This window comes from Schistocerca piceifrons, chromosome 5 (assembly GCF_021461385.2).
Source record: "Schistocerca piceifrons isolate TAMUIC-IGC-003096 chromosome 5, iqSchPice1.1, whole genome shotgun sequence".
In the NCBI taxonomy this organism is placed as follows: domain Eukaryota; kingdom Metazoa; phylum Arthropoda; class Insecta; order Orthoptera; family Acrididae; genus Schistocerca; species Schistocerca piceifrons.
The window spans coordinates 118,455,021-118,527,109 of NC_060142.1; positions in this window are offsets into that span (position 1 = coordinate 118,455,021).

Consider the following 72,089-nt stretch of genomic DNA (forward strand, 5'->3'; position numbering starts at 1 on the left):
TGAGCCCAACCTACATAGGTAGGAATGATCATCAAAATAAAATAGGAGAAATCAGAGCTCGAACAGAAAGGTTTAGGTGTTCGTTTTTCCCGCGCGCTGTTCGGGAGTGGAATGGTAGAGAGATTGTGGTTCGATGAACCCTCTGCCAAGCACTTAAATGTGAATTGCAGACTAGTCACGTAGATGTAGATTAGGTCTTATGTGTTTCTTTTTTTTATTGGGTTCAAGTGGTAAAGTATTTAGCCAGTATTATTACGATCTGCACATATAACAAAAATCACGTTTTAAAAATTTTTTACCTCTTTGTTCCATCTGTCCACACATGTGAACTACAGTTATTTTTTCACTATAAAATAGGCGTATTTTTCCGCGTTTTTGTACTGTGCGACATGTCTGGCCTATACACGCTGGCCCACACTGACAAGTAAGCATGTACACACCACATTTCCTCAGCCCAAGGTCATCCTTAACCGAACCCAACACGTTTCTCAGTTTTGCAGATGGTTGAAAATCGAGTACATCAGCTGGGAAAGCTTGAAGAGTCACATACTTTATGGTTATTATTGCATGGAACAGAATGTTTCAAATTACATACATAATGCAAAAAGATCATGCAGTGTGTTGTATTGTTACCGGATATTAGTTTGTAGGATGGAATTCCATGCCTGTTCCAATTAGTCCGTCAATGCAGGGATGGTTAATGCTGGTTATGGACGACACTGGATTTGTCGTCCTATGATATCCCATGTGTGTTCAATTGGAGACATATCTGGTGATCGAGGTGGCCAATGCAACATGTCTACACTGTAGAGCATGGTGGGCTTAGAACAGCAGTATGTGGATGCGCGTTATCGTGTTGAAAATACCACCTGGTATCTGTTCATGAATGGCAGCACAACAGGTCGAATCACCAGGCTGAGGTACAAATTTGCAGTCAGGGTGAGTGGAAAAACTACGAGAATGCTTCTTCTGTCATATGAGTAACCGCACCCCAGACCACAACTCTAGGTATCGATCTAGTGTGTCTAGCAGCCAGACATATCGGTTGCAGGCCTTCAGCTGGCCTCCCCCTAATGAACAAACGGCCTCCACTGTCACCGAATCAGAACCAGCTATCATCGGGAAATATAACAGACCTCCACCCCGCCCTCCAATGAGTTCTCGCTTGACACCGCTGAAGTCTCAAATGGCGGTGGTTTGGGTTCAATGGAATGCAAGCTACAAGGCGTCTGGCTCGGAGTGTCTTTGAAGTAACCGATTTGTAACAGCTCGATGCGTCACTGTGGTCCGAACTGACGCCCATACTGCGGCTGAAGGTGCAGTACTACTTGCCAGAGGCACCAAGCTGAGTTCGATGGTCTTCTCCCTCGGTATATATTTGCAATCAGTACTATTAGCAAGTTCTGTAAAGACACTGTAGTCCTAAAGACTGCATACGATGCTCTTTTCTCCTCTCACTTGAACTACAGTATTGAAATTTGGGGGGCAACAACCTAAGCTAATCTAGATAAGCTACCCATTCTTCAAAAAAGGGGTCTGAGAATAATCTGTGGAGCAAATTATTGGGAATCTTGTCGCAACTTGTTTCCAAAAACACATACATTCTAAAAGCTATATTGCTTGTGAAAAGACTGCACCCAAACACTTATTCAGATTTCCACCAGTACAATACTAGAAATAAAGAAAGATTTTACATTCACAGCCACAGAACAGCACTTTACGAAAAGGGGCCTCAGTACGCAGGTATAAAATTAGCTAATGCACTGCCTAGTGCAGTCATGGCTCTTTCTACAATTAAACTGAAACATCAGCTTAAGAAATTTTTAGTAAAACACCCTTTCCACACATTAGAAGAGTACCATACTTATATGAAGAACAACAAATGCTTTGTGAAATTATGTGAATAGAAATCACTAAACATCTTATTGCAATTTTGTTGTAATGGCGTATTCAGAAGAATGTGTCTTGCGTATTGTACAAATCACTTTGATCATTACTGTTTTTTTGTACATGTGCAGCGTACCATTCGATGTTGAATAAAGCTATTATTATTATTATTATTAAGTCTTTCTGCCGTATCGCAGGAGGAACATCTAGCTTGGCGCAGCCCTGTTACACGACCTCATTGAAACCCAGTGAGGTGTTGATTATGATGTCTTTGTTTCTTAAACGCATTGTTGATAACATCAACCTACCAAGTCCAATCTCCTAGGTAACTCTCGCGCATGACCGTTACAGAGTGTATTTAAAGCAAACTCATGGTGAAAAAATTCTCTTCGCTGATGACAGCAATATTATAGTCACTGAGAAAACAAGAGAACTCCTTGCCAAGAAAGCAAATGAAACTCTCAAGGAAGTTTATGACTGATCAATAAGCAATAAAGTGACATTGAACATAAAGAAAGGTAATGTCACGAATTTCAGTTTGAAGAGGAAAAATGACAATGCAAAATTAAATGTAGATGGTACCTCTACAGACTGTGTAACAAATGCAAAATTTCTAGGAGTGAATATTGATTCTCATCTGAAGTGGTGTGAACACACAAAGGTACTTGCAAACAGAATGTCATCAGCATGTTATGCTCTTAGAACCCTATAATCAGTGCGTAACATGCAGTGTCTTTTAGTTACATATTATTCATATGTACATTCAGTTCTTAGCTATGGCATTCTTTGTTTGGGGAACAAATGCAAAAAATATGAAACAGTTTTCAAACTCCAGAAAAGAGCCATAAGAATAATAACCAAAAATACCAGTCGAGCTCATTGTAAAGATCTGTTCAAAACACTGGGAATTTTAACTGCTCCGTGTGAATACATTTACCAGTGAGTTGTACACATCAAAAATAACATTGGTAATTACTGCACAAACAGCTCTGTCCATGACCATGCAACAATAGATAGACTCAACTTACATTTACCAAGAAAAAATAAACATAAAACTCAAAATAGCATTTTCTATCAAGGAATAAAACTGTGCAATAAATAACCAAAAGAAATAAAAGAAATTGCAATAATACACTTATTTAAAAAGGCAGCTAAAATTACCTGCTATGCAATACATTTTATACATTCAAGAATTACTTAGATAAAACAGAGTAGGAGCTTGGTAAAAAATTTGTTATACAAATAAATAATAATAATGATGATAAAACTTCCAACATTTCTTGTAACACCTTCACACTATGTTTCTTCCTTGTTTTTTCCTTTCTGTAAAAACTTACCCCCAAGCTATGAATTGCACAGTAGTAACACCTCTTCCTCGTTCTCAGCTCAACATCTCACTCTTTATACAGGGATGCTGACTCAGTTTTTCAGGATAGCAAATGGAAAGTTGTGGTACAGAAAATGGACCAGAGATCACCAGTGTGCGAAAGTTTGTGTCTTTAGTGAAAGAAGTGTTGTGAAACAATGTGTGTATAGTGTGTGCAGCGACTGATAGTGAGATATGAGTGAACAGTGTGGCATTACATTATTTAATATGTTATTTGTAAAAAAGTATTGCACACCAGGAGTAAATATAATGAATGTCTCTAACTAGAAGTCTGTAAATATGTGTGTATACAAATTGTCTTATTTTAAATTGATCTAAACTTGTAAATACTTTGACATGTCCTATATCCATGTAAAAAGAGATCTACGGATGAATAAAGCTGGCCGGCCAAAGTGGCCGTGCGGTTAAAGGCGCTGCAGTCTGGAACCGCAAGACCGCTACGGTCGCAGGTTCGAATCCTGCCTCGGGCATGGATGTTTGTGATGTCCTTAGGTTAGTTAGGTTTAACTAGTTCTAAGTTCTAGGGGACTAATGACCTCAGCAGTTGAGTCCCATAGTGCTCAGAGCCATTTGAACCAAGCCAATAAAGCTGCTGCTACTACTACTACTACTACAAACCTGGTTTGCATCGTTATAGGTCGCTACCAGCGCCTTTGTTACTTGACTGGCGCGAAATTTTAACAGACATCATCTTACAGATGTACAAACATGCCTGCCAATTTTCGTTTATGTCGGACAACTCCTTCTTGGTGCTGCCACTTTTTTCCGTCAGTGTGTTTCATTTGCGTTCGTATTAAGTTTGTTTGTTGGTTTGCTGCAATATCTGAAAAGAAAAATGTCCTGAAAATTTTTTAAATCTCAGAAGGGAAGAGGTAAGTGAGAGTGTGAGTCACCATCTTTGTAAGTGTGGAGACTGAGAACAAGCAGTTTCGAAAAGAAATCTAATATTTGGTGCTCGAAATCTCCCAGGAAGCTCTAGTTCCTAGTTAACCTGTTCTCTGCCATCGTTGCAGGAGAGAAGTGTGGAGTGTGCCCTGCAGCTTAGCCAGAGTGTAGGACGAGACCATCCACAGAGCCCGCTCCTGTTCGCCAGAGCCCTCGGAACGCAGTTACAGACCGCACACCTCGCTGGCAGGTGTTCGTGACGAAAGCTGCTCCAAATAGCGCCGTCCCCTTTTGACGCTACTTGTGTCACTCAACAACACAGTGGGAGTTCCAGGGGAGAACGCCGGCTCCGGGAGCGGTTCCGCGCGAGTGAATATCTGTACCTGAGAGAGAACTAAGCTCCCCGCACATGATTCTACGTAACGCGGCAACCCTGTTTCTAGGAACGCACAGAAAGCCCTGCAACCACAGGTCGCATGTGGTCTGCTGCGTTAACCCTCTCACGATGAGCTGCATCGACAGATTTGCTTCGCAGTGCCTGCAGGAGCGTGAATGCACCACATCTGTGCGGTGCCGACGCCTAAAGCGCAGATTTTCCCTTGGTGTACCGAATACGTTTTACAGAATCAGGTCATGCTGTATCTTGATTACGTTATTTACAACGTATATACCGTTTAACACGTATGTTCTCTGATAAATTTCACAACCCTGAATTTTTAAATTCTTGTCAGATGATTTCCCGGAAGTAGGTGGGATAGAACGAGCCTGTGGCTGATCGTGAAAATTAGTTTATTTTTTCCTATCACACCAACATTTTTCACAAATTAAGATCTCATATTTTAAAAAAAGTAAATAACGCAAGCACATATATTAAAATGCAATTTCAAGCAAAGTTTGTATTTTTACAGCTAACCTTTCATTTTTGTAGGCATTTAATAAAATGCACCTGTTTTTTTTGTTTCATCGGACAATGTCTATATTTACTGTCCCTTTTCAAACCGAACAGTAATCGGCCGTTATCCTTTCGTTCCATCTTCCCTGCTACCTGCTCTCCATCTCCATAACGTCCTTTTCAAAGTGGTCTCCTTGTTCTTCACTAAAACGTCCTACAGCAGCAGGGAAATACGAGTAGTCAATATGTGAGTGTACGAAGTAGACTTTTACAATTGTGTTTTGGCCCAACTTACTGAAATTTTTCGACGTAGTTTCAGCAGTGTTCTTGCAACTTGGATGTCCTTTATTGGTTCAAATGGCTCTGAGCACTATGGGACTCAACTGCTGAAGTCATAAGTCCCCTAGAACTTAGAACTACTTAAACCTAACTAACCTAAGGACAACACACACATCCATGCCCGAGGCAGGATTCGAACCTGCGACCGTAGCGGTCGCGCGGTTCCAGACTGTAGCGCCAGAACCGCTCGGCCACCAGTGGCCGGCGATGTCCTTTATTCCCTAGAAGCGTTTCAGTAACAGACCTGTCGGTCATCAATACATATTTTTCTCTAACATTTATTGATCTTTGATGAGTTTCGGATTTTGTATGATAGTGAAAATGTGGTGTCACCGCCAGACACCACACTTGCTAGGTGGTAGTTTAAATCGGCCGCGGTCCATGTAGTACATGTCGGACCCGCGTGTCGCCACTGTGATCGCAGACCTAGCGCCACCACCAAGGCAGGTCTCGTGATACGAGAGCGGACTCGACCCCAGTTGTACGAGAACCAAGCTACCGCCCAGTTGTACGCGAACCTAGCTATCGCCCAGTTGTACGAAGCCTTTCTCTCTCATTAGCCGAGAGACAGAATAGCCATCAGCTAAGTTAATGGCTACGAACTAGCAAGGAGCCATTTGTATCAGTGCCTATAGCTTACGAGTATTCACGAGAGATGTATTCCAAGGAATCAATAAAAGATAAGTAAAAAGTATCTACATACTTTTCTTCTTATTCATTCATAAGTTCTCATGTTCCAGACTTCACGCCCGTCTGCGTTATGCCGAGCGTGCACTCAAGGCCACAGCGTTAGTTTAGCATTCCTTTTCAGCAATCCACATCACGGTGTCGGTCCAGCTACCGACACTACAGAAAATTCTTGCTTTCCCTTTTTCTTGACTGATGAACGGAAATTTCGTAGAAAGATATTTAAAGCAGGATCTGTCTTGTGGAAGAAGACTTTAAAAACTGCTTCATCAGTCCAATATGTATTAATGGAAATTATATTCCTTTTTTTCTTATTTTGTTGTCTAGAAGCAGTTCATGCAAAATGAATGTCAGACGCGCAAAATGTCTTCGATTTGCCAAACCCTTACACTCCAATAAGCTTTCGCATCGTACAACTATCCCACTCACAAAAAAGTACTTTTTCAGTACCTATCCTGCTAGTAAAATTCCTGTAACTACAAATGGAATAAAGTTTATTCCATCGTGAGAAAAACTATTCGTTAAAAAACTAAGAGCAGTTTTCAAATAAGATAAAAAGTTAGTTTAAACACGTCGTTATTTTTCAGTCATCTGATCAGATGTAGACTGGTGTTAACCTTGGAATTGTCTTGTGGTTTTCCCTTGTAGGCAATTTGTGCAGAGAAATTCACGTCTTTTTTAATTAAAAAAAGAAAGAAGATAAGAATTTAACGTCGTGTCGACAACGTGACCATAACAGTACGAACACAACCTCGGGTTGGCGAACTATCGAGAAGCAAATCTTTCTGTCCACGGTCTATACCAATTAGGTTCATTTCACAGTATTCTGATGCAATAGCCCCATATACAACCGCTCGCTCGACGAAAGATATGTACCGAAAGATTTAAAAGTTGCGCATGTCATACGAATATTCAAGAAGGGCAATAGGAGTAATCCACTAAATTACAGGCCCATATTATTAACGTCGATATGCAGCAGGATTTTTGAACATATATTGTTTTCGACCATTATCAGTTAACTCGAAGAGAACGATCTACCGACACACAGCCAACAAGGATTTATAAAACATCGTTCTCGTGAATCACAACTAGCTCTTTACTCACGCAAAGAGCTAATTGCTATCGACAAGGGATTTCAAACTCATTCCATTATTGTAGATTTCCAGAAGGTTTTTGACACTGTACCTCACAAGCGGCTTATAGTCAAATTGAGTGCTTACGGAATATCATCTCAGTTATGCGACTGGATTCGTGGTTTCCTGTAAGAGGTCACAGCTCATAGTAAATAACGGAAAGTCATCGAGAAAAACAGAATTGATTTCTGGCGTTTTCCAAGATAGTGTTATAGGCCTTCTGTTTTTCCTTATCTATATAAACGATTTAGCAGACCATTCGAGCAACCATCTTATATTATTTGTAGATGACACTGCCGTTTATCGACTAGCAAAGTCATCAGAAGATCCAAACTAATTGCAAAACGATTTAGAAAAGATATCTCTATGGCGTGAAAATTGGCAATTGACCCTAAATAATGAAAAGTGTGAGGCCATCCACATGAGTACTAAAAGGAATCAGTTCAGCCTCGGTTATGCGATAAATCAATCAAATCTAAAGGCCGTAAATTCAACTAAATACTTACGAATTACAATTACGAACAACTGAAATCGGAGGAACACATAGAAGATGATGTAGGGAAGGCGGGCCAGAGACTGCGATTTATTGGTAGAACACTTACAAAATGCAACAGATCTACGAGTGTCACTCCAAAAGAAATGCACAGTATTTTTTTAATCCATCTTTTATTCTACATGTTTGAAAGTTTTACAGTGTGTAGATACATCCTTTAGAAACAATATTTTCATTTCTCCACATAATTTCCATCCCTCTCAACTGCCTTACCCCATCTTGGAACCAGCGCCTGTATACCCGCACAGTAAAATTCTGGAACAACCTCTTGGAGCCACTGTTTGGCAGCATGCACAAGGGAGTCATCATCTTCAAACATTGTTTCCGAAAGAGATGATAGTCACATGGAGCCAGGTCAGGACTGTAAGGCGAGTGTTTCAGTGTTGTCCATCCGAGCTTTGTGATCGCTTCCATGGTTTTTTGACTGACATGTGGCCGTGCATTGTCGTGAAACAGCAAAACAACCTGCTTTTGCCGATGTGGTCGAACACGACCCAGTCGAGCTTGAATTTTCTTCAGTGTCGTCACATATGCATCATAATTTATCGTGGTTCCACTTGGCATGATGTCCACAAGCAAGAGTCCTTCGGAATCGAAAAACACCGTAGCCATAACTTTTCCAGCATAAGGTGTGGTTTTGAATTTTTTTTCTTGGGTGAATTTGCATGATGCCACTCCATTGATTGCCTCTTCGTCTCTGGTGAAAAATGATAGGGTCATGTTTCATCACCTGCTCGTACTTTTCCAAAAGTTTGCTGCATAACGTTTTTCTTGTTTCTTTGTGAGCCACTGTCAACATATTGGGAACCCACCTGACAAAAAACCTTTTTTAACGCCGACACTTTCAGTATTCTGCAAACACTTCCTTCCCCTATCCCAACGTAGCGGGACAATTCGTTGGCTGTGATGCGTGTGTCAGCAGTCACCAATTCGTTAACTCTCTGCACATTGTCTGGAGTGTGTGCAGTACGATGCCTGCTGCTGCGAGGACAATCCTCAATATTGCCGTGCCCGCTTTCATCACGTAACCTGCTTGCCCACCGACTAACTGTACTGCGATCGACAGCGGCATCTCCGTACACATTTTTCAACTTCCTGTGGATGTTTCCCACTGTCTCGTTTTCACAGCACAGGAATTCTATGACAGCACGTTGCTTCGGACGAACGTCAAGTGTAGCAGGCATCTTGAAGACATGCTGTGACGGTGCCACTCACGGAAACGGGTTGAACTAAGTTTGAAAACAAGCTGGAAGGATGTATCTACACACAGCAAAACTTCCACACATGCAGAATGAAAACTGTATTTTTACAAAAATAGTGTGCATTTCTTTTGGAGTGACCCTCGTATTAAAGAGACTGCCCACAATGTGTACTGGAGTACTGGTGTGCAGTCTGTGATCCTAACCAGATAGGATTAACGGAGTACATCGGGAAAATTCAAAGAAGAGCAGCACGTACTTACATGAATTTTTAAATCATCCAGAAAACTTGGAAGGGTTGTTGAACAAATTTGATAGTGCCAAAATTTTTAGCATTTTAGAGCTGACTTCAGGGTTTCATTAGATTTCACTTGAGCCTGCATATAGAAAATATTGTGCATTTCTTTATAATGATCAGTCATTTCAGAAGTTTGTTGTACCTTTTGGCCTTAATGATTCTGCTGCTGAGTTTATAAGAGATTTCGACTATGTCCTGCAGACTGAGGTACTGCCAAAATCAGATGATATTCTAATAACCAGTAACACATGGGAAGAACATTTAGAAACATTGAGAGAAGTTGGAACGAAATTTAGAGGAGGGGGTGTGAATTTGAAGCCAGACAAATTAAAATTTGCTGTGAAACAACTGAATTTTTTTGGTCACATAATCAAATGAGTATGGGATTCTGCCTGGTAATGATAAGCTTTTGCCCATTGCAGAATTTTCAAAGCCAAAATTAAAAAAAGAACTCAGATTATTCTATGCTTTATGTATTTTTATGGGAAGTGTGTCAAAACACAAGCAATCAAGGCACTTTGTTTACATACTTATACTTATTTGTCTGTAACAGTAGATTAATTTTCGAAATTCATTAAACTTTATCTTTTGGAAAAGGCAAACTGTTACACGATCATTTGTAATATTACTTCAGATTTCTTTCAAAAGGTAGGTTCAGCAAAGCTATCTTGTCACATAACAGAAGCCAGTTCACATCAAATGATTGGAAAGATTTTGGTACACACAGGAATATAAAGCACATAATTATTTCTGTTTATTCACCTTCACCCCATCCACCAGAGAGATATATAAAGGAAACTAGATGCTTATACAGGACATATTGTAGCAAAGATCAGACTAATTGGTATCCTTGCATGAGTCAGTTGGAAGGTATTTTGAACAGTTTACAGCAATCTACAACTGGATTTTCACCCTATGAGGTACACATTGGCAAGAAACCTACTAATTTAATTAGAAAACTGATCAGTTACCCTGTTTGTACAGAGCTGTCTGTAGATGATAGAGGAGAGGCATGATAGAAACTTGAAAGTTACACAGTTTAGTGTAGGAGATTTGGTACTGACAAAAAGTTATGAGAAATCTAAAGCTGTAAATAGAGATTAAATTTCTCTTGAGATTTATATTGGGCAATTTCAAGTTTTAGAAGTTACACATCCTAATACTTGCAGTCTTATTTATCCTAAGTCTAGAAACTATCTGGACTCAGGAATATTATACAAATGAAAACACACCATCAGTAATGTGTTTGATAAATTGAAATTTATCCCTCAGGGGAATACACACTCTTGGTGTATAATGTGTGTGGCTTATGCAGGGCCAAGCGATGTGACATTTATTTCTCAGTTACACTTTATAAATGCCACATCCACACACACATCCTCAGATACACACCTACTACTTAACCATGTATCTACAATTATATCGATGTACACTTGAATGATTTGATAATTTGTTTATTTCGACTTGGAGAATTTTTGCATCGGTTGATTTGACATTTGTGCTGCTTATGAAGTTTATTTCTAAGATTGTATGTGGTGAATAAGTGTCATGTTGAGGTGCACTTTTATGCAACAAATTACTTTACTGTTACACTCCTACTAGCAGGAAAATATATGTGTACCGAAGGATTAACTGGGGATTGTGTTGAAAACTTGCTGTGTAAGACCAAGCCTATGGTGGCGGCAGTTCTCCATCTGCCAGAGGACTAAAAAGTCGTAACCATCATACACAAGAGGTGCCGCATTAATCAGTAGCGAAAGGAAATCTGACATCAAACAGTAGCCCCTATGTGGATCACCCCTGAGTTGGGTAACTAGACATAAAATTAATTATATTACTTCAAACCCACAACAAAATAAATGACATAGTAAGGAATGAGAATGGGTGTCGTTGAAAACTTAATAACAAGGGCCTACGGTATCACAAAGAGATTTATTTACTAATATCAAGGTCAAGGGAGAACGAACATATAGACAGAAACTTCAACTGTGTCACGTTTCATTAACAAGAACTCAGGTTGGTTGGCAGTAGACTTGGGGAACCAACTGGAATTTACGTGTAGATGGGACTGGCCACTGTGAGTGGAAGGATGCCGGTCTAGGCAGGCACACGCTACTGTATCGTTCAACTGACTGGTCTCTCGCGTCAAGATACAATTAACGGTGCAGTGGACACTGGGAGTGACTACTGCGAGTACAAGGCCGCTATAAAAAAAAGATGGCCGTGAAAACGATTGATGGGTATCTGGCTTTGTCGAAGCTGCGCAACGTTACCGATATAGCCGGTGAAAGATGAGACGCTGTCGTCTGCATCCGGGCACTGCTGAAGCGTCGTACTGCGGGAGCTGACCCCACGTCCGCCGGTGATTGTCTCACGTTCGCGAAAATATAAAGTTTCGCCAGGGTGTCCGGACGTCTTTATAACTAACTGCTCTCTCCGTATAAACGGAAGAGCTCTCGCGACTGTACTCTGCCATGGTCAAAAAGCAAGTTCTACATCTACATCTACATTTATACTCCTCAAGCCACCCAACGGTGTGTGGCGGAGGGCACTTTACGTGCCACTGTCATTACCTCCCTTTCCTGTTCCAGTCGCGTATGGTTCGCGGGAAGAACGACTGTCTGAAAGCCTCCGTGCGCGCTCTAATCTCACTAATTTTACATTCGTGATCTCCTCGGGAGGTATAAGTAGGGGGAAGCAATATATTCGATACCTCATCCAGAAACGCACCCTCTCGAAACCTGTCGAGCAAGCTACACCGCGATGCAGAGCGCCTCTCTTGCAGAGTCTGCCACTTGAGTTTATTAAACATCTCCGTAACGCTATCACGGTTACCAAATAACCCTGTGACGAAACGCGCCGCTCTTCTTTGTATCTTCTCTATCTCCTCCGTCAAACCGATCTGGTACGGATCCCACACTGATGAGCAATACTCAAGTATAGGTCGAACGAGTGTTTTGTAAGCCACCTCCTTTGTTGATGGACTACATTTTCTAAGCACTCTCCCAATGAATCTCAACCTGGTACCCGCCTTACCAACAATTAATTTTATATGATCATTCCACTTAAAATCGTTCCGCACGCATACTCCCAGATATTTTACAGAAGTAACTGCTACCAGTGTTTATTCCGCTATCATATAATCATACAATAAAGGATCCTTCTGTCTATGTATCTGTACTGATATGTAGTATCTTCTCTTGTAGCCTTTCCTGCTTGCCTGTAACAAATAAAAATGTGTTTCATAGTTCATAAAACGAAGAAACTTGAGAAAGAAATGAGACAATGAATGTTTTACGAAATCAAAATGAGAAACACTCACTCACAGTTTGATGCGCTTCTAGCACAAAGTCAGGATTATCATCTGAATCGTCGACGCCGCCACTCTCATTGTTATTGTTAGTAAAATCCAACTTCAATTCAAGCAAAATTTGGTCGTCCGTAAGAAAACGTGAAGCATTTCTTTCGTTTCTTTACGTATCGAACTAACACCTTCCACCCTCCAGTGTCTTGACTTTATACAAGAAACAGCTGTTTTCGAAACTGCGTGTCCCCCGCAACACAGTGAAGGCTGATAGAGCCCATTAATAAATGTGATTTCGTATTTGTCTATGTTAAGGGTCAGTTGCCACTCCCTGCACCAAGTGCCTATCCGCTGCAGATCTTCCTGCATTTCGCTACAATTTTCTAATGCTGCAACTTCTCTGTGTACTACAGCATCATCCGCGAAAAGCCGCATGGAACTTCCGACACTCGCATCTCCCTTTTTCTAAAAAAACTTCCGAAAAATAGCCGTCCCCCCCCCCCCCCCCTTCGATGTTCAAGCATTTTATGGCGCAGCAGTGGTTACTATGCCAACCATGTTTTCTTGCAAGGAGACCCGATTTTCCTCAAACAATCACTGCAGTGCAGTACACATACTGTTCTCCGAAACTACAGCACGCAATGCCTGGAGGTCTTGCACCCAAAAATCCCCGGCGCATTTCACAAGATGAGGGAAGCTTCCTAGTCAAATAAGCTCCGCCTCGACCATAAAACTATTTAGTGGGCGTCGTTTCGGCGGGCCGCGGCGGCATCTAAGAAACGCGGCATCCGGAGACATTCGTCGTCCCAAGGTACGCTGTTCTTGTAATAAACGGATTATCCGGGCCCCAGCCCGACGCCGCTTTGCCTGGACCCGCACGTGGAATAAGGAGACGAGACTCTACTCACTAATAAAGCAGTTAGGCCGGCTCGAGGGTGCCCGGTGCCGCCAGTTTCTAAACAAGTGTCATTTCCCATTCAGCCATAGCGTTCCCAGTCTTTTGCTTGGTCGCAGAATGGCAGCCCATAAATCACTGCCCTGCCAGGCCCACGGCCCGATTCGGTAACTCCAAAGGAATCCGCATACTGGTTTGCTGCTCGGAGGAAGTTTTATAGCTGCCACTAATGCAATGGTCACCCCCAGCGTCCAAAATTCTGTGTCTATAGCCGAGTTTAATTCTACTACTGCTACTCTAGTCATGCAAGTACTGTGAGATCAATCAGTGGTTTACAGTAACCCTAATAGTCCATCAGATTAATATCACTCAGGAACAATTTCGATACACCAAAGGAGAATGAAATGGTGCGATAATCACCAAAACAAAACGAAAGGGGACGTGCCTGACAGTGGTCAGCCCGGAAGGCACTGCCATCTTTCAAACCTTTCGAGTTTGATGAAGTATTTACGCTACGAGATTAATGAAGTTGTAGAAGAAATATACATGTACTTACTTGTTTTCATTATACTTTTCCGAGATCAAGTTGAACTTACATAAGGAAATTAACATATATGAATAATTAACTCATAACCATAATTTACATAATAAGCTTTGTTGTGCTTGCTCTGAAGACAGGAAATGAATTGAGCTAATTTTCTGAATACTTTTGAGGAATGGTTTGATTTGGTGAAACATTCTGCTGAGTGTCCGGCGATCTATTCGAAACTATCTATTTATTATATGATCTGTACTCTTGCTACTAGGTATTGTATGTACTTCATGTACATACATATTACCTGTACTATTCAATGACTGATAATTATTCACATGTGTTTATGCAATAAATATAGGGACCTCGTCAGTCATTATGCACAGTAATACATGTAACTTCAATTGGCTGCACAATACACACTTGTTGAGCAATACAGCAATTCAGTTTATCATGTAACGTTCTATTAGGAATTAGAGGATTGAAATGATATCTGAACTTATTGTTAATTGTAAGTATGACTGTGACCTATGCTGTCATCATCTTGAGATATCAATATTATGAAGAGATTCATTGCAAAGTTGATGCTCATTTTTTCTATACTCAATCTGGTTGTTCATACAGTGGAGCCTCAGTTAAAACACTATTATTCCATTTTAACACTGAAGACCACACAAGATGTGTGTAGTTGTAATCTACTGTATTATTCATGAACTACTGCAAAGTTGATGCTCATTTTTTCTATACTCAATCTGGTTGTCCATACAGTGGAGCCTCAGTTAAAACACTATTATTCCATTTTAACACTGAAGACCACACAAGATGTGTGAAGTTGTAATCTACTGTATTATTCATGAACTATTGGTAACGCATTCCATTAGGAAAGGGAAAAATTACATTGTATGTAACTGAATTATTTGTATTTTGCGTAGGACTACCTAAACATGCCACTCTACCTGAGTGTAAAGATGAAATCTGTGTAATCACAAACCAGAACTATAGATTCACACGAGTAGAAGTATGTTAAATCAACGTTTCCACACAAAACAAGTCAAATATGCACTATTTGATAGTATGTCTTATGTAATATTGATTCACATAATATTTTAGCTTTGATTGGGTCTGTAGCCCCAGTAACCCAGTTTGTCATTAGTCACTACTTATCTTGTTTGGATATGTCTTTATTACTCACAAATGTGGCTAAACTAATTAAGATGGAATTTTTCAGAAAAATATTGCCTGAAATACATGACAGAAGGACCAAAGATGACGCCACAGCATACACAAATATGAAAACTTTTCCATGCCTCCATGCTTCAATGTCTTCAGCTGCGCGCGTGAATGTTATGTGTATTACATTGCACTATTTTAAATCATGTCATATTTATTAAAACATTTTTATTTTATTCGTGGAACAAGCATTCGACTGCGATCAAGTTTTTGAAGCCATTTGCATTACTCCCGATCATTTAGCAAAGTGTTTTCATGTACTACGTAACTCACGTCCATTATTCTAATTTGTAGTAGAGATCAAGTTTTATGTCATGCAACCGAAGGAGGGGCGGAAGGGAGTGAGAAAGAGGAGAATAAGGACACTGTCTTAATGCTGAACAATAGAAATGTTATAGAACTTGATGTGCTCACTATAGCGTTCATGGAGATCTTTTACTGTGTTACCTACATGCAGAGCTTTGCTGGTACTAGAAACAAGCTTATATATCTCCAGAGTGAATCTTTACTCTGAAGCGCGGAGCGGAGTGTGCGCTGATGTGAAACTTCCTATCGGATTAAAACAGGACTCGAACCTTGCCCTAAGGGGACAATGCACTAATGAATTGAGTTATCCAGGGCTGGACGACTCACGCACGCCCCCTCCCCTTCCCACAGGTTTACATTCAGCATTCCCTGTCTTACACCTGCGAAACTTCTCGTGAGTGATTTGTTCTGGAAGCAATCCGCTAGGCTGCGAGTAAATCATTTCCCGTCAGTATACTTCTTCGATGAGCGCTGTTTCCAAAACTGATGAGAGAGAACTCGTGTGTCGTTTAGAACGTACCAGATAGCTACTGGCATAAGTAAACCTCCTTGTCTTAAGTCCGGCCTACTGGTAAGCTGTTTGACTGAGGACACATAGCAAACATGTCACACTTACTGTTCGATGCTTCTATACGCTAATTTATCATCCCGCTAATTTGTCACTTTAATCAATCAACTTTTTATGGGTAGGCGTCCGACTTGCCCCGGAAAAATTTGGTTACATTATAGTGGACACCACTCCTTAGCTTTAGCTATAATAACTACATCTAAATTACGTTACAATGAATACAACACCATCCTCCATAGCCGAGGCCAGTATTTGGAGGACAAAGCGAGGAGAGCTTGTAGAGTAAAGTTCCTGATCACCATTCTTTGCACCAAAGTCCTGGATTCAATTCCAAACTTCTCCGCAGTGTCCCATCTGCCGGATGGGGACGTGAATTTCGGCGGCCCCCTTGGTGCTATTCGCGAGGAATCTCATCACCACCACACTACTCTACACTATACACGTTTCCATTACAATAACCTACACTCTGAAGTACACAAACGACACAAATTCCACATATCTGTAACGTGTCGAGGGACAACAGCCGAAGGCGACTGACCGCACGCCATGCGATATTGCACTGAACAATGTAGTATGACATGTACCTTTTTTCACGAAAAAACATTAGGTTACGGAATCAAAAATTCGTGACGACTATGTTGATCATATAACAACTGGTCACCTAATATTTTGACAGTAAATTTCTACTCTGATTTCCATACAATACAACCCCAGTAAACCTGGCTTGGATGGCTGCGATATTTCTTCAAGCGATCAGTACATCAGTATCGTCTGGGTTAGTGGTGAAACAGTCTTCATTCACTATATCACACATTTATTATCAGATTACATGAGATTTACTTTTTCAGAATGCACCAATTCTACGAAAAAGTGAGAGCAAACGTTTAGTAACTGCATAGTTAACATCGTATTATCACATTACTTGCAAAATCATCATAATCTTGCAGTATAATTTGGATTTCGCTAAGGAAATGTATTTTTACTGCCTTCTCGCACTCATTTATCCTGGTATACGTCTACAATTATGCTGTTTATGACTGTATATTGAGCAATCAGTAAAGGAAACAGAAGAAAAATTCGGAGTACGAATTAAAAACCACGCAGAAGAAATAAAAACTTTGAGGTTTGCTGATGACATTGTAATTCTGTCAGAGACAGCAAAGGACTTGGAAGAGCAGTTGAACAGAATGGACAGTGTCTTGAAAGGAGGATATAAGATGAACATCAACAAAAGCAAAACGAGGATAATGGAATGTAGTCGAATTAAATCAGGTGATGCTGAGGGAATTAGATTAGGAAATGAGACACTTAAAGTAGTAAAAGAGTTTTCCTATTTGGGGAGCAAAATAACTGATGATGGTCGAAATAGAGAGGATATAAAATGTAGACTGGCAATGGCAAGGAAATCATTTCTGAAGAAGAGAAATTTGTTAACATCGATTATAGATCTAAGTGTCAGCAAGTCATTTCTGAAAGTATTTGAATGGAATATAGCCATGTATGGAAGTGAAACGTGGACGATAAATATTTTAGACAAGAAGAGAATAGAAGCTTTCGAAATGTTGTGTTACAAAAGAATTCTGAAGATTAGATGGGTAGACCACTTAACTAATGAGGAGGTATTGAATATAATTGAGGAGAAGAGGAGTTTGTGGCACAACTTGACAAGAAGAAGGGACCGGTTGGTAGGACATGTTCTGAGGCATCAAGGGATCACCAATTTAGTATTGGAGGGCACTTTGGAGGGTAAATATCGTAGAGGGTGACCAAGAGATGAATACATTAAGTAGATTCAGAAGGATGTAGGTTGCAGTAGGTACTGGGAGATGAATGTATGCAAACAAATTTCTCAGCATCCCTGTTGCCCTGCCAGTAACGTTTCTCCTCGAACTTACTGGAGTATCGAGAAACATCACATACTTCGTAAAATCAGTTAAATCGAAATAATAGGGTATTGACTGCAGTCGCCCCCTCCCCCAACAAATTTTTGCCCTTTTCGTATGCTGACAGCTGACTTTCGAAGTAGCGGAATCCTCCGCTTCCTGCGCGTTGTGGCGGAGGGCGCTTATTAAACCGCGGCGGAAGCCGTCCAGGGGCCCTATTCTGTATCGTTCATACCGATCGGTGTAGTAGTTTTGTCTCGGTAATGACGTCATTTTCGGTTCTTTATCGAAATGTCCTATTCAGTAAGCTTCTGAGACCTGTTACCGAACGGTCCTCCAACTGATTTTACGACAATTGTACCAAGAAGTTTGGATTTCGGTGTGGCCCTGTCGATCGGTGAGATGTGGTTTATTTACACCTATAATTTGTTATTTTAAGCATATTTAGCGGTTTTAGTTTTGGATTTAGTGATTGTCTTACTAAAATATCACCTAAGGACACATCTGGTTGGAAAGTGAGTTCATAATAGACTATTTTCCTTTGTTAGAAATATGGTTAGGTTAGGTTGTTACTGTGTATAATTACATAAAAAAACGTTTTCGGTCAATATTCTCTCAAAATACGTGCTATTTTTATGCAAATAAGAGTTTAAAGATCATCAAATATCGAAACATCTACTCTGCTTATATATATTACTTTGTGTACTTTTTCCCACAAATAGTTTGGTTAGTAATTATCGTAACGTGTTTACAACTTTCAGTCAGTTATGTGAAGTCTGATATTGGGAACCTTCCAAACTATCACGCATCTATGACATACGCAGAAGTCAGCCTAGGTTCCTCAGCGCGTTAGTACGAGGATTGAGCACAAACTGACTGCTGTTTGGCGTGGCGTAGTGGTTAGCGCGCCATATTAGACATGGGTTGGCGCACGGAAAATTTTTTTTTCCTCTTCATATATGCAAAACGTTCTGAGACATTGTTAGTCATGTAAGTTAACATTTTTCTGCAATATTCGTTATTACTTACATGTAAGAGCGCACTTCCTCAGTAATTATTTCGTGATTTCTGTGTGTTTAAAAAACGAAATATGAAATTGCTGTGCATGAAACAACCGACAGTGACCTTTATGTTTTTTCTTGTCAGAAATAATTCACCACTTTTCTCGAATATGTAGCGATTTCCAAGTTGCGGCTAGACAGGAATCTAAGAGCACAACTTAAATTACTGGGAATGTAACTAGCAGCGGTCATCCTCATAATCTTGCTCATCACAACTGTTTATCTGCGATCGAATCCTCAACAACAGTAGACAGAGATTAAAGATCTCTGCCGTAATATTTTTGGACTGTAGCACCATATACGAAACATTTTCATTCATGAGATGCATTTTATAAACTTCGACGAACTGCAGGAACTCTCGAAAATGCGTTTTTTCAATGTTGTTTTTAAGACCCAAATCGTTGACATATCATATAGGAAAGTGGGCTGCTTAATCATTTGGATCTCTAGGAGCGAGTTATAACCACATTCTGTTTATATTTTTACTCTTTGAAGCTCTCGGAATCAATTTTTCTGGTGTTTTTACAGATGTATTAGTACAATGTGGTACTACACACTATTGCTAACTCATTTTCTGAAACGTAAAATCCAATACACGATGTCAGTGTGAATGAGAATAAGATGACATAATGCGGCATTTACGACAATCTGCAGAATACAGTCAAATACGCCATCGTTATTATGCATGCATGGAAACATGCGGTCAGGGAAATTGTAAAAATTTCTGTGAATTTCAGCTGAGAATCATGGAGATGGATATACTGCGCCTGATACTGTTAAAGAGGAGGCAAGAGCGATGAAGGCGGGCGAGTCAGCTCGATGGAATGCGGCGCCATGCATTATGGCAACGTAAACGTAATTTTCGGTACTTGGAAGAATAGCGCGCCTGTGTCGTCTGCTAGCCGCTTTGTGTTCGTGGCGCTGTGCGCGCTGCAATGCGCATGCGCGGATCTGCGGCCGGTTGCTTTTGATTGGCCTGCGCGACGCAGACCGACAACAGCGCTTCGGTTCTCTAGACCCGAACGGTATCGCTACCGAAATGCATACTGAATAATGCAGGGGCCCTAATTCGAGTACTAGACCGTTCGGTGGTCTTGAATACCGAAACGATCGGCACAGTGGCGGAAAGATACAGAATAGGCACTCAGGGCAGCAGTGAATTTACAGGAGACCACCAGCAGCAGGCGTTTCCAGCAGCAGACAGTGCACAGTGGACAGTTATGTACAGCAGGAGAGGAGCGTGCGGTGTGATGGGGAGTGCCACGCCACCCCGTCTGTGTTGTTGCCCTGGCCAGTGCCGGCCGCGACCGTAGTCACACCCCCACCACACGCCCACACTGCGGGAACTGGGTCGCGAAACAGTACCGCGTGCGCCACTCCACTGCCGCCAACATCGAACGACAAAAGACCGCATTCTGAAATGAGCACACTAGACGTTCTGCGGTGACGTCGCTGCTGCTTGTGTGTCGTGGCTGTACTGCCGCAACAGATGGTTACACTCACCTCGGTAAGCTTCGTACATTAACGCTGCCTGATATAAGACGACACACGAAATTAATCATACCGTAAAAGCTGCGAAAAACTTTGAGTCACTACGGGTGCCGCTATGAAGCGTCAAACGTACTCTGAAATAATGCAAAGTTCGTTATACGAGGAGCTTTCAATAACTAATGCAGCTCATTTTTTTCTCGGCCATTTCCGGTTGAAAAATGCGGAATTTGTTGTGGGATATCGTGGAATGTTCCCATTTCACCCCGTAAAATTTCACGAAATTCCGCTATGTGGGTGCACTGTATGTAGCCTTCAAAATGGCGTCTCTAACGTGTAGTCTCCCCCCTCCTTCCTATTTCCAGCTGTTGTCCACAGAAACAAAGTCTTGTCTGAAGATTTGAGAGGAGTAAGAATACAATAAACTTTTTAGTTTACTTATATTTTCTTGTAGAGTTGGCTCCAGTTCTTCTTGTCTAGGGGTCTGATTCTTGACGCTGAAATTTCACATTTTTGCGTCCTCACGGTAGAATTGATCTAAATGATTTTGAAGACTGTTGGTGCAGAATTTTTGTTTTTCAAAAAATGGTTCAAATGGCTCTGAGCACTTTGGGACTTACCATCTGAGGCCATCAGTCCCCTAGAACTTAGAATTACTTAAACCTAACTAACCTAAGGACATCACACACATCCATGCCTCAGGCAGGATTCGAACCTGCGACCGTAGCGGTCGCGCGGTTCCAAATTGAAGCACCTAGAACCGCTCGGCCACTCCTGCCGTCTTTGTTTTTACGTTAGTATATTTTGTCACATTTTAGTATATCATACAGTCTTTTGAATTTTCGCATAAATAAAGCCGAAATTACACTGTTCGCCCGAAATACAAAACTACGTCCGATCACATGAGAGGCATGCTTACAACTACTTAACTCTGCAGTAATAACCCTATTCCAAAGGGTTAACAGTTTTTTTATGACAAATGAATTTCTATTAGTTTCGATAGTTATTTCATCAACGAATCCAGAAATAAACATAGTAAACAGTACTAAACTGCGCAATTAGTAATAGAAATTTTAAGTGTGCCAAATAATTCATAATTTCAAACGTTTCTAAGAAAAACAATTTTAACTGTACATTCAGAGCTAGTACTTGTCGACTGATCATCGAAAATAAAGTAATTCCTTTCCATAAATTTTAGCTTTCATAAATTTTAGCTTGAAATTTAACTCTAAATGAAGTCTGGCAAGCTATAAAATCCCTCAAGAACAACAAATCTTCTGGTGAAGATGGAATCACAGCTGAACTTTTGAAACTAGGTGAGGAAAAAGTACCTCTACACCTTGGTACAATTATTAAGGAAATTTGGAGAATCGAGAAGATCCTAGAAGATTGGAGGACGGCACTTATACATCCATTCACAAAAAGGGTGACAGATCAGATGTGAGCAATTACAGGGGGATTTCCCTTCTATCCGTTCCAAACAAGGTCCTTTCCAAGATATTACTAAATACGATTGAACCAGTTCTCGGTGCACAGATAGGAGAATACCAAGGTGGATGTAGAAAAGGGAGGAGCTGTTCAAAGCTAATTATTAACCTTAAAATCATAATTAGAACACGTGCTGGTCAACCACATGTTACGACGTTTACTGATTTTAGAAAAGCGTATGGCTTCATAGACAGAGAAAGCCTCATTACAACTATGGAGGAATTTGGAACTCACAAAAATCCTAGAGAGATAGTAAAGCAAACACTGACAGATACCAAGTCCAAACTCAAATTTCGAGGCAAGATTTCTGAACCTTTTAAAATCCAAACCGGTTTGAGACAAGGGGATGGACCCTCCCCAATGCTATTCAACATCACATTGGAATAGATTATGAGGAAGACATTCGAGGAATACACACAACAAAAAGTAAAGGGAATTTCTTTTGGAGGATCAGTTATAGGCCTACGATACACGCACTAGCTTTTGCAGATGATATTCCTCTCCTATCCACAAATATAGCAGATGGAATTAAACAAATAGAAATCTTAGCAAAGCATGCAGCTAAATTTGGTTTACAAATATCACAAGAAAAAACTAAATTCATGTCTAACAAATATAAGGAAATCAAGAATTGCACGCAGTTATTGGATGTATTGAAAGGGTGAAAAACTTGAAATATTTGTGAGAAACAATAACGGATAATGGCATAGAAAAAGAAGCTGACAAACTTCGAGTAGCTAAACTTAAGACGGCACACATTTTAACACAGAAGCTGTACAACAAAAAATGACTATCTCGAAATGCGAAGCTGTTACACTACAATACAGTGACGAGAACAGAAGTTCAATATGCAGCAGAAACACTTTCCTTCAAGAACAAAGGACTAATAGATGAGTTCGAGAAGAAGAAAAGAGTAATTCTGAGGAAGATTCTTGGGTGGACACTAAAAAAAATTGGTGAGAATGGGTAAAGATGAGCAATGAAAAGATTTACCAATTTATTAAATGAGTCGCAACGGAAATGAGAAAGAGAAGGCTGATGTTCTTTCGTCATCTGGTGAGAATGAATGATGGCAGAGTAACGAAGAAAATGTTCAATATAATTCTACAGTGGAAAACACCCAACTCTTGGTTTGAAGAAATAAAGAAAGACCTCGGTGAACCTGGACTTACAAATATGGACGCAATGAATAGGAACAAACATAGAAAGGCAATAACTAAATTCGATGTTTTTCAGGAGGCTCCAGAATCGAAGACGAACAGAAAACTAACAGCTGAACATCTGGAAAAAATGGCAGCAGGCAGAAGAGCAGCCCGAGAGAAGAGAAAGAAAAAAGTAAAAATGAGATAAAACTTGTAAAGCGGTCCTTAGTTGGCCAATTCGTGTAAATAAATAAATAATTACATTTTGTGTATAAAATTATAGGAAAATCTTCAGAAAAGGAACTAAGATAATACTGACCTGTCCAAAACTCGAAAAGTAGTATTGGTATCGACAACTTCTGTTGACGAAAATTAATGCTAGAGGAGGATATTACAAACAGAAATGTGTTTCAAGTAGAGAGCTTTCATTGTGTTTCCTTTGGCGGAATACCAGAGCATTTTACGTATTGATAGTCGCCTGTAGACTGTATACGGAGACCTGGCAGTGAACAAAAGCTCGTTGAGTCGTTGGGTTAGGCGACTGTCTTCGTCGCAACGAGGTCGCGCAAACCCGTCCGTTCTCCAGCGTGCTGGCCGGCTGCACACAAAACTGTGACTCGTGCAGTACCGGTAACGGCGACATTCTCATTCGGGGTAATCGAGGGATCACAATCAAACACGCTGCTGCTCAACTGGACGTCTCTGTTGGTAGAGCTGACACTCTCGTCCACCAGCTGGGGTACTCAAAGTTGTGTGCCCGCTGCTTTCCTCGCCAGCTAACGTAAGTCCATAAAGAGCAACGAAGGACCATCCGTGCGAAATTGCTTGCGCGTTACGATGCTGATCATGACACTTATTTGTCGAACATCGTCACATGCGAGGAAACATGGGCGCTGAATCGAAGAGCACTGTATCGATTTGAGGATGCATTAGCCTACTACCATTTAGTATTGATGAAGCGTGCTGTTCGGCGTACCGTAAGGTGAGGTCAAGAGCATCTGACGCGTCTGGTATATGAGTTCAGTTCGAGCCTTCACCTCCTCCTCGCTTTTCTCCGAGTCGATCTGAGCTGATATGTCCTGCACCACAGCTACGATGTCTTCGTCACCGTATCCCAGGTGGCCATTGTCGTCAAGAGCAGTCCACTCCTCAACACAGTTTTCTTCTGTATCCTCACAGCCAGGGACTCTTTTGACTAGCAAAAGACATCTCTAACGTCGATTAGTTGTAGAATTTTGTAACACGTATTATGTTCGAGTGTAATAACTTTTCTGGAGAGTAGAAATCTACTCTGTAGGAATCAGCATGGTTTTCGGAAAAGACCATCGTGTGAAACCCAGCTCGTGCTATTCGTCCACGAGACTCAGAGGGTCATAGACACGGGTTCCCAGGTAGATGCCGTGTTTCTCGACTTCCGCAAGGCGTTTGATACAGTTCCTCACAGTCGTTTAATGAACAAAATAAGAGCATATGGACTGTCAGACCAACTGTCTGACTGGATTGAAGAGTTCCTAGATAACAGAAAGCAGCATGTCATTCTCAATGGAGAGAAGTCTTCCGAAGTAAGAGTGATTTCAGGTGTGCCGCAGGGGAGTGTCGTAGAACCGTTGCTATTCAAAATATATATAAATGACCTTGTGTATAACATCGGAAGTTCACTGAGGCTTTTTGCGGATGTTGCTGTAGTATATCGAGAGATTGTAACAATGGAAAATTGTGTTGAAATGCAGGAGGATCTGCAACCAATTGACGCATGGTGCAGGGAATGGCAATTGAATCTCAATGTAGACAATTGTAATGTGCTACGAATACATAGAAAGAAAGATCCTTTATCATTTAGCTACGATATAGCAGGTCAGCAACTGGAAGCAGTTAATTCCATAAATGTTCTAGAAGTAGGCATTAGGAGTGATTTAAAATCGAATGATCATATAAAATTAATCGTCGGTAAAGCAGATGCCAGACTGAAATTCATTGGAAGAATCCTAAGGAAATGCACGCCGAAAACAAAGGAAGTAGATTACAGTACACTTGTTCGTCCACTGTTTGAATACGGCTCACCGGTGTGGGATCCGTACCAGATAAGAGTTGATAGAGAAGATCCAACGGAGAGCAGCGTGCTTCGTTACAAGATCATTAAGTAATCGCGAAAGCGTTACGGACATGACAGATAAACTCCAGTGGAAGACTCTGCAGGAGAGACGCTCAGTAGCTCGGTACGGGGTTTTGTTGAAGTTTCGAGAAAATACCTTCACCGACTAGTCAAGCAGTATGTTGCTCCCTCCTACGTATATCTCGCGAAGAGGCCATGAGGATAAAATCAGAGAGATTAGAGCCAGTCATACTGACAATCTTTCTTTCCACGAAAAATACGAAACTGGAATGGAAGGGAGAACCGACAGAGGTACTCAAGGTACGCTCCGCCACACACCGTCAGGTGGCTTGCGGAGTATGGATGTAGATGTAGATGTAGAAGGTCACAGTCTTCCACTGTTGAAAAAGTTATTTCAACAAATTCCAACGCAGGCGAGGTATTTCCTTTGTTTTTTATTGCGCCTTCAGTGGTGTTATCCTATGTTTCACCGAAGCAGTAAATCGTGTTTTACTGTACTTCTGTTAATCTTTTGCTGGATTGCGATTTAATTCTCATCCTCTTCGTGTAAGGTGCGAAGCAGCATTTTTCTGTATTTTTGCTGGTTGGCCTGCAACACAGCCTGGTACATAGGGTAAAGAAATGAAGGTACATAGGCGGAAGAAAAACTGTTTTCATGTTTCCTCAAACAAGTTTCATTTCTTCTGTGTGATACGGAGCATTGTCTACAAATAGAAGAACTCGATTAGGCAATCCATTTTCTCTATTGACCGCACTCACTTTATGGACAAATTGGTACGCGAACCATTCCTTGAAGAAGTCACACTCCATACGAGCGTTTTTTTTTTAAAATTCTTTTAACACACAGGAAGTGAGTTAATGTTAATGTTTTTGAGCGCTCGTGGTTTCGCTGATTTGCCGAATACCATCAGCGGAAGATCGCATGTTGCCAAGGTGCTGTTGCAGTCTACGAGATTTTAAACCCCGTGACAGATTTCTCTTCTTGTCAAGCACGACTCTTGGTAGGCAAAGCCTTAAATTTCAGTCTGGTTCCATTTGCATTCTAAACTTGCTGCGGTGAGCAGTTTTGAGAAAAAACAAGGTCTTTAAATTCTTTTAGGCGACTGGCAGCTGCTTCGTTGTCAGCTGACAGCTAATCCCCAGTAACTGCGAACTGACTAGCTAGCTGCAAATGATCGATCACTATCCATAAGCTTGTTCAGTTGAAGCGCCTTTTCTTTGACCGAAGGACCAGAAATAGGTACTCCTTTCTGCAGTTCTTGTGTGAACCACAAGAATAAGGCCTCGTCAAGTTTTTCATATGAAGGCAGTCTTTTTTTGTCGCTTTCCAAGAGTTAATACACTTGAAGGGAGAACCGATAGAGGTACTCAGGGTACCCTCCGCCACACACCGTCAGGTGGCTTGCGGAGTATGGATGTAGATGTATAAGAAGAACAAAACTGCTGAATTTTAACGCGATTTTTTTCCCCGTCATTAATCGTTGCTTTTCCGACGTCATATTCGAGTGATAATTTGTTAGCACTTCCTCCCTTGTCGAGTCTTTTTAACACTTCAAGTTCTTGTTTTAAAGCACACGAAGAACGACTTCTTTTACTTACCATGTACAATGTGTAACAGCTGACGTCAAGGACTACGAAAATAAATAAAAAAGACGCAGTGACTCGGTAAAGTAACTCAACACTCACCGAAGAAAGCTTAACAGTAAATTTGCAATAATGTGGGAACACGGGAGGGAGAGCATTAGGTAGGGCGTATGCGCTATCGTTGAAAGTCGCTGGGAGCTGTCCCTGCACTCTATTTACGGCTTAACTAGTCGATACGCTGATATTATTCATGAAATCTTCCTACTCCGAATTTCCGCGAAACCGAACAGTGTTGGACGGCAATTCGTTAGAACTAGCGGGACTCTGATGCAGCAAAAACACTTTTAATGCCGTCGTGTAAAGAGATGCTAAAAGTAGTTCTAGGTTTAGCAGCTGCTACAATTTCCGCTAAACCGAACAGTGTTCGATGCCAATTCGTTAGAACTAGCGGGACTCTGATGCAGCAAAAACACTTTTAATGCCGTCGTGTAAAGAGATGCTAAAAGTAGTTCTAGGTTTAGCAGCTGCTACAATTTCCGCTAAACCGAACAGTGTTCGATGCCAATTCGTTAGAACTAGCGGGACTCTGATGCAGCAAAAACACTTTTAATGCCATCGTGTAAAGAGATGCTAAAAGTAGTTCTAGGTTTAGCAGCTGCTACAATTTCCGCTAAACCGAACAGTGTTCGATGCCAATTCGTTAGAACTAGCGAGACTCTGATGCAGCAAAAACACTTTTAATGCCGTCGTGTAAAGAGATGCTAAAAGTAGTTCTAGGTTTAGCAGCTGCTACAATTTCCGCTAAACCGAACAGTGTTCGATGCCAATTCGTTAGAACTAGCGGGACTCTGATGCAGCAAAAACACTTTTAATGCCGTCGTGTAAAGAGATGCTAAAAGTAGTTCTAGGTTTAGCAGCTGCTACAATTTCCGCTAAACCGAACAGTGTTCGATGCCAATTCGTTAGAACTAGCGGGACTCTGATGCAGCAAAAACACTTTTAATGCCGTCGTGTAAAGAGATGCTAAAAGTAGTTCTAGGTTTAGCAGCTGCTACAATTTGCGCTAAACCGAACAGTGTTCGATGCCAATTCGTTAGAACTAGCGGAACTCTGATGCAGCAAAAACACTTTTAATGCCGTCGTGTAAAGAGATGCTAAAAGTAGTTCTAGGTTTAGCAGCTGCTACAATTTGCGCTAAACCGAACAGTGTTCGATGCCAATTCGTTAGAACTAGCGGGACTCTGATGCAGCAAAAACACTTTTAATGCCGTCGTGTAAAGAGATGCTAAAAGTAGTTCTAGGTTTAGCAGCTGCTACAATTTCCGCTAAACCGAACAGTGTTCGATGCCAATTCGTTAGAACTAGCGGGACTCTGATGCAGCAAAAACACTTTTAATGCCGTCGTGTAAAGAGATGCTAAAAGTAGTTCTAGGTTTAGCAGCTGCTACAATTTCCGCTAAACCAAACAGTGTTCGATGCCAATTTGTTAGAACTAGCGGGACTCTGATGCAGCAAAAACACTTTTAATGCCGTCGTGTAAAGAGATGCTAAAAGTAGTTCTAGGTTTAGCAGCTGCTACAATTTCCGCTAAACCGAACAGTGTTCGATGCCAATTCGTTAGAACTAGCGGGACTCTGATGCAGCAAAAACACTTTTAATGCTGTCGTGTAAAGAGATGCTAAAAGTAGTTCTAGGTTTAGCAGCTGCTACAATTTCCGCTAAACCGAACAGTGTTCGATGCCAATTCGTTAGAACTAGCGGGACTCTGATGCAGCAAAAACACATTTAATGCCGTCGTGTAAAGAGATGCTAAAAGTAGTTCTAGGTTTAGCAGCTGCTACAATTTCCGCTAAACCGAACAGTGTTCGATGCCAATTCGTTAGAACTAGCGAGACTCTGATGCAGCAAAAACACTTTTAATGCCGTCGTGTAAAGAGATGCTAAAAGTAGTTCTAGGATTAGCAGCTGCTACAATTTCCACTAAACCGAACAGTGTTCGATGCCAATTCGTTAGAACTAGCGGGACTCTGATGCAGCAAAAACACTTTTAATGCCGTCGTGTAAAGAGATGCTAAAAGTAGTTCTAGGTTTAGCAGCTGCTACAATTTCCGCTAAACCGAACAGTGTTCGATGCCAATTCGTTAGAACTAGCGGGACTCTGATGCAGCAAAAACACTTTTAATGCCGTCGTGTAAAGAGATGCTAAAAGTAGTTCTAGGTTTAGCAGCTGCTACAATTTCCGCTAAACCGAACAGTGTTCGATGCCAATTCGTTAGAACTAGCGGGACTCTGATGCAGCAAAAACACTATCAATGCCGTCGTGTAAAGAGATGCTAAAAGTAGTTCTAGGTTTAGCAGCTGCTACAATTTCCGCTAAACCGAACAGTGTTCGATGCCAATTCGTTAGAACTAGCGGGATTCTGATGCAGCAAAAACACTTTTAATGCCGTCGTGTAAAGAGATGCTAAAAGTAGTTCTAGGTTTAGCAGCTGCTACAATTTCCGCTAAACCGAACAGTGTTCGATGCCAATTCGTTAGAACTAGCGGGACTCTGATGCAGCAAAAACACTTTTAATGCCGTCGTGTAAAGAGATGCTAAAAGTAGTTCTAGGTTTAGCAGCTGCTACAATTTCCGCTAAACCGAACAGTGTTCGATGCCAATTCGTTAGAACTAGCGGGATTCTGATGCAGCAAAAACACTTTTAATGCCGTCGTGTAAAGAGATGCTAAAAGTAGTTCTAGGTTTAGCAGCTGCTACAATTTGCGCTAAACCGAACAGTGTTCGATGCCAATTCGTTAGAACTAGCGGGACTCTGATGCAGCAAAAACACTTTTAATGCCGTCGTGTAAAGAGATGCTAAAAGTAGTTCTAGGTTTAGCAGCTGCTACAATTTCCGCTAAACCGAACAGTGTTCGATGCCAATTCGTTAGAACTAGCGGGACTCTGATGCAGCAAAAACACTTTTAATGCCGTCGTGTAAAGAGATGCTAAAAGTAGTTCTAGGTTTAGCAGCTGCTACAATTTTCGCTAAACCGAACAGTGTTCGATGCCAATTCGTTAGAACTAGCGGGACTCTGATGCAGCAAAAACACTTTTAATGCCGTCGTGTAAAGAGATGCTAAAAGTAGTTCTAGGTTTAGCAGCTGCTACAATTTCCGCTAAACCGAACAGTGTTCGATGCCAATTCGTTAGAACTAGCGGGACTCTGATGCAGCAAAAACACTTTTAATGCCGTCGTGTAAAGAGATGCTAAAAGTAGTTCTAGGTTTAGCAGCTGCTACAATTTCCGCTAAACCGAACAGTGTTCGATGCCAATTCGTTAGAACTAGCGGGACTCTGATGCAGCAAAAACACTTTTAATGCCGTCGTGTAAAGAGATGCTAAAAGTAGTTCTAGGTTTAGCAGCTGCTACAATTTCCGCTAAACCGAACAGTGTTCGATGCCAATTCGTTAGAACTAGCGGGACTCTGATGCAGCAAAAACACTTTTAATGCCGTCGTGTAAAGAGATGCTAAAAGTAGTTCTAGGTTTAGCAGCTGCTACAATTTCCGCTAAACCGAACAGTGTTCGATGCCAATTCGTTAGAACTAGCGGGACTCTGATGCAGCAAAAACACTTTCAATGCCGTCGTGTAAAGAGATGCTAAAAGTAGTTCTAGGTTTAGCAGCTGCTACAATTTCCGCTAAACCGAACAGTGTTCATGCCAATTCGTTAGAACTAGCGGGATTCTGATGCAGCAAAAACACTTTTAATGCCGTCGTGTAAAGAGATGCTAAAAGTAGTTCTAGGTTTAGCAGCTGCTACAATTTCCGCTAAACCGAACAGTGTTCGATGCCAATTCGTTAGAACTAGCGGGACTCTGATGCAGCAAAAACACTTTTAATGCCGTCGTGTAAAGAGATGCTAAAAGTAGTTCTAGGTTTAGCAGCTGCTACAATTTCCGCTAATCCGAACAGTGTTCGATGCCAATTCGTTAGAACTAGCGGGATTCTGATGCAGCAAAATCACTTTTAATGCCGTCGTGTAAAGAGATGCTAAAAGTAGTTCTAGGTTTAGCAGCTGCTACAATTTCCGCAAAACCGAACAGTGTTCGATGCCAATTCGTTAGAACTAGCGGGACTCTGATGCAGCAAAAACACCTTTAATGCCGTCGTGTAAAGAGATGCTAAAAGTAGTTCTAGGTTTAGCAGCTGCTACAATTTGCGCAAAACCGAACAGTGTTCGATGCCAATTCGTTAGAACTAGCGGGACTCTGATGCAGCAAAAACACTTTTAATGCCGTCGTGTAAAGAGATGCTAAAAGTAGTTCTAGGTTTAGCAGCTGCTACAATTTCCGCTAAACCGAACAGTGTTCGATGCCAATTCGTTAGAACTAGCGGGACTCTGATGCAGCAAAAACACTTTTAATGCCGTCGTGTAAAGAGATGCTAAAAGTAGTTCTAGGTTTAGCAGCTGCTACAATTTCCGCTAAACCGAACAGTGTTCGATGCCAATTCGTTAGAACTAGCGGGACTCTGATGCAGCAAAAACACTTTTAATGCCGTCGTGTAAAGAGATGCTAAAAGTAGTTCTAGGTTTAGCAGCTGCTACAATTTCTGCTAAACCGAACAGTGTTCGATGCCAATTCGTTAGAACTAGCGGGATTCTGATGCAGCAAAAACACTTTTAATGCCGTCGTGTAAAGAGATGCTAAAAGTGGTTCTAGGTTTAGCAGCTGCTACAATTTCCGCTAAACCGAACAGTGTTCGATGCCAATTCGTTAGAACTAGCGGGACTCTGATGCAGCAAAAACACTTTTAATGCCGTCGTGTAAAGAGATGCTAAAAGTAGTTCTAGGTTTAGCAGCTGCTACAATTTCCGCTAAACCGAACAGTGTTCGATGCCAATTCGTTAGAACTAGCGGGACTCTGATGCAGCAAAAACACTTTTAATGCCGTCGTGTAAAGAGATGCTAAAAGTAGTTCTAGGTTTAGCAGCTGCTACAATTTCCGCTAAACCGAACAGTGTTCGATGCCAATTCGTTAGAACTAGCGGGACTCTGATGCAGCAAAAACACTTTTAATGCCGTCGTGTAAAGAGATGCTAAAAGTAGTTCTAGGTTTAGCAGCTGCTACAATTTCCGCTAAACCGAACAGTGTTCGATGCCAATTCGTTAGAACTAGCGGGACTCTGATGCAGCAAAAACACTTTTAATGCCGTCGTGTAAAGAGATGCTAAAAGTAGTTCTAGGTTTAGCAGCTGCTACAATTTCCGCTAAACCGAACAGTGTTCGATGCCAATTCGTTAGAACTAGCGGGACTCTGATGCAGCAAAAACACTTTTAATGCCGTCGTGTAAAGAGATGCTAAAAGTAGTTCTAGGTTTAGCAGCTGCTACAATTTCCGCTAAACCGAACAGTGTTCGATGCCAATTCGTTAGAACTAGCGGGACTCTGATGCAGCAAAAACACTTTTAATGCCGTCGTGTAAAGAGATGCTAAAAGTAGTTCTAGGTTTAGCAGCTGCTACAATTTCCGCTAAACCGAACAGTGTTCGATGCCAATTCGTTAGAACTAGCGGGACTCTGATGCAGCAAAAACACTTTTAATGCCGTCGTGTAAAGAGATGCTAAAAGTAGTTCTAGGTTTAGCAGCTGCTACAATTTCCGCTAAACCGAACAGTGTTCGATGCCAATTCGTTAGAACTAGCGGGACTCTGATGCAGCAAAAACACTTTTAATGCCGTCGTGTAAAGAGATGCTAAAAGTAGTTCTAGGTTTAGCAGCTGCTACAATTTCCGCTAATCCGAACAGTGTTCGATGCCAATTCGTTAGAACTAGCGGGATTCTGATGCAGCAAAATCACTTTTAATGCCGTCGTGTAAAGAGATGCTAAAAGTAGTTCTAGGTTTAGCAGCTGCTACAATTTCCGCAAAACCGAACAGTGTTCGATGCCAATTCGTTAGAACTAGCGGGACTCTGATGCAGCAAAAACACCTTTAATGCCGTCGTGTAAAGAGATGCTAAAAGTAGTTCTAGGTTTAGCAGCTGCTACAATTTGCGCAAAACCGAACAGTGTTCGATGCCAATTCGTTAGAACTAGCGGGACTCTGATGCAGCAAAAACACTTTTAATGCCGTCGTGTAAAGAGATGCTAAAAGTAGTTCTAGGTTTAGCAGCTGCTACAATTTCCGCTAAACCGAACAGTGTTCGATGCCAATTCGTTAGAACTAGCGGGACTCTGATGCAGCAAAAACACTTTTAATGCCGTCGTGTAAAGAGATGCTAAAAGTAGTTCTAGGTTTAGCAGCTGCTACAATTTCCGCTAAACCGAACAGTGTTCGATGCCAATTCGTTAGAACTAGCGGGACTCTGATGCAGCAAAAACACTTTTAATGCCGTCGTGTAAAGAGATGCTAAAAGTAGTTCTAGGTTTAGCAGCTGCTACAATTTCCGCTAAACCGAACAGTGTTCGATGCCAATTCGTTAGAACTAGCGGGATTCTGATGCAGCAAAAACACTTTTAATGCCGTCATGTAAAGAGATGCTAAAAGTAGTTCTAGGTTTAGCAGCTGCTACAATTTCCGCTAAACCGAACAGTGTTCGATGCCAATTCGTTAGAACTAGCGGGACTCTGATGCAGCAAAAACACTTTTAATGCCGTCGTGTAAAGAGATGCTAAAAGTAGTTCTAGGTTTAGCAGCTGCTACAATTTCCGCTAAACCGAACAGTGTTCGATGCCAATTCGTTAGAACTAGCGGGACTCTGATGCAGCAAAAACACTTTTAATGCCGTCGTGTAAAGAGATGCTAAAAGTAGTTCTAGGTTTAGCAGCTGCTACAATTTCCGCTAAACCGAACAGTGTTCGATGCCAATTCGTTAGAACTAGCGGGACTCTGATGCAGCAAAAACACTTTTAATGCCGTCGTGTAAAGAGATGCTAAAAGTAGTTCTAGGTTTAGCAGCTGCTACAATTTCCGCTAAACCGAACAGTGTTCGATGCCAATTCGTTAGAACTAGCGGGACTCTGATGCAGCAAAAACACTTTTAATGCCGTCGTGTAAAGAGATGCTAAAAGTAGTTCTAGGTTTAGCAGCTGCTACAATTTCCGCTAAACCGAACAGTGTTCGATGCCAATTCGTTAGAACTAGCGGGACTCTGATGCAGCAAAAACACTTTTAATGCCGTCGTGTAAAGAGATGCTAAAAGTAGTTCTAGGTTTAGCAGCTGCTACAATTTCCGCTAAACCGAACAGTGTTCGATGCCAATTCGTTAGAACTAGCGGGACTCTGATGCAGCAAAAACACTTTTAATGCCGTCGTGTAAAGAGATGCTAAAAGTAGTTCTAGGTTTAGCAGCTGCTACAATTTCCGCTAAACCGAACAGTGTTCGATGCCAATTCGTTAGAACTAGCGGGACTCTGATGCAGCAAAAACACTTTTAATGCCGTCGTGTAAAGAGATGCTAAAAGTAGTTCTAGGTTTAGCAGCTGCTACAATTTCCGCTAAACCGAACAGTGTTCGATGCCAATTCGTTAGAACTAGCGGGACTCTGATGCAGCAAAAACACTTTTAATGCCGTCGTGTAAAGAGATGCTAAAAGTAGTTCTAGGTTTAGCAGCTGCTACAATTTCCGCTAAACCGAACAGTGTTCGATGCCAATTCGTTAGAACTAGCGGAACTCTGATGCAGCAAAAACACTTTTAATGCCGTCGTGTAAAGAGATGCTAAAACTAGTTCTAGGTTTAGCAGCTGCTACAATTTCTGCTAAACCGAACAGTGTTCGATGCCAATTCGTTAGAACTAGCGGGATTCTGATGCAGCAAAAACACTTTTAATGCCGTCGTGTAAAGAGATGCTAAAAGTAGTTCTAGGTTTAGCAGCTGCTACAATTTCCGCTAAACCGAACAGTGTTCGATGCCAATTCGTTAGAACTAGCGGGACTCTGATGCAGCAAAAACACTTTTAATGCCGTCGTGTAAAGAGATGCTAAAAGTAGTTCTAGGTTTAGCAGCTGCTACAATTTCCGCTAAACCGAACAGTGTTCGATGCCAATTCGTTAGAACTAGCGGGATTCTGATGCAGCAAAAACACTTTTAATGCCGTCGTGTAAAGAGATGCTAAAAGTAGTTCTAGGTTTAGCAGCTGCTACAATTTCCGCTAAACCGAACAGTGTTCGGTGCCAATTCGTTAGAACTAGCGGGACTCTGATGCAGCAAAAACACTTTTAATGCCGTCGTGTAAAGAGATGCTAAAAGTAGTTCTAGGTTTAGCAGCTGCTACAATTTCCGCTAAACCGAACAGTGTTCGATGCCAATTCGTTAGAACTAGCGGGACTCTGATGCAGCAAAAACACTTTTAATGCCGTCGTGTAAAGAGATGCTAAAAGTAGTTCTAGGTATAGCAGCTGCTACAATTTCCGCTAAACCGAACAGTGTTCGATGCCAATTCGTTGGAACTAGCGGGACTCTGATGCAGCAAAAACACTTTTAATGCCGTCGTGTAAAGAGATGCTAAAAGTAGTTCTAGGTTTAGCAGCTGCTACAATTTCCGCTAAACCGAACAGTGTTCGATGCCAATTCGTTAGAACTAGCGGGACTCTGATGCAGCAAAAACACTTTTAATGCCGTCGTGTAAAGAGATGCTAAAAGTAGTTCTAGGTTTAGCAGCTGCTACAATTTCCGCTAAACCGAACAGTGTTCGATGCCAATTTGTTAGAACTAGCGGGACTCTGATGCAGCAAAAACACTTTTAATGCCGTCGTGTAAAGAGATGCTAAAAGTAGTTCTAGGTTTAGCAGCTGCTACAATTTCCGCTAAACCGAACAGTGTTCGATGCCAATTCGTTAGAACTAGCGGGACTCTGATGCAGCAAAAACACTTTCAATGCCGTCGTGTAAAGAGATGCTAAAAGTAGTTCTAGGTTTAGCAGCTGCTACAATTTCCGCTAAACCGAACAGTGTTCGATGCCAATTCGTTAGAACTAGCGGGATTCTGATGCAGCAAAAACACTTTTAATGCCGTCGTGTAAAGAGATGCTAAAAGTAGTTCTAGGTTTAGCAACTGCTACAATTTCCGCTAAACCGAACAGTGTTCGATGCCAATTCGTTAGAACTAGCGGGACTCTGATGCAGCAAAAACACTTTTAATGCCGTCGTGTAAAGAGATGCTAAAAGTAGTTCTAGGTTTAGCAGCTGCTACAATTTCCGCTAAACCAAACAGTGTTCGATGCCAATTCGTTAGAACTAGCGGGACTCTGATGCAGCAAAAACACTTTTAATGCCGTCGTGTAAAGAGATGCTAAAAGTAGTTCTAGGTTTAGCAGCTGCTACAGTTTCCGCTAAACCGAACAGTGTTCGATGCCAATTCGTTAGAACTAGCGGGACTCTGATGCAGCAAAAACACTTTTAATGCCGTCGTGTAAAGAGATGCTAAAAGTAGTTCTAGGTTTAGCAGCTGCTACAATTTCCGCTAATCCGAACAGTGTTCGATGCCAATTCGTTAGAACTAGCGGGATTCTGATGCAGAAAAAACACTTTTAATGCCGTCGTGTAAAGAGATGCTAAAAGTAGTTCTAGGTTTAGCAGCTGCTACAATTTCCGCTAAACCGAACAGTGTTCGATGCCAATTCGTTAGAACTAGCGGGATTCTGATGCAGCAAAAACACTTTTAAGGCCGTCGTGTAAAGAGATGCTAAAAGTAGTTCTAGGTTTAGCAGCTGCTACAATTTCCGCTAAACCGAACAGTGTTCGATGCCAATTCGTTAGAACTAGCGGGACTCTGATGCAGCAAAAACACTTTTAATGCCGTCGTGTAAAGAGATGCTAAAAGTAGTTCTAGGTTTAGCAGCTGCTACAATTTCCGCTAAACCAAACAGTGTTCGATGCCAATTCGTTAGAACTAGCGGGACTCTGATGCAGCAAAAACACTTTTAATGCCGTCGTGTAAAGAGATGCTAAAAGTAGTTCTAGGTTTAGCAGCTGCTACAATTTCCGCTAAACCGAACAGTGTTCGATGCCAATTCGTTAGAACTAGCGGGATTCTGATGCAGCAAAAACACTTTTAATGCCGTCGTGTAAAGAGATGCTAAAAGTAGTTCTAGGTTTAGCAGCTGCTACAATTTCCGCTAAACCGAACAGTGTTCGATGCCAATTCGTTAGAACTAGCGGGACTCTGATGCAGCAAAAACACTTTTAATGCCGTCGTGTAAAGAGATGCTAAAAGTAGTTCTAGGTTTAGCAGCTGCTACAATTTCCGCTAATCCGAACAGTGTTCGATGCCAATTCGTTAGAACTAGCGGGATTCTGATGCAGCAAAATCACTTTTAATGCCGTCGTGTAAAGAGATGCTAAAAGTAGTTCTAGGTTTAGCAGCTGCTACAATTTCCGCAAAACCGAACAGTGTTCGATGCCAATTCGTTAGAACTAGCGGGACTCTGATGCAGCAAAAACACCTTTAATGCCGTCGTGTAAAGAGATGCTAAAAGTAGTTCTAGGTTTAGCAGCTGCTACAATTTGCGCTAAACCGAACAGTGTTCGATGCCAATTCGTTAGAACTAGCGGGACTCTGATGCAGCAAAAACACTTTTAATGCCGTCGTGTAAAGAGATGCTAAAAGTAGTTCTAGGTTTAGCAGCTGCTACAATTTCCGCTAAACCGAACAGTGTTCGATGCCAATTCGTTAGAACTAGCGGGATTCTGATGCAGCAAAAACACTTTTAATGCCGTCGTGTAAAGAGATGCTAAAAGTAGTTCTAGGTTTAGCAGCTGCTACAATTTCCGCTAAACGGAACAGTGTTCGATGCCAATTCGTTAGAACTAGCGGGACTCTGATGCAGCAAAAACACTTTTAATGCCGTCGTGTAAAGAGATGCTAAAAGTAGTTCTAGGTTTAGCAGCTGCTACAATTTCCGCTAAACCGAACAGTGTTCGATGCCAATTCGTTAGAACTAGCGGGATTCTGATGCAGCAAAAACACTTTTAATGCCGTCGTGTAAAGAGATGCTAAAAGTAGTTCTAGGTTTAGCAGCTGCTACAATTTCCGCTAAACCGAACAGTGTTCGATGCCAATTCGTTAGAACTAGCGGGACTCTGATGCAGCAAAAACACTTTTAATGCCGTCGTGTAAAGAGATGCTAAAAGTAGTTCTAGGTTTAGCAGCTACTACAATTTCCGCTAAACCGAACAGTGTTCGATGCCAATTCGTTAGAACTAGCGGGACTCTGATGCAGCAAAAACACTTTTAATACCGTCGTGTAAAGAGATGCTAAAAGTAGTTCTAGGTTTAGCAGCTGCTACAATTTCCGCTAAACCGAACAGTGTTCGATGCCAATTCGTTAGAACTAGCGGGACTCTGATGCAGCAAAAACACTTTTAATGCCGTCGTGTAAAGAGATGCTAAAAGTAGTTCTAGGTTTAGCAGCTGCTACAATTTCCGCTTAACCGAACAGTGTTCGATGCCAATTCGTTAGAACTAGCGGGACTCTGATGCAGCAAAAACACTTTTAATGCCGTCGTGTAAAGAGATGCTTAAAGTAGTTCTAGGTTTAGCAGCTGCTACAATTTCCGCTAAACCGAACAGTGTTCGATGCCAATTCGTTAGAACTAGCGGGACTCTGATGCAGCAAAAACACTTTTAATGCCGTCGTGTAAAGAGATGCTAAAAGTAGTTCTAGGTTTAGCAGCTGCTACAATTTCCGCTAAACCGAACAGTGTTCGATGCCAATTCGTTAGAACTAGCGGGACTCTGATGCAGCAAAAACACTTTTAATGCCATCGTGTAAAGAGATGCTAAAAGTAGTTCTAGGTTTAGCAGCTGCTACAATTTCCGCTAAACCGAACAGTGTTCGATGCCAATTCGTTAGAACTAGCGGGACTCTGATGCAGCAAAAACACTTTTAATGCCGTCGTGTAAAGAGATGCTAAAAGTAGTTCTAGGTTTAGCAGCTGCTACAATTTCCGCTAAACCGAACAGTGTTCGATGCCAATTCGTTAGAACTAGCGGAACTCTGATGCAGCAAAAACACTTTTAATGCCGTCGTGTAAAGAGATGCTAAAAGTAGTTCTAGGTTTAGCAGCTGCTACAATTTCTGCTAAACCGAACAGTGTTCGATGCCAATTCGTTAGAACTAGCGGGATTCTGATGCAGCAAAAACACTTTTAATGCCGTCGTGTAAAGAGATGCTAAAAGTAGTTCTAGGTTTAGCAGCTGCTACAATTTCCGCTAAACCGAACAGTGTTCGATGCCAATTCGTTAGAACTAGCGGGACTCTGATGCAGCAAAAACACTTTTAATGCCGTCGTGTAAAGAGATGCTAAAAGTAGTTCTAGGTTTAGCAGCTGCTACAATTTCCGCTAAACCGAACAGTGTTCGATGCCAATTCGTTAGAACTAGCGGGATTCTGATGCAGCAAAAACACTTTTAATGCCGTCGTGTAAAGAGATGCTAAAAGTAGTTCTAGGTTTAGCAGCTGCTACAATTTGCGCTAAACCGAACAGTGTTCGGTGCCAATTCGTTAGAACTAGCGGGACTCTGATGCAGCAAAAACACTTTTAATGCCGTCGTGTAAAGAGATGCTAAAAGTAGTTCTAGGTTTAGCAGCTGCTACAATTTCCGCTAAACCGAACAGTGTTCGATGCCAATTCGTTAGAACTAGCGGGACTCTGATGCAGCAAAAACACTTTTAATGCCGTCGTGTAAAGAGATGCTAAAAGTAGTTCTAGGTTGAGCAGCTGCTACAATTTCCGCTAAACCGAACAGTGTTCGATGCCAATTCGTTAGAACTAGCGGGACTCTGATGCAGCAAAAACACTTTTAATGCCGTCGTGTAAAGAGATGCTAAAAGTAGTTCTAGGTTTAGCAGCTGCTACAATTTCCGCTAAACCGAACAGTGTTCGATGCCAATTCGTTAGAACTAGCGGGACTCTGATGCAGCAAAAACACTTTTAATGCCGTCGTGTAAAGAGATGCTAAAAGTAGTTCTAGGTTTAGCAGCTGCTACAATTTCCGCTAAACCGAACAGTGTTCGATGCCAATTCGTTAGAACTAGCGGGACTCTGATGCAGCAAAAACACTTTTAATGCCGTCGTGTAAAGAGATGCTAAAAGTAGTTCTAGGTTTAGCAGCTGCTACAATTTCCGCTAAACCGAACAGTGTTCGATGCCAATTCGTTAGAACTAGCGGGACTCTGATGCAGCAGAAACACTTTCAATGCCGTCGTGTAAAGAGATGCTAAAAGTAGTTCTAGGTTTAGCAGCTGCTACAATTTCCGCTAAACCGAACAGTGTTCGATGCCAATTCGTTAGAACTAGCGGGATTCTGATGCAGCAAAAACACTTTTAATGCCGTCGTGTAAAGAGATGCTAAAAGTAGTTCTAGGTTTAGCAACTGCTACAATTTCCGCTAAACCGAACAGTGTTCGATGCCAATTCGTTAGAACTAGCGGGACTCTGATGCAGCAAAAACACTTTTAATGCCGTCGTGTAAAGAGATGCTAAAAGTAGTTCTAGGTTTAGCAGCTGCTACAATTTCCGATAAACCAAACAGTGTTCGATGCCAATTCGTTAGAACTAGCGGGACTCTGATGCAGCAAAAACACTTTTAATGCCGTCGTGTAAAGAGATGCTAAAAGTAGTTCTAGGTTTAGCAGCTGCTACAGTTTCCGCTAAACCGAACAGTGTTCGATGCCAATTCGTTAGAACTAGCGGGACTCTGATGCAGCAAAAACACTTTTAATGCCGTCGTGTAAAGAGATGCTAAAAGTAGTTCTAGGTTTAGCAGCTGCTACAATTTCCGCTAAACCGAACAGTGTTCGATGCCAATTCGTTAGAACTAGCGGGATTCTGATGCAGCAAAAACACTTTTAATGCCGTCGTGTAAAGAGATGCTAAAAGTAGTTCTAGGTTTAGCAGCTGCTACAATTTCCGCTAAACCGAACAGTGTTCGATGCCAATTGGTTAGAACTAGCGGGACTCTGATGCAGCAAAAACACTTTTAATGCCGTCGTGTAAAGAGATGCTAAAAGTAGTTCTAGGTTTAGCAGCTGCTACAATTTCCGCTAATCCGAACAGTGTTCGATGCCAATTCGTTAGAACTAGCGGGATTCTGATGCAGCAAAAACACTTTTAATGCCGTCGTGTAAAGAGATGCTAAAAGTAGTTCTAGGTTTAGCAGCTGCTACAATTTCCGCTAAACCGAACAGTGTTCGATGCCAATTCGTTAGAACTAGCGGGACTCTGATGCAGCAAAAACACTTTTAATGCCGTCGTGTAAAGAGATGCTAAAAGTAGTTCTAGGTTTGGCAGCTGCTACAATTTCCGCTAAACCGAACAGTGTTCGATGCCAATTCGTTAGAACTAGCGGGACTCTGATGCAGCAAAAACACTTTTAATGCCGTCGTGTAAAGAGATGCTAAAAGTAGTTCTAGGTTTAGCAGCTGCTACAATTTCCGCTAAACCGAACAGTGTTCGATGCCAATTCGTTAGAACTAGCGGGACTCTGATGCAGCAAAAACACTTTTAATGCCGTCGTGTAAAGAGATGCTAAAAGTAGTTCTAGGTTTAGCAGCTGCTACAATTTCCGCTAAACCGAACAGTGTTCGATGCCAATTCGTTAGAACTAGCGGGATTCTGATGCAGCAAAAACACTTTTAATGCCGTCGTGTAAAGAGATGCTAAAAGTAGTTCTAGGTTTAGCAGCTGCTACAATTTCCGCTAAACCGAACAGTGTTCGATGCCAATTCGTTAGAACCAGCGGGACTCTGATGCAGCAAAAACACTTTTAATGCCGTCGTGTAAAGAGATGCTAAAAGTAGTTCTAGGTTTAGCAGCTGCTACAATTTCCGCTAAACCGAACAGTGTTCGATGCCAATTCGTTAGAACTAGCGGGACTCTGATGCAGCAGAAACACTTTCAATGCCGTCGTGTAAAGAGATGCTAAAAGTAGTTCTAGGTTTAGCAGCTGCTACAATTTCCGCTAAACCGAACAGTGTTCGATGCCAATTCGTTAGAACTAGCGGGATTCTGATGCAGCAAAAACACTTTTAATGCCGTCGTGTAAAGAGATGCTAAAAGTAGTTCTAGGTTTAGCAACTGCTACAATTTCCGCTAAACCGAACAGTGTTCGATGCCAATTCGTTAGAACTAGCGGGATTCTGATGCAGCAAAAACACTTTTAATGCCGTCGTGTAAAGAGATGCTAAAAGTAGTTCTAGGTTTAGCAGCTGCTACAATTTCCGATAAACCAAACAGTGTTCGATGCCAATTCGTTAGAACTAGCGGGACTCTGATGCAGCAAAAACACTTTTAATGCCGTCGTGTAAAGAGATGCTAAAAGTAGTTCTAGGTTTAGCAGCTGCTACAGTTTCCGCTAAACCGAACAGTGTTCGATGCCAATTCGTTAGAACTAGCGGGACTCTGATGCAGCAAAAACACTTTTAATGCCGTCGTGTAAAGAGATGCTAAAAGTAGTTCTAGGTTTAGCAGCTGCTACAATTTCCGCTAAACCGAACAGTGTTCGATGCCAATTCGTTAGAACTAGCGGGATTCTGATGCAGCAAAAACACTTTTAATGCCGTCGTGTAAAGAGATGCTAAAAGTAGTTCTAGGTTTAGCAGCTGCTACAATTTCCGCTAAACCGAACAGTGTTCGATGCCAATTGGTTAGAACTAGCGGGACTCTGATGCAGCAAAAACACTTTTAATGCCGTCGTGTAAAGAGATGCTAAAAGTAGTTCTAGGTTTAGCAGCTGCTACAATTTCCGCTAATCCGAACAGTGTTTTATGCCAATTCGTTAGAACTAGCGGGATTCTGATGCAGCAAAAACACTTTTAATGCCGTCGTGTAAAGAGATGCTAAAAGTAGTTCTAGGTTTAGCAGCTGCTACAATTTCCGCTAAACCGAACAGTGTTCGATGCCAATTCGTTAGAACTAGCGGGACTCTGATGCAGCAAAAACACTTTTAATGCCGTCGTGTAAAGAGATGCTAAAAGTAGTTCTAGGTTTGGCAGCTGCTACAATTTCCGCTAAACCGAACAGTGTTCGATGCCAATTCGTTAGAACTAGCGGGACTCTGATGCAGCAAAAACACTTTTAATGCCGTCGTGTAAAGAGATGCTAAAAGTAGTTCTAGGTTTAGCAGCTGCTACAATTTCCGCTAAACCGAACAGTGTTCGATGCCAATTCGTTAGAACTAGCGGGACTCTGATGCAGCAAAAACACTTTTAATGCCGTCGTGTAAAGAGATGCTAAAAGTAGTTCTAGGTTTAGCAGCTGCTACAATTTCCGCTAAACCGAACAGTGTTCGATGCCAATTCGTTAGAACTAGCGGGATTCTGATGCAGCAAAAACACTTTTAATGCCGTCGTGTAAAGAGATGCTAAAAGTAGTTCTAGGTTTAGCAGCTGCTACAATTTCCGCTAAACCGAACAGTGTTCGATGCCAATTCGTTAGAACCAGCGGGACTCTGATGCATCAAAAACACTTTTAATGCCGTCGTGTAAAGAGATGCTAAAAGTAGTTCTAGGTTTAGCAGCTGCTACAATTTCCGCTAAACCGAACAGTGTTCGATGCCAATTCGTTAGAACTAGCGGGACTCTGATGCAGCAAAAACACTTTTAATGCCGTCATGTAAAGAGATGCTAAAAGTAGTTCTAGGTTTAGCAGCTGCTACAATTTCCGCTAAACCGAACAGTGTTCGATGCCAATTCGTTAGAACTAGCGGGACTCTGATGCAGCAAAAACACTTTTAATGCCGTCGTGTAAAGAGATGCTAAAAGTAGTTCTAGGTTTAGCAGCTGCTACAATTTCCGCTAAACCGAACAGTGTTCGATGCCAATTCGTTAGAACTAGCGGGACTCTGATGCAGCAAAAACACTTTTAATGCCGTCGTGTAAAGAGATGCTAAAAGTAGTTCTAGGTTTAGCAGCTGCTACAATTTCCGCAAAACCGAACAGTGTTCGATGCCAATTCGTTAGAACTAGCGGGACTCTGATGCAGCAAAAACACTTTTAATGCCGTCGTGTAAAGAGATGCTAAAAGTAGTTCTAGGTTTAGCAGCTGCTACAATTTCCGCTAAACCGAACAGTGTTCGATGCCAATTCGTTAGAACTAGCGGGACTCTGATGCAGCAAAAACACTTTTAATGCCGTCGTGTAAAGAGATGCTAAAAGTAGTTCTAGGTTTAGCAGCTGCTACAATTTCCGCTAAACCGAACAGTGTTCGATGCCAATTCGTTAGAACTAGCGGGACTCTGATGCAGCAAAAACACTTTTAATGCCGTCGTGTAAAGAGATGCTAAAAGTAGTTCTAGGTTTAGCAGCTGCTACAATTTCCGCTAAACCGAACAGTGTTCGATGCCAATTCGTTAGAACTAGCGGGACTCTGATGCAGCAAAAACACTTTTAATGCCGTCGTGTAAAGAGATGCTAAAAGTAGTTCTAGGTTTAGCAGCTGCTACAATTTCCGCTAAACCGAACAGTGTTCGATGCCAATTCGTTAGAACTAGCGGGACTCTGATGCAGCAAAAACACTTTTAATGCCGTCATGTAAAGAGATGCTAAAAGTAGTTCTAGGTTTAGCAGCTGCTACAATTTCCGCTAAACCGAACAGTGTTCGATGCCAATTCGTTAGAACTAGCGGGACTCTGATGCAGCAAAAACACTTTTAATGCCGTCGTGTAAAGAGATGCTAAAAGTAGTTCTAGGTTTAGCAGCTGCTACAATTTCCGCTAAACCGAACAGTGTTCGATGCCAATTCGTTAGAACTAGCGGGACTCTGATGCAGCAAAAACACTTTTAATGCCGTCGTGTAAAGAAATGCTAAAAGCAGTCCTAGCTTCGGTAGCTGCTACTGAAATTTCCGTAGCTCCTCTCTCTGCTAACACAATTAGCTGCCGAGTTAGTGGCATGTCCACTGACAACGAAGACATTTTGAAGGAGAAAAGAGAGAGCAGTAGTAAGTTCGCACTTCAGATCGACGAATCCATTGATATTGGCGGCATATTGGCGGTCACGCACAACTTCTTTCCTAAATAAGGTATGTTGATGGGGATGTAATTGCAAGCAATTTATTTTTTTGCAAAGAAGTAAATATTTACGGAATTGCAGTGCATGTGTGTCTGAAGGAAGAGGCACTGTGACGACTAAAGCCGTCATGATGTACAAGACATGTACACTACTAGCCATTAAAATTGCTACACCAAGAAGACATGCAGATGATAAACGGTTATTCATTGGACAAATATATTATACTAGAACTGACATGTGATCACAAAAAAAAATGGCTCTGAGCACTATAGGACTCAACTGCTGAGGTCATTAGTCCCCTAGAACTTAGAACTAGTTAAACCTAACTAACCTAAGGACATCACAAACATCCATGCCCGAGGCAGGATTCGAACCTGCGACAGTAGCGGTCTTGCGGTTCCAGACTGCAGCGCCTTTAACCGCACGGCCACTTCGGCCGGCATGTGATCACATTTTCACGCAATTTGGGTGCATAGGTCCTGAAAAATCAGTATCCAGAACAACACGCTCTGGCCGTAATAACGGCCTTGATACGCCTGGGTATTGAGTCAAACAGAGCTTGGATGGCTTGTACAGGTACAGCTGCCCATGCAGCTTCAACACGATACCACAGTTCATCAAGAGTAGTGACTGGCGTATTGTGACGAGCCAGTTGCTCGGACACCATTCACCAGACGTTTTCAATTGGTGAGAGATCTGGAGAATGTGCTGGCCACGGCAGCAGTCGAACATTTTCTGTATTCAGAAAGGCCTGTACAGGACCTGCAACATGTCGTCGTGCATTATCCTGCTGAAATGTAGGGTCTCGCAGGGATCGAATGAAGGGTAGAGCCACGAGTCATTACACATCTGAAATGTAACGTCCACTGTTCAAAGTACCGTCAAAGCGAACAAGAGGTGACCGAGACGTGTAACCAGTGGCAGGCACCCCATACCATCACACCGGGTGATACGCCAGTATAGCGATGACGAATACACGCTTCCAATGTGCGTTCACCGCGATGCCGCCAGACACGGATGCGGCCATCGTGATGCAGTAAACAGAATCTGGATTCATGCAAAAAAATGACGTTTTGCCATTCGTGCACCCAGGTTCATCGTTGAGTACACCATCGCACGCGCTCCTGTCTGTGATGCAGCGTCAAGGGCAACCACAGCCATGGTCTCCGAGCTGATAGTCCATGCTGCTGCAAACGTCGTCGACCAGTTTGTGCAGATGGTTGTTGTCTTGCAAACGTCCCCATCTGTTGACTCAGGGATCGAGATGTGGCTGCACGATCCGTTACAGCCATGCGGATAAGATGCCTGTCATCTCGACTGCTAGTGATTCGAGCACGGTGTTCCGTATTACCCTCCTGAACCCACCGATTCCATGTTCTGCTAACAGTCATTGGATCTCGACCAACGCGAGCAGCAATGTCGCGATACGACAAAGCGCTATCGCGATAGGCTACAATCCGACCTTTATCAAAGTCGGAAACGTGATGGTACGCATTTCTCCTCGTTACACGAGGCATCACAACAACGTTTCACTAGGCAACGCCGGTCAACTGCTGTTTGTGTATGAGAAATCAGTTGGAAACTTTCCTCATGTCAGGACGTTGTAGGTGTCGCCACCGGCGCCAACCTTGTGTGAATGCTCTGAAAAGCTAATCATTTGCATATCACAGCATCTTCTTCCTGTCGGTTAAATTTCGCGTCTGTAGCACGTCATCTACGTGGTGTAGCAATTTTAATGGGCAGTAGTGTATTTGTAGCTCGTTTCAGTCGCCTTTGTTATTAGTATAGCACTGATTGGTTTTCCCGTTTTCTATAATACCGAAATATTTCAAAGCAATGGAAATTTAACAAGTAAAAAGTACTTGTTTTTTAAAAAAGTTTTATTTAAACAGCAAAGAATTTAGTAATGATGCAATGGCTAACTGCTATTTCGGTTTTTTACCCGGTTGTTAGTAAAAAATAAAACGCATACTCGTTATAACCGACACCAAAGACATACCGAAAAATACCGGTTATTCAGAATTAAAACAGCGGTTGATTTTCCTGACGATGACCTGCGAGAACTCTAAGTAGAATTTTAGGTCCTTATATCGCAGTACAGTCAGGGGTTCTTTACCGACTTCCACCACAGGCGTCTGACCGTCCAATATAACCTTTTGGTGATTACTCTCTAGTTCTTTGTCGAGACCTTCTGATTCCGAGTCTGTAATTTCCCGAACAGAGTCTTTGTGGGAGTATCCTGAAGAGATTTCGATACCCAAATCGATGCCTTTGTGTTCTTGAAAAGCTCAGCAGCTGAGCAGTTGCCTCGCCTCCTCAAACGAAGATATCGTGGGCGCCATCTCCTTACGTCTAAACTGTGTTCCCATCCCCTCACAGACAAATATAATAGCACCATTATCCGAATAGACCATCCTGAATTTGGAACCTAGATTTGTCTCCTCATCAATCTTCTCAAAGAGACCAATCTTAACAGGCTCCACCTGCTGTCTGGGTTTGTTAACTTGTGGATATCCCTTCTGGATAACCGTCATCCTAAACACTGAGACTGCAGTACTATTGATCTGTGTCCTAATTTTTGCCTCAGCTTTTTGGGATCCATTTATCCTAAGAAGTGGGAGTATTAGACTCTTCTATTGGTCTCTTGTTACCTGTATTAAAAGTAGAAGGGATATGATTACTCCTTTCACTGTTAGACAGCTGTTTTTGGACAGCTAAGTTCAAGACCTTTTAGGTCTCTTCATTTATGTTTAGGAAGCCGTCCTTTACCTACCTTTTCTTTTTCTCGTTTGACGAGTTTCCTCGTCTCAGCTCGAGATAAGGATTTGATCTCTATCTGGTTTACTACTCAGTCACAATTTCCAAATCCTGGACTGGTCTATCGCTCGATGTAATTGCAGAAACAGCTTTCATTGCAATGGTTCCCATCCTGATTCTTGGGTGTTTGCGGTCTCATCGTGTTCCTCTGTTTTTGTTATGTTTTGTTCCGCGCTCACAATTTTAGTCCCAAGAGGATTGCGGATTTATTCAGTGATTAATCAGTTAGATCGCGCAGCATCCCAGAGGCTCCTTTAGTGACACATCTTTCCATGTTATGGGCGTTATGGGACACTCTTCGTCTGTACATCTATCTCACCTGTAGTGGGAGATAAAAGTGTAACAGCATCATGAATTGATTTCAATAAAATATCTGCTTCGGTAAGCAGAGAAACAATAGAAAAAATCGTTAGAGAATTAGGTGTTTAACAAAAATTAGCAGACATAACGACAACAGTTCAGTAATGGTAAAATAGAGAGAACGCAACAAGTAGATAGGTTCCAGTCTTACTCCAGGGTTGTTAACGAAACTGATATCGTTTTCAACGGTCCGTCGCACACTATGTGATCAAAAGTATCCGGACACCTAACTGAAAATGACTTATAAGTTCGTGGCGCCCTCCACCGGTAATGCTGGAATTCGATATGGTGTTGGTCCACCCTTAGCCTTGATGACAGCTGCCACTCTCGCAGGCATACGTCCCATCAGGTGCTGGAAGGTTTCTTGGGGAATTGCAGCCCATTCTTCAAGGAGTGCTGCACTGAGGAGAGGTATCGAAGTCGGCGTTCCAAAACATCCCAAAGGTGTTCAATAGGATTCAGATCAGAATTCTGTACAGGCCACTCGATTACAGGGATGTTATTGTCGTGTAACCACTCCGCCACAGGCCGTGCATTATGAACAGGTGCTCGATCGTGTTGAAAGATGCAATCGACATCCTCGAATTTCTCTTCAACAGTGGGAACAAGAAGCTGCTTAAAACATCAATGTAGGCCTGCGCTGTGATAGTGCTACGCGAAACAACAATGGGTGCAAGCCCCCTCCATGAAAAAAACGACCACACCATAACACCACCATAACACCACCGCCTCCTAATTTTACTGTTGCTTCGGATCGCCACATTGTGTACCATGATTTGTCACTCAACACAACGTGTTTCCACTGTTCAATCGTCCAATGTTTACGCTCCTTACACCTAGCGAGACGTCGTTTGGCATTTACCGGCGTGATGTGTGGTGTATGAGCAGCCGCTCGACCATGAAATCCAAGTTTTCTCACCTCCCACCTAACTGTCATGGTACTTGCAGTGGTCCTGATGCAGTATGGAATTCCTGTATGATGGTCTGGATAGATATCTGTCTATTACACATAACGACCCTCTTCAACTGTCGGCAGTCTCTGTCAATCAACAGACGGGGTCGGCCTGTACGCTTTTGTGCTGTACGTATCCCTTCACGTTTCCTCTTCACTATTACATCGAAAAGAGTAACCAAGGGATGTTTAGGAATGTGGCAATCACGCATACAGACGTATGACACAAGTGACACCTAATCACCTGACCACGTTCGAAATCCGTGAGCTACGCGGTGCGCCCCATTCTGCTCCCTCACATTGTCTAATGACAATCGAGGTCGCTGATATGGAGTACCTGGCAGTTAGGTGGAAGCACAATGCACCTAATATGAAAAATGTATGTTTTAGGGCGTGTCCGGGTACTTTTGAGCACATAGTGTACGTTTTGTAAATGCGGAAACGCGAACTATGGCGACGTCGTTAACAAATGTGCCCAAATAAGACCAATGTGCTGTTATTGTTTCCTTGGCTGCCGAAAGATAAACACCAGAAGACATCAATCGGAGAATAAATGAGACAGCATGTCTGTGAATAGCCACCATTGTGGAAGTTTGCGAAGTTCCGCGCTGTTTCGTGATAGCTCACGTCCCTTTATCATAAATGTCATAACACAGAAGTTACGCCAATTGAAGTGGGAGTCAGTCACAGACAATCATTTGGGTTACAGTGTTATTGTACAAGTTATTCTAACTACTGACCGTGTGAGTGGTGCAGAAGTTAGCACTCTTGTGTTCGGGAGCTCAGCATATTAAATCCTCCTCCAGATATTGAGTTTTAGGTTAACTTTGGTCCCCATCAATCGCATAAGATGTATTTTGGATTAATTACATTGATAACGGCGTGACTGATTTCCTTTCCCATCCCGCCTCCAATCTAAGCTTGTGCCCCACCTCTAATGATCTTGCCATTGACAGTACTTTAAACATTATTTACGAATTTTTGAATGCACTGATAGATTAAGTGCATCAAGTATTGGTCCACTATGAATATTTCTCGATATGACTGCTAAAAATTAGCAGTTGATGCAATTACTATTACTGTAACAGAGTGTGTCCAATTGTTTTCACTAATTATAACATTTTGAAGAATTGATTGCGATTACTTACTGCTGTGGATGTCTAGTTTGTCTGATATATTCTATTTCTTTGGTCCACTTGCCTCGAAGTCAAACCACCGCAAATCTACTTCATGCTTAAAGGTACGTTTTTTGTTACACAGGATTAATGCAGAAAATTTAGCTAGCGGAAATGGTATCACCAGGTTGACATGAAAGCTACCATACAGCTCTGAGAGGCCGTGTACAGGGATGCGTCGGGAATCTGCCCTACGTTGACTGATCACGCGGTGGCCGATAACCACAAATGTGGCTCATGGAGGTCTTTCTACATTACGCAGCAGGCGGTAGCTCGTTGATCTTCAGTCGTGACCCAAATTAATTTCCACCATTCTGGAAGATGCTCATCACTGCCACGATCACGTGAAGAAAAGAAGATATGAACATGTTGGGCCTCAGAGACGCCGTCGGCGTCTCCCGTAATTTAAGCAATGTCCAGCCATTGTCACTAGAAAGTTTGTGCTTCATCTGCAGTTTCGGCGCCAAGGAAGTGATGGGAGAGTAGTGACCACTGTCGCATAGAGTCTCCCTTTAATTTCTTCAGACTGCTGGAGATTAAAACGGCTAGTCACTCTGATTTAGTAGTAGTAAGAGCTTTATTCAGCAGTAGATCTCTTTTTACAAGTATATAGGACATGTCAAAGTATTTACAAGTTTAGACCAATTTAAAATGAGCGAATTCGTTTACAGACGATTGGAAAAACTAGTAGAAGCCAACCTCGGAGAAGATCAGTTTGGATTCCGTAGAAATAGTGGAACACGTGAGGCAATACTGACCTTACGACTTATCTTAGAAGAAAGATTAAGGAAAGGCAAACCTACGTTTCTAGCATTTGTAGACTTAGAGAAAGCTTTTGACAATGTTGACTGGAATACTCTCTTTCAAACTCTAAAGGTGGCAGGGGTAAAATACGGGGAGCGAAAGGCTATTTATAATTTGTACAGAAACCAGATGGCAGTTATAAGAGTCGAGGGGTATGAAAGCGAAGCAGTTGTTGGGAAGGGAGTAGGACAGGGTTGTAGCATCTCCCCGATGTTATTCAATCTGTATATTGAGCAAGCAGTAAAGGAAACAAAAGAAAAATTCGGAGTAGGTATTAAAATCCATGGAGAAGAAATTAAAACTTTGAGGTTCGCCGATGACATTGTAATTCCGTCAGAGACAGCAAAGGACTTGGAAGAGCAGTTGAATGGAATGGATAGCGTCTTGAAAGGAGGATATAAGATGAACATCAAGAAAAGCAAATCTAGGATAATGGAATGTAGTCAAATTAAGTCGGGTGATGCTGAGGGAATTAGATTAGGAAATGAGATACTTAAAGTAGTAAAGGACTTTTGCTGTTTGGGGAGCAAAATAACTGATGATGGCCGAAGTAGAGAGGATATAAAATGTAGACTGGCAATGGCAAGGAAAGCGTTTCTGAAGAAGAGAAATTTGTTAACATCAAGTATAAATTTAATTGTCAGGAAGTCATTTCTGAAAGTATTTGTATGGAGTGTAGCCATGTATGGAAGTGAAACATGGACGATAAATAGTTTGGACAAGAAGAGAATAGAAGCTTTCGAAATGTGGTGCTACAGAAGAATGCTGAAGATTAGATAGGTAGATCACATAACTAATGAGGAAGTACTGAACAGGATTCGGGAGAAGAGAAGTTTGTGGCACAACTTGACCAGAAGAAGGAATCGGTTGGTAGGACATGTTCTGAGGCATCAAGGGATCACCAATTTAGTATTGGAGGGCAGCGTGGAGGGTAAAAATCGTAGAGGGAGACCAAGAGATGAATACACTAAGCAGATTCAGAAGGATGTAGGTTGCAGTAGGTACTGGGAGATGAAGAAGCTTGCACAGGATAGAGTAGCATGGAGAGCTGCATCAAACCAGTCTCAGGACTGAAGACCACAACAACAATTCGTTTACACATGTATTTACAGACTTCTAGTTAGAGACAATCATAGATTTACTCCTGGTATACAATACTTTTTTACAGATAACTCATTAAATAATGTAATGCCACACTGTTCACTCATATCTCACCGTCAGTCACTGCACAGAGTATACGCACATTGTTTCATAACACTTCACTCACTTCACACACACACTCACACACACACACACACACACACACACACACACACACTGGTGATCTCTTGGCCACTTTCTGTACCGCAACTTCCCCATTTGCTAACCTGAAAAGTTGAGTCAGTATCCCTCCATAATGAGTGAGATGTTGAGCTCAGAAACTGGAAGAGGTGTTAGTATTGTGCTATGTATAGCTTGGGGGTAAGTATTTCTAGAAAGGAAAAAAGAAGGAAAGAAACAAAGTGAAGGTGTCATGTGGAATGTTGGATGTTTTATAATCATTATTATTATTATTTATTTGTACAACAGTTTTTTAAAATCAAACTCCTTCTCTATTTTATCTAAGTAATCCTTCAGTGTATAAAATGTATTGCACATCAGATACTTTTTAGCTGATTTTTTAAGTAAGTGTATTTTTGAAATGGCTTTAATCTCTTGTGGTAATTTATTGTACAGTTTCATTCCTTGGTATAAAATGCTGTGTTGAGTTTTATGTTTATTTTTCTTGGTAAATGTAAGTTGAGTCTATCTCTTGTTGCATGGTCATAAACAGAGCTGCTTGTGCAGTAATTACCAATGTTTTTTTTAATGTGTACAACTGACGTAAATGTATTCACAAGGAGCAGTTAAAATTCCCAGTGTTTTGAACAGATCTTTACAATGAGCTCGACTAGTATTTTTGGTTATTATTCTTATGGCTCTTTTCTGGAGTTTGAAAATTGTGTACATATTTTGTGTTTGGTCTTTGTGCCTTTGTTCCCCAAAAAAGAAGCCATAGCTAAGAACTGAGTGTACATATGAATAATATGTGACTAAAAGACACTGCGCGTTAGCCGGCCGGAGTGACCGAGTGGTTCTAGGCGCTACAGTCTGGAGCCGCGCGATTGCTTCGGTCGCAGGTTCGAATCCTGCCTCGGGCATGGATGTGTGTGATGTCCTTAGGGTAGTTAGGTTTAATCAGTTCTAATTTATAGGGGACTGATGACCAGAGTTGTTAAGTCCCCTAGTGCTCAGAGCCATTTCAACCATTTTTTTGAACACTGCATGTTACGCACTGATGATAGTATTCTAAGGGTATAGCATGTTGATGACATTCTGTTTGCAAGTACCTTTGTTAAGGGTTATAATACTATTTTTAATACTTACATTGTCTTCACTATTTTTTTCTGCTGCATCTCGTGTCCACCTATCAGTAAATGTAGTCTCCGTAAGTACGCTCAAAGTAATTACACAAAGAAAGATAATTTTCAGAATAATGTACGGTAACGAAATGTGAATACCGCTGAGCAAGTATCTAAAGTTAATTTATGCTCGTGATTTGTTTGAACTGTCACTTATGCAACAGAACATGGGAGTGACATAACGCTGAATTAGGTCTGCTACGAAGTATAAGTGAACCAAATTGATGACAGTAAGATGCAGCTGGCTAGACCGTCAGGTAAGTGACGGCAGGTACAAGAACGCCAGCAAGATATCAGTGAAATACGATTCCAGAGAGCATGATCTGCCCTCTAAGGAGAAGAAAAAATGTGCGGCCATACATTTTTGCGTCGGCAGATAAGGAAGGCGCAGCGACGAGAGCACGTGTAGCCTAGATCGCGTAATACGTCACTGTCAATCATAAATTAACACAATCTCCGAGCAGAGTCTATTTCTCTGCGGACACCAGCTTCATTACGGATTCTGCTGCAGTGTGCCTGCAGCGTATCCACTGATATCTGTACCCGCTCGTTCAGGCCACTGCCGTCAGCCAGTCGACATATATCGCATTTGTATTTCTCTTCTGTTTGTGGTCTTTGATAGTAAGTCAGTTAATAACTAGCAACACACAAAATTACTGTGTACTGTGTTCACGCGTTACAGCGTTTCTGTGTGCGTGAAATATGTAACATAACTTTGAATGTTAAATTGTTTTATAAGTGTCCAAACACACCGGAAGCAGCGTTTAGAGAATGTTACTGAACGAGAAACTGCATCAGCCGGCCGAGGTGGCCGTGCGGTTCCAGGCGCTGCAGTCCGGAACCGCGGGACTGCTACGGTCGCAGGTTCGAATCCTGCCTCGGGCATGGATGTGTGTGATGTCCTTAGGTTAGTTAGGTTTAAGTAGTTTTAAGTTCTAGGGGACTGATGACCTAAGATGTTAAGTCCCATAGTGCTCAGAGCCATTTTTTGAACCATGATCATTGCTCCTTACGTAGGTGGGCGCCAACAAAATGTTTTTACACGCTGGGGAGCAAGTTAGTGGTCGAAATTTCCCGAGAAGGTCCTTTATTTTAATGACTGCTATCCCAATTCGTGTATCATGTCTGTTGCACTATCTCCCAAGCTTCGCGATAGCACAATACGAGTTGCCCTTCTATGAACTTCTTCGATGTCCTCCGTCAATCCTGTCTGGCCGACATATTCTCCGGATCCGAACACATGTGACTCCTTTTTGTGAGGCTATATTAAGGACGAGTTGTACAGCAATAGTCCCAAAAGCATTGCTACACTGAAAACAGCCATTCAGGAGGTCATCTACAGCATTGTATTTGCGACACTTCAGAGGGCCAGGCAGAATTTCGCTATTCGTCTGCGTCCCATCATCGTCAACGATGGCAGGCATATCGAACATGTCATAAAATAAATCCGAAGTCCGCAGCTCGTGGTCTTGAGCTAGCGTTATCGATTCCCGCGCACGGGGTCCCGGGCTCGATTCCCGGCGGGGTCAGGGATTTTCTCTGCCTCGAAATGATTGGGTGTTCTGTGTCTTCCATCCTCATTCACTCGCAAGTCGCCGTAGTGGCGTTAAAGAACTTGTGGAGCGGCGGCTGAACTGCCCCGCGAGGGGTCTCCCGGCCACCAATGCCATACGCTCATTATTATTATTATAAATCCGAATAACTGTAGTGACGTTTACATGTGTGTACGCCATAGTTTGTTACTAATTTTCGTTTTCTTTCATATAGTTCAATAATTGTCACCCTGCACTGACCTAGACAGTTTAGGAACTTTGTCTGTAAGATACTGACACCTTCTGGATGCAGCCGTAGCCACTTGCAGCTAAGCTACTGAATCGGATCGGACGTCTGTTGCGAGACAGCCATGAGTCATATCTGCAGGAAGCTGCTCCCTCGTATTGATTGGTGTCGGAAGCGATATACAGGTGTTACGCTTCAAAACCCACGACTAGTATTTGAGTGTTTGGAATCCGCCACAGGTCGGATTAAAGAAGCCATCGAAGCAATGTGGAGGCGTGCTGCTGGATTTGTTTCCAGTAGGTTCGACTGGCACGTGAGTATTATGGAAAAACTCCATAAATTCTAATGGAAATGCTTGGAGGGACGAAAACATTCTTTTCGTGAAACTGTATCGAGAAACTTTGTAAACGCATTTTGCCATCACTCACTCCGTCTTCAGGCTACGAGTGGCCTACCGGGACCATCCGACCGCCGTGTCATCCTCAGGCGAGGATACGGATAGGAAGGGCGCGGGGTCAGCACACCGCTCTCCCGGTCGTTATGATGGTATTCTTGACCGAAGCCGCTATTATTCGGTCGAGTAGCTCCTCAACTGGCATCACGTGGATGAGTGCAGCAGAATAATTCCACTACCATCAACCTAAATTTCGTGTAAGAAAAGACGTCAGCGATCGTATGAAAGAATAGGGATAGTCATTTCTCCCTTTTCCATGTTAAGGGGAACGGGGAAAGGAATGAAAAGGAGTGGTACTATGTACTTTCCGCCATGCACAGTGGTGGTTTTGCGAAATATGTGTGTAGATGTGCAAATACAATTTGCACATCAAACGCCGTGTATCCGTCAACGCTTCCATTCTGAAATTGCATTTCGAAGCGTAACGGCACATCTGCGACCCACGTTTGAGACCTTTGATCCTGTACTGTAACTAGACATGGAATTTAATTCGCACGGGTTATGTATACACCCGCGAGAGCTCTTACTACCTTGCTTATCGAACCACCCCAGTACACGACACCTTAGCGGAAACCATTGTCTGAGAGTAATGGTGCCAGACACGAGAGCAGTGAGGTGTGAGGACAGCACCAGCTCCACGTCTGCCAGGAAGGCGGCAGACTGCGGCCGCGCAATTCCAGCGGCGCAACCACCGTGCCGGGGACAAAGGAGCGTCAGGCGCCGAGGCTGAGATCCAATCAACCGCGGGCCGCCCGTCCGTGTACACACCGGCGCGCCGTGCTGTGCTCTGCCGAGCTGGGGAGTGTGAAGTGGGGCGGCGACCACCTGCCCAGACGGCTGGCAACAAGTGACCCGAGTCCGCCGTAAGCGCGCTGCCTGAGCGCGACAAATTGTGGGATGTAAGTGCAGGGGGCTGACTGCGGTGAGGCTTCCGGCTACACGCGACAGATTCTGTACAGATCACTGGGCGCTCCTGCTGACAAATGGACGGTGTCGTACTGCATGTGGCTGTAGGACGCGGTGACGTCACAACTTGTACTCGTTCCAGAGGGGCAAATGGGATAATTGTGCGCAGCCCTGCAATCGTACATATTCAATATTTGAAGCTTGCGGTTAACGTGAACACTTCCGACTACTGCATCTCTCTTGTAATTCCTGTGCATTATTCCCCGTGTGGGAGGGAGAAAGAGGTGTGCATTTTGATTTAAATTCTATAAATGAAATGCAAGGAGGGCTGTTCATGATATAAGTGGTTTATTCAGTGAAACTGCATATGCAATAATTATTGAAATTTTATCAAATTCATTAAACATTCACTCACAAATTATTCAAATAATGATAAACAAAAATAAAAAAAATGGACCGCCAGATACTGTAGAAAGTATAAAAAAAAGACAACAAATAGAATTGAATTGGCACCAAAAGCTCACAACAAGTGAGTTATATAAGGTGCCTGCCCTGGCATTTGTCTTTTAACATGAGCATTGTTTGACTTCATCCTAATTTATCATATAAATAAATTACACGAGACGGGTTGATCTGGTGTAATAAATGAGGAAGGAATAAAAAAAAAAAAAAAAGAAAAATAGCTGAACATATGACTTTCTTAACCGGCAAACGGTGAATACTATGCCTTACGTCTTTATGAGCATCTAACATATTACAAAGAAATTGAAGAAAGCGAAAGAAGAATGCGCAGTTAGGAAAGCAGGCGTTTTCTGTATTACCGTGTTCATAGCTGGTCGGCGTGGCGGTGGAGTCGGCTGATTGCGTGCGGCTACATCAAGACTCTGCCGGCAACGTAGTTGATAGCGTCTAACATGCCCTACGCTGAAAATAGTGACCGAAACCTGCTACTGTAAGTTATCATTACTCGACGACGGTATGCGTCCATCTGCAATTGCAAATCTACGTGAAACTGCATTAAACAAAGCTCAAAACTGTTCTAACAGTACTACCGTCAGTGGGTGAAGCTCGCCTACTTGGATCTGACAAACTTTGCTCTCTACGCTGTTTGCGACGAATGCAAAGTGCCTTGTCTCATGACAAGCGATTAGAGAATCCTTGTGACTTATCGGGAGCAGTCAAGAGAGAACTCCTGCCTCCTCAGAAGCAATATTCGGAATCCCGACTGCTAGTGCGCTCCTCGCACCTGGAGAGAGAGAGCCGCTCCCCTCCAGCGTCTTGTCTCCGCCCTTCCGCAAATTACGTAGCTCGTACTATTTTTCAAAGTGAACATGAGATTCTTGCCAATGAAGAGATCCGTTTCAAAATTTCCTTCCTCCTTGCCGTCGCATTCCGCGAAGAGAAGAGAGCGATACCCTGAATGAGACAGGGTATACAAATAAAAAAAAGCTTCTCCCTTTGAGTATTACCGCTACGTTCCCAGGTGTTCTGCTCGCGGGAAACGGCCAAAATTCCCCGGGCCCCGGGACACCCAAGTCGAGCTGTTGCTGTTCAACTCGCCGCTCTGTCCGTGTTACCTAGAATCGTGGCAAAGCTGTTTTTCGCTCTAAGTTTATAGTTTCCGCTGCCTCGAGCACACGTGCGAATGTCCACGGCTTCCCTCGGGCCGGTATTACACTATCAAATTTCTTTGTCAAAGATTTGATCAAAGATGTGATCCCATATTCCGTCCAATATATTTGACAAAGATCTTTGACGTAGCGCTAGAAGGGGTATTACACTGTCATCAAATTTTTCGTCAAAGTTCAAGATGGCTGACAACAACTTGTTATTAACTGCAGAAGTTGTACGTAGCCCAGTTGCATTGTGTGCACATGCGGAAAAGAAGTGGGGGAAAAATGGAACCATACATACGAGGTTGACAGTCTTAAAAGTCCTGGGATTACAACTTGATAATAAATTCAGTTGGGAGGAGCACACCACAGAACTGCAGAAAGGCCTTAACAAATCTGTATTTGCAATTCGAGTGTTAGCAGACATAGGCAACATAAAAATGCAAAAGCTTGCATACTTTGCCTACTTTCAAAAGCGTGTAATACGTATTATTTGTGGAGTAAATTGACGGACGTCCTACAGAAACCTCTTCAAAGAACTGGATATACTAACTACTGCCTCTCGATATATTTACTTCTTAATGAAATTTGTCGTAAATAATATATCTCTTTTTCCAACAAACAACTCAGTTCATACATACAATACCAGGAAGAAAAACGATCTGCACAAGGACTTAAAAGCACTTACTTTAGTTCAAAAAGGGGTCCACTACTCAGGAACACTCATCATCAATAATTTGCCAGGAAACATAAAAAATTTGGTTAGAAATAAAGATCAGTTTAAAAGGAGCCTGAAAGACTTACTACTGGCCAACTCCTTCTACTCCACTGGCGAAATTTTTAATAGAAACAAATGATGTATTGTATTTATTCATACTATTACTATTGTTATTTCAGCTTTAAAAAAATCGACATGTTCCACATCCACGAGGATCTCCTCAGCACGGATCTATGGAACGAAAAACTAATCTAATCTGGGTGAAGCCGTGGGTTTTACGACGACACGATAAAGGCATTCAACAAAACTTGTTACGTGAGCTTACAGTGGAAGATGTCAAGTGGTACATCAATTACTTAAGAATGGATGAGCATACATTTCTGTATGTGCTCAATGAAGTGTATCCTCATATCCCAAAGCACAATATTCACTTAAGAACTGCTACATCTTCAGAAGACAGGCTCACTGTAACACTCCGATTCCTTGCTACAGGAGAGGGGTACGTTAGGTTAGGTTAGGTTAGGTCAGGTCTCCAATCATCTTGTATTCAGGGTGCCTCACGTTGTAAAGCGCCTCATCAGCTTCAGACATCTCTATTAATTTTGTAGTTGTCGGCACACACCAATTGTATTTATCGGCAATGGTTGTAAAAACACCACAGACGACAGAACGCTGCAGCGATGCTAGCGCTCCATGTGGTAACATGTCACATTGCAGTGAACAGAAGACAAGCGGTTTCTTTGATCAAATATACAGCGAGGCCCTAGATTTGATCAAATATTGGACGACATTTGACAAAGTCCCTATTACACTATCAAATATCTTTGACAAAGATATTGGACAAAGAAATTTGATAGTGTAATACCGGCCTTGGCAGCGTGTTGATGTACGTAGCGTCTTCGGCTGTCACTAATCCTCTGGGGTCCTGCCCTCTGTGAAGCGTGCCGACATAGGCGCGTGACCGCCGCTCGCCCGTGGTCACTACATGTGTCCACCTGGTCGCCGGGCTTCCCAGCTTGGAACGCATCAGAAGAATTCCTTTCATGCACAAAGTGTACCAAGTTTGCAAAGAGAAGAACCATAGCCCTTTACCGATACTTAATGACACAATAATTCACCTCCATCACACTTCATATATTGCAATAAACTAATGACTGATTTTAAAAGCAGTTATCTCCTTTAACAAATACATGAAAAGCTTTGACACTTTTCACCTGTAAGTAAAAAAGGAACAAGAATACAGGTGCCTCTTCAGCTGCATAGTGCGTGAATGTGAGGTAAATAAAACAGCCCAGTTACTTTCTAATTTTGCCAGATTCAAAATAAGAAAGTAAGCTTTCAGTTATTACATGACCACGATATTATTTCATTTGGTCTCCTGTGGCCATAATCGGAAACGTGCCGTGACGTTACAGTAAACAAGTGCATTTTTGATTAAGGAAAACGCATCGCATGTCAATCATTTCAAGACAGTTGTGCAAATGCTATCAAGTGATTCAGCGTGTCCTCATGAAATACAGCCTCACGAAAAACCAATCGAAGTAATACTGACTGATTTTTATCTCAATATGTTATTATAGCCTCTAATTCATTGTACCATTGCATGGATTCGCCTTGGAAATACCGGATGGAGATGAGTAAAAAGAGACTTTTAAATGGCTGTAAAAACGCAATCAGTTTTTTTTCCAAATCGTGTGTTTACCACCTCAAATTACCTAACAAGTATTTAAGGGGAGGTTTACTATCTTTGGGCCGGAAAAAGCATGTTTTTGGAGAATTTTTTTCTCGGGATGTGCTATAGATATCAGTGTCAAATATGGTCAAAATGTTTTTAGTGATATTGCCTCTACAAACTGGAATTTTTTCGACCGGAAACTTCGAAGAGCAAAGGCTGGAGTGCCGTCGGAAAGAAACAAAATTTCGATGTAGACTTCCACGCGCGGTATGTCACAGGTCAGCCGGCTCATCTGAAATCAAAATTGAGTTGCCGTTAGCGAAGTATATAAGATTCTTTAGGATCTGTACCTCGCTTAAGTTATTTGGACCATAGGAAACAAAATGGCGGCCATTTGAAAGAAAAGCGTTTTTTCATCGATTTTTAGACTTCGTCGGCCAAGGAAAAATATTTATAGTTGATGGATCGGAATAAAAGTGGTACAACTCCTAGACAATTTAGTTAGCTTCGTCGGAAAGAAAGAATCATGCCAATCGGCTCAGTAGATTTGAAGTAACCATACCGTGCGATAAGAAAAACGTCTTTTCGAGAAAAACGCGTTTGAAATTTTGACTACATGTAAATGCAATATTATTCAACGTACGTTCAATCTGCTATTCCAGGTCTATAAACTAGTTCTCCCTCTTCCTCATAGAGGGCGTTCTGCTCGATCTGGACCATCCTGCGCTGCTCCAGAGCCGCTCGTACGGCCGGTGACAAGCGGTCTTCGACCGCTTGTATCCGGTGGACGTCCGAATGCTTGGCGAACTGTGTCGAGTAGAGTCCCAGGGTGACGTCCATCGTTGTCATGGTCTTCAGAATTACTGAATACCCTTCGCTGAAGCTGCTCACTGCCAGGAGAGTCGCAATCTCCGCAGTCTTCGCACCAGAATGCAAATGCGTGGGGGCTAACTTCTAAACACGCGTTCAAACTTTCAATTGAATTTTATGTGTTTCCTCCCAAGAATCGGTACAAAAACTGGTCCTCGGAAAGAAAAGAACTGGCGCGTGAAAAAGGCCGATTTCAGGCAGGTGAATTTTTTTGTTCAACCACGAATAACAAACATTTCGGTTCCGTATTCGGAAAAACCGTTTCAGCGGTGCATTCTAACAATTTTTATGGATCCAAAAATGCATATTAAAAAAACGATTTTTTGAACAAAAAGGTAGTAAACCTCCCCTTAAGAAAATTAAATATTAAAAATAAGTTCAGGATTGTGTACGTTCAGGAGTAGAAATCCTCCCAGGCCAACCTAAAAGTAATTCATCACATTTTGCGGCACTGCCAGTGTGATTTGGACCAGATCCTGTCGGATCCGTTCTTGAGTGCTTCAACTGTTCGTGATGGCTTATCCTGATAAACTTCCCTATTTCCGTAAGCTGTCACGAAAAGTCGCGCATCATTAGCTCCAGTGAACAGGGAGACAATAAGCTACTCTCCATTCGAGAGATCATGTGTTTGTGAACAAAGCATTAACAACAATCATGCTTACTCGAGCTCTGCGGGTATTTGCTCAGTGTTTCTGAAAAAATCTCTCTTCGTTTACTTCTATTTCCTAAGTGTACCGTCATGCCAACGAGCTGTGAGGAGTGGGATTTCTTCGATTGCAGCTCTTACACACTCGATGTTCGCAGGAATACGAATTTTCTTTGGTTCATTAGGCATCTTTATCGTCGCTGACGAAGCCTCTTCATAGTTTTTAACCGAATTCTTGACCGCACAGGCAAACGGCACCAGTCGATACCGATTCATTTGAAAACTGGTACGAAAAACACGAGGCACCTGCATGTAAACACTACCGTACTGATAAAGTACTGAGCTACCCACCGCTCCATTGCTACTCAAAGTTAACGGGTCGGCAATACCACCGACTGCATCCCCGCCACCTTCCTTCAGCGGGGTGCGATTCATGCGCTTTTCAGAATCACTCTTGTCTCTGCCCCACACTGTGGAACAGTATAACATACAGAACTTTACTTCGACTACATTCCAATATCCTTGTTTTGCTGTTGTTGATGTTCATCTTATATCCTCCTATCAAGACACTGTCCATTCCGTTCAACTGCTCTTCCAAGTCCTTTGCTGTCTCTGACAGAATTACAATGCCCTCGGCAAACCTCAAATTTTTTATTTCTTCTCCACTGATTTTAATACCTTCTCCGAATTTTACTTTTGTTTCATTTCTGCTTGTTCAATATACAGATTGAATAACATCGGGGATAGGCTGTCTCACTCCCTTCCCAACCACTGCTTCCCTTTCATGTCCCTCGACTCTTATAACTGCCAACTGGTTTCTGTACAACTTATAAATAGCCTTTCGCTCCGTCCCCTGCCACCTTCAGAATTTGAAAGAGAGTATTCCAGTCAACATTGTCAAAAGCTTTCTCTAAGTCTAGAAATGCTAGAAACGTAGGTTTGCCTTTCCTTAATCTAACTTCTAAGATAAGTCGCAGGGTCCAACATTTCTACGGAATCCAAACTGATCTTCCCCTAGGTCGGCTTCTACCAGTTTTTCCATTCGTCTGTAAAGAATTCGCGTTAGTATTTTGCAGCCGTGACTTATTAAGCTGATAGCTCGGTAATTTTCACATCTGTCAACACCTACTTTCATTGTGATTTGAATTATTATATTGTTCTTGAAGTCTGAGGATATTTCGCCTGTCTCATACATCTTGCTCACCAGATGGTCGAGTTTTGTCAGGACTGGCTCTCCCAAGGCTGTCAGTAGTTCTAATGGAATGTTGTCTTCTCACGGGGCCCTGTTTCGACTTGGGTCTTTCAGTGCTCTGTCAATCTTTTCACGCAGTATCATATCTCCTATTTCATCTTCATCTACATCCTTATTCCATTTCCATAATATTGTCCTCAAGTACATCGCCCTTGTACACACCCTCTATACTCCTTCCACCTTTCTGCTTTCCCTTCTTTGCCAGAATTGATAGCATCCAACAAAATAACACAAAAACATTTAGTAAACATGGTCTGTAATATGCATACCTTAAGAACTATGAAGCTATGGTCATTTTCGATACCATGAAACACATCTCTTCTACTGCAAGATCTTTGGTTTCCATGGTTTCGGAGGACCAAAACAAGAAAAGAAGTCCTTCAGAGCTATGGGCGCTTGTTCAGTAGAAGAGATGTGTTTCACAGTATTGAAGACGAACAAGTGGTCATAGCTCTTACGGTGTGCAGTTTAGAGTAGATGTTTACTAGCCATTTTTGTTTTGTTTTGGCCCATACTACCTCCTTTGAAAGTTACCCCTCAATCTTAGTCACAAAGTACCGGTATATGTATTCCACTGTTAGAGGTATCAAAATGATTTTTGCTTATGGCTTTCAAGTCGGTCGTCTCCATACCATGGTCCCCTACCTCACACTAATACATTTATCCTTTTCCATGAACGCTGAAGGTTTGTAACATCATTACAGAATCACCCTGTGTATAGGATGGAGGGAAGAGATTCCGAAATCAGCTATTGGATTGTAAGGCGTATAGACTAAGATGACAATTTAGGCGTAATGAAGAGTGGACTGAAGTTTAAGAGACTGGTCAGGAAGAGTCAGTGCTCAAAGAAGTGGCATAGTGAAGTACTAAATAATGAAGATGTACGCTTGGAAGGTTATGAGGCTATAGATACTACAATAAGGAACAGCATAGTAAACAGTTCAGTTGAAGTGGAATGAGCATTTGTAAAAAGGGCAATCATAAAAGTTGGAAAGAAAACCGTCGGTACAATGATGGTAACTACGAAGAAAACATGGATAACAGAACAAATGCTTTACTGGATCGATAAAAACCGGAATACAGAAATACAACTCACTTACGAATGAAAAAAAAAAAAATAGGAAGTGCAGGAAGCTAAGGCGAAATGGCAGCATGAAACATGTGAAGGAATCGAAAACGAAATGATAGTCGGAAGGACTGACTCAGCATATAGGAAAACCAAAACAACCTTCGCTGAAACTAAAATCAAGGGCGCTAACAGTAGGTGTTCAATGAGAGAGCACATAGATGTATTTGTTAATACATTGAACCCCTCTAAAAGGGGAATGACTTGCTGATGCCATGATATAAGGACAAACAGGAGTCGATAGGGGATCCAGTAATAGATTCAGGATTGAAAAGAACTTTGGAAGACTTAAGATTAAATAAGCCAGAACAGATAGATAACATTCCATCAGAATTTATAAAATTATTGAGGGAAGTGGCAACGACTATTCACGTTGGTGTGTAGAATGTATGAGACTGGCGATACACCATTTGACTTTCGGAGAAACATCATCCACACAATTTCGAAGAGTGCAGGAGCCGAAAAAGTCTAGAATTATTGCAGATCAGCTTAACAGCTCACACTTCCAAGTTGCTGACAAGAATAATATACAGAAGAGTGGGAAAAAGAATTTGAGGATGTGTTAAATGACGATCAGTCTGGCTTTACGAAAGGTAAAGCCACCAGAGAAGCAATTCTGACTTTGCGGTTGAAATGGGAGCAAGACTAAAGCAAAATGAAGACACGCTCATAGAATTTGCCGACTTGGAAAAAGCGTTCGACAATGTCAAATGGTGCAACAGGGAAACACAGGTAATATACAGTAAGTACAAGAACCAAGAGACAACAGTAAGGCCATTGTGCTACGTCATAATCTCACAGCTAGGGTTCACCTCGATTCCAAGTAAGAAAATTCAAAGACATTTTATCAAAGTAAATTCATTATGTACTGAAGTTAGATAATAAGTAATGTTCATTTGCTCCTTCAGAGCTGGTGACCGCAAATCTTCGTGGAAATAATATCTTTTACAGCGGGACTATCGTAAGACGAGATAAGGACCAGTTCACAACCCAATGCTGAGGTGCCGACAAAATTATAAGGTAGGCAGTGAAGTGATTGCAAAATGTGTTTGCCTTCAATGTGTGTCGAAATCAATGCAAAATCAAGCCCCGTTATCGACGTATCACTTCGGAGAGGGGGCTATAATAAATTAGCGGTCTTACAATTAAATTTACGCCCGCAGGTCGTGGTCGTGCGGTAGCGTTCTCGCTTCCCGCGCACGGGTTCCCGGGTTCGATTCCCGGCGGGGTCAGGGATTTTCTCTGCCTCGTGATGGCTGGGTGTTGTGTGATGTCCTTAGTTAGGTTTAAGTAGTTCTAAGTTCTAGGGGACTGATGACCATAGATGTTAAGTCCCATAGTGCTCAGAGCCATTTGAACCAATTAAATTTACAGTCTGGTAAATTACGCATAGTCACAAATAATTAAACATGCTATAAGTAGTATAAAAGTAACAATTTTGAAGTGCAGAATAAACGTCGATGCACTGCTGACCGGTAAGAGGTTTCGGTTTCACTGGAAGATGGGAGCCGTGTTTTGCTGGTGTGGCGGAGGACACGGGAGCTAGGGCCGATGGCAGCGCCAGAAATTCTCGGAACGCCGTTAAGTCGGCAAATCGAGTTTCCTCCAATGACGCTAACTATTTTTCTGCATGAGTCAAACATTTCAAAAGCAAACATATCCTTCAGATTAGCTAAAAACTGCTAGTCTCTTAGTTAAAAACGAATTCTTTCCCAGATACAAAAAAATTACAAAAAGCTCGATTACACGCGGTTGACGTACTTCAATAATTTATGCGAACTGGTAACACGCTGCAATCGGTGGCTTTGGTTACATGTGGCGACCATGACAGGACTTTAAAGCCTTTTCTGGTGAGAAAAGGGACCTTAGTTCTATTAGAGAAAGATTTTTGGTAAAAGTGGATGGCGTTAACTTGTAAAGTACTGGGTCAAAAGCAGTTTAGGACCATATAACAGTTGGTATTTGGTACTATAAAGGTATTCTTGAGGCATCAATAACATTTTGAGAGAATGGCTAGTCCTAAGGATGATGAAGGCCCTGAAGAAATCAAGATGAGCTGGATGATCCTAGCAAAAATGATGTTATTGTTAAAGCGTTGGCGCAAGTGGAGATAGTGGATATGTTAGTCAACAGTTGGTAACACCAATAGCAGGAGACAATGCGCTCGAGATTCCGCCACTGAATCCACGCTAGTGGCGATCAAATTAGAGAATGAGACAACGATTTTCGATCGACAAAAGCTGAACAGAATCGAGCTATGGAAACAGGACAGGAATCATTTCTTTGGAACTCATGAAAATCGTGAAAAAAGTGCCGATTAACATGACCGCAATGAACCGTGATACGGGAGCGCTACAAGCAGATATTAAAACTGGTAACAAGAATGGGGACACACAGATAAAAACTGAGACCTGAATGCTGGATGCAAAAATCTCTGATCTAGATAAGAATATCTCTGATCTAGATATGAACATAACGAAAAAGACCGATGCGAACCTGGCTATACTGCATTTAAAGAGCCAAAGAGTTACTGAACGCGGTACATCTGTTTATTCAGTAGAAAGTGAATTAACAAAAGTAGAAAGCGAAGTAGTAGATAGCGAATTATAGCGTATTATAGCGAATTATAGCGAATTATAGATAAATAGAGGGCAGGCTAGAAGAAGGACCTGTAGCTTTTGGTAGCCGAACCCTCAGTAATTTTGATCGAAGTTAAACTGTGTCTGAGAAGGAAGCGTTGGGCAACGTTTGGGGCTTCCAAAGTTTTAAGAGTTACTTATGGGGAAACAAAATCATAATACTCATCGATCATTGGGCACTGACTTCTTTGAAAGATTAACTGCTTTTACGTAACAGGCTCACACCATGGGCGCTGGTTTTTCAAATGACCCTACACTATTTGGTAAAAAATAGGTAAACTAAAAAGTGTGTTATCAGATAATGGTGCCCAAGTCTCCTGAGAGCTATTGACATATGGTATGGTAGACAACCAAGTACAGGTTATACATTGCATATCTGCCTACCACCCACCCAGTAGTCCGGCAGTAAGGTAAATGTGAGAGATTGCGGGATTGTGTCGAACTTGTTGTTGTTGTTGTGGTCTTCAGTCTTGAGACTGGTTTGATGCAGCTCTCCATGCTACTCTATCCTGTGCAAGCTTTTTCATCTCCCAGTACCTACTGCAACCTACATACTTCTGAATCTGCTTAGTGTATTCATCTCTTGGTCTCCCTCTACGATTTTTACCCTCCACGCTGCCCTCCAATACTAAATTGGTGATCCCTTGATGCCTTAGAACATGTCCTACCAACCGATCCCTTCTTCTGGTCAAGTTGTGCCACAAACTTCTCTTCTCCCCAATCCTATTCAATACTTCCTCATTAGTTATGTGATCTACCCATCTAATCTTTAGCATTCTTCTGTAACACCACATTTCGAAAGCTTCTATCCTCTTCTTGTCCAAACTATTTATCGTCCATGTTTCACTTCCATACATGGCTACACTCCATACAAATACTTTCAGAAATGACTTCCTTACACTTAAATCTATACTCGATGTCAACAAATTTCTCTTCTTCAGAAACGCTTTCCTTGCCATTGCCAGTCTACATTTTATATCCTCTCCACTTCGACCATCATCAGTTATTTTGCTCCCCAAATAGCAAAACTCCTTTACTACTTTAAGTGTCTCATTTCCTAAACTAATTCCCTCAGCATCGAACTTACTGCCATGAAAACCATATATCTTGGGGCAAGTATGTAACAGAGTTTGAACAAATAACTAACACGTTAGATCATGACAGTACAGGTTTTACATCACAAGGGATATTGAGAAAAGAGAAATAAAAAGTCTGTTAAAGATTGCAAGGCGGCTTAATTAAAAAGGAATGACTAATATTAACGAATAAATGCAATAATTTTACTAGCTGTGTGACCGGTTACGTAGTCTCGAAACCGGTTGGCCCTGACTAGTATTATTCATAGCATGCAATCTGACTGCATAAAATAAAAATAAAGAATTACAAGGAATTACCATTAAAACAATTGAGTAATAAGAATTACAAGGAATTACCATTAAAACAATTTATTAATTAAGTCTCCTGCAACTATAAAAACTACGCAACAACAAAGCACAAGTGTAACTGTTCTGTGTGTGGTATTGTGTCTCAACGTACATGTATCTGCCTCTGTTCTTTCTCATGAATGAACTAATTGAAAAACCAGAACTACTATAACTGCACATAGAAATCAGAATTACAAGTCGAATAAATGAACACGAGCCAGATGCTTTGTTGACTGTACCTGTGAGCAAGAGGGATTGTTATTAAAGAAAACTGTAATACCTTTTTACCTCATTATATATTGACGAAAATATTCCATTACACCAGCATCATAAATCAAAAGCCCATCTCCGTTCTCAAATATATTCTGACAATTGCATCTTCTTCCTTCTATACGTTACACCAACCGAACAGTACAACATTTCAGTCAACACTCAGATCGGCTACTCTCTCGCTCAACAGAACAACGACTGCTCTCGACATCGTCTGAACTACTACTGCGCCCAGTGGTGGCGGCGGAATGATAATCTTTGGCGCAATCTCTGGCGCTGTGACTCAGTGTAGCCACCTTTCAAGATTTACTAGATTTACTTCCTAGCAATGAAATTACGACAGACGAGAAAAAACCAACCTGAGGATTGGATTCGTTGGGATCACGAGAATCTGAAGTTTCCAAATTTAAAAATAGGCGGTTCGGCCTTCGCGAAAACCCACGAGAAATCTAGTGATATTTATCACGAAATTACCAAATTTAAATTCGTTTACAATGAAGCTTACAAGATTGTAAATATTCCTAGTGCTAATGCATTTTTTTAGTATTTCCAGTATCTGGTAAAACACTTGGTTTGTGGAACATAGTTGCTTTAAGAAAATATGAACCAAGAGTTCAATATAATAATTTACAGACGTAAAAAATGGTCTGAGATAAAAGAGTTTTGTTTTAAATTGTGTAAAAACAATAGTAAATTTAAAAATTTTGCTTCATGGAAGTAATGTTGTATGTTCATGTTACGCGGTATCCAAATTTCAGGAAGGAAAGTGAGTTTAAATGGCTTCAAATGCAAATAGCTTTCAGATTAGCTAGAAACTGGGATTTTCATAGTTAAAAAGAAAAACTTTTCCTGCTAAGAAAAATTCCAAAAATTTTGATTACACGCAATTCGTGTACTTTAATAATTTATGGAAATTTGTCATACGATGAAATCTGTGGGTTCGATTAGTACTGTGCTCTTCATGTGCAGGGTGACAATTATTCAACTATATGGAAAAAAAGTAAGTTAGTTACAAACTACGGCGTGCACACACCTTCTTCAACATGTAATCATCACTACAGATATCCAGACTTAGGTTATGACATGTTCGATATGCCTGCAATCATTTACGATGATGTCGTGCAGACGAATAGCGAAATTCTGCCTGACGCGCTGAATTGTCGGAACATCTATGCTGTCGGTGACCACCTGAATGGCGGTTCTCAGCTCAAAAATGGTTTTGAGGTTATAGCTGTATACCTTGTCTCTAATATAGCCCCACAAAAAGGAGTCACATGTGTTCAGATCCGGACAATATGGCGGCCAATTTAGGCCCCTGCCTGTGGCCTCTGGGTACCCCAGAGCCAGAATACGGTCCCCAAAGCGCTCCTCCAGAACATGAAATACTCTCCTGCTCCTATGAGGTCGAGTTCCGTCTTGAATGAACCACATCTTGTCGAAATCAAGGTCACATTGGATAATAGGGATGAAATCAGTTGCCAAAACCTCCACGTACTGTTCGGTAGTCACTGTGCCATCAAGGAATATCGCACCGATTATTCCGTGACTGGACACTGCACACCACACAATCACCCGTTGATGGCAAGAGACTTCTAGATCGCGAAATGGGGGTTCTTAGCCTCCCAAATGCGCCTTAGCTGCTTACTGACGAACCGATCTAAATGAAAGTGAGCTTCGTCGCTAAACCAAACCACACATGCACATACTGATTCCCATCATGACCCAGGGCCAACCGTGAAGTTTGAACGTCCTAACATAAACCACTCAGAAGTTACGGCGATTTTATTTCATATAGTTCCATAGTTATCACCTTGTACACTGTCGGCACAGTCGAGCGTATACAACACCATCCATTCTACTGACTCATCTCGCAGAAAAATATTTCGTCTGCTACTTATTTCTCACTCTGCGAAATTCATTGGGTTCCTTCGTGACGGAATGGCAATTTTGGAAACTATTGTTGTAGATATATTGCAACGTTTACTTTGTTTATCGTTGCCATTGCTCCCTGTTCCCATTAGCAGCTAATACTGTGGATGCATGGTAGGCAATAATTGGGACATCGAATGCCGAAAAACATCTTTGGTGACCTCGCACTCATGTCATTTTTTGTTGCAAGGCGCAACAAGTATAATCAGTTCGTCCTCTTGTGGAGTATAACATTGTGGTATGGGAAGCTTACCAGATAGGATTGACGGAGGATATCGGAAAAGTTTGATGAAGGGCAGCTCGCTAAACATTGTCTAAAAATAGGAGAGAGAATGTCACTGATATAATAAATGAATTGGAGAGGCATTAAAATAATGGCGTTTTTTGTTATGACAATTTCCTCCTCCGCGTGTTGTAATATTTTGTTGACTCTCCCCTAGGAAGGTACGCTTTTTTTTTTTCGTCATCAGTGTACTGACTGGTTTGATGCGGCCCGCCACGAATTCCTTTCCTGTGCTAACCTCTTCATCTCAGAGTAGCACTTGCAACCAAAGTCCTCAATTATTTGCTTGACGTATTCCAATCTCTGTCGTCCTCTACAGTTTTTGCCCTCTACAGCTCCCTCTAGTACCATGGAAGTCATTCCCTCATGTCTTAGCAGATGTCCTATCATCGTGTCCCTTCTCCTTATCAGTGTTTTCCACATATTCCTTTCCTCTCCGATTCTGCGTAGAACCTCCTCATTCCTTACCTTATCAGTCCACCTAATTTTCAACATTCGTCTATAGCACCACATCTCAAATGCCTCGATTCTCCTCTGTTCCGGTTTTCCCACAGTCCATGTGTACTCCAGACGTACATCCTCAGAAATTTCTTCCTCAAATTAAGGCCGGTAATTGATATTAGTAGACTTCTCTTGGCCAGAAATGCCTTTTTTGCCATAGCGAGTCTGCTTTTGATGTCCTCCTTGCTCCGTCCGTCATTGGTTATCTTACTGCCTAGGTAGCAGAATTCCTTAACTTCATTGACTTCGTGACCATCAATCCTGATGTTAAGTTTCTCGCTGTTCTCATTTCTACTACTTCTCATTACCTTCGTCTTTCTCCGATTTACTCTCAAACCATACTGTGTACTCATTAGACTGTTAATTCCGTTCAGCAGATCATTTAATTCTTCTTCACTTTCACTCAGGATAGCAATGTCATCAGCGAATCGTATCATTGATATCCTTTCACCTTGTATTTTAATTCCACTCTTGAACCTTTCTTTTATTTCCATCATTGCTTCCTCGATGTACAGGTTGAAGAGTAGGGGCGAAAGGCTACAGCCTTGTCTTACACCCTTCTTAATACGAGCTCTTCGTTCTTGATCGTCCACTCTTATTATTC